The sequence below is a fragment of the Ixodes scapularis genome, unplaced genomic scaffold (genome assembly GCF_016920785.2).
Source record: "Ixodes scapularis isolate PalLabHiFi unplaced genomic scaffold, ASM1692078v2 PGA_scaffold6__148_contigs__length_123643588, whole genome shotgun sequence".
NCBI lineage: Eukaryota > Metazoa > Arthropoda > Arachnida > Ixodida > Ixodidae > Ixodes > Ixodes scapularis.
Window position 1 is genome coordinate 61,353 of NW_024609881.1, and position 72,089 is coordinate 133,441.

Below are 72,089 nucleotides of genomic sequence, written 5' to 3' on the forward strand. Positions count from 1 at the left end.
CGGGGGGGGGGGGGGGGGGGAGAGAGAGAGATATTAGTTTAAAACAGTGGACAACTATAGTCGGTTACAGGTTAAGAAGGCAGCGGGAAATGGCCCTCAGAGGGCATCATAAATCCCTCCACCACCTCCGCATCCAATAACGTCCCATCGTTTCCGCGACGCCGCGGCCAACGCGCGAGGAGGGTCTTGCCTTTCTGTACATATTTGCTTTGTCTTTCGACTTTGACTTAGCATTGTGGAAGCCACGAGAGGGAGATTAGAGTTTCCCCTCTTCGATGGAAACAAATACGACTTTCGGGGATTAGCTTCCCCCTCCGGTGGATACAAAGGCTGCTATTAGGGGCTCGGTTCCCCCTCCTATGAATACAAAGATCGCTTTCTTAAAAGGTGGGATCAGAGACAAGTTGGAATCCATTGAATCGGAACAAGGAGCGTTTCCAGTGAACTCTTCTTTCGATTGCGGAGAGATTTGAAACGGCCGCATCACGCTTGTGGGAGGAGCTTCTCCTACCTTCTTGACTTGTAACCAACTATTGTGGCGAAGCGATTTGCTAGTTTCTCTAGTTACAAAAGAAAAAAGAAAAAAAACTTTGTGGAATTTTTGCTTTCGCTCTCCCCCTCGCTGCCTGAAAGTTCCTGACCCACTTTTGTACACAGAATAATCTTTCGCTTGATCAGTCTTCACATCACTAAAGTCATATTGAAAAAATAAAAAAAAGTTTTAAACCTGGAAAAAAACTTACAAACACAAAACCTTTTTGTTTCGCAGAAAAATTAAGAGCTACTGATGGTAAAAGGCAGCTAGTGATTATAACCAGTGTGCTGGTAATCAGTGTCCTGTTCCACATAGTGAGGTACATCAGTCTCTGGTAATAGTATGAACCGGACTGTTACTAAAACCGGCGTAAAGATGAGGGGTGTTCGTTGGCTGGTTGTGTTCCAACAGTCCCCGATCGCATACTGTAGTTTGTAAAAGCCGACTGACTTACAATTGATCTCGTGAAAGCTTTCTCTTTCACGAGACCAAAGGCATGATTGTAAGCGAACGCATCTCTGCCAAACATATGTACTCGAACACCAAAAGTAACGTAAAAGTAACGTTCGTTAGTTTTGACAAGTAACGGTAACGGTATATCGTTACGTTTGTAAAATGTAACGTAGCGCAATAACGCGTTAATTTCTACCAAACTAACGAGTGACGCTATTTCGTTACTTTCTTTCGGTAACGGGCACAGCACTGTGCAAGACTATTCGAGGGACGTTATCCTCGGAATGGACTTTCTCTGTGAGCATGGCGCCGTCATTGACCTCGCGGCAAATCATTTGACGTTGCGAGAGCCTGTCCTGCTGCCGGCGGAGACCAACATGATGTCAACCGCTATCCGAGTTATCGCCGACCATGTGAACATACCGCCGCGGTCGAGTATTTTCGTCACCGTCATAAACGATGCAGCCATGCACGGTGAAGCTCTTCTGGGAGGCAGCGTTCAACTGCTCCTCGAAAAAGAAATTGGTGTCACACGAGGCGTGACGGATATCCAAGGACGTACAACTGTTCTTGTGACCAACTGTCGAGAGGAGCCGCAGCACCTAACGAAGGGCATCATCATGGGCCACGTCGGTGAGCTTCAGGCGCCAGCCGTGGTCACCGCAATCTCCAAGGAAACCTCGTCGCCACAGCAGAAGAGCACGACAGCACCGCCGCTCGACATCGACCCCGAGCTCCCAGCTCCGAAGCGCCGGCCACTGGTTGATCTCCTCGCCGAATACAGTGACTGTTTTGCCGCGAAATCGAAAGTTCGCCAAACACCAATGGCGAAACATCGCATTACTACCGACGACGACGCACTCCCTGTCCACCAGTCGCTTATCGAGTCTCCTTAAAGGAAAGGAAAGTGATTCAAGATCAAGACCAGGAGATGATCGACGACGACATCATTCAACCCACAAGAAGTCCATGGGCGTCCCCGGTTGTACTTGTAAAGAAGAAGGGCGTCTATCCGCTCCCCCGCATCGACGATACGTTAGACCGATTGCGCCACCCGATATTTTTCGTCGATGGACCTGAAGAGTGGATACTGGCAGATTGAAGTCGACGAACATGACTGGGTGAAAACTGCCTTCGTCACTCCCGACGGACTGTACGAATTCAAAGTGATGCCGTCCGGACTTTGTACAGCACCAGCCACCTTCCAGCGCGTCATGGACACCATGCTGGCAGGTCTGAAATTGCAGAGCTGCCCCGTCTACTTGGACGATGTCGTGGTATTCTTACGAGATTTCGACGAACACCTCAGACGACTTCGAGCCGTGCTTCAAGCCATCAAGACTGCCGGCCTGGCATTCAAGCCAACAAAGTGCCGGTTCGCCTATGGGGAATTAAAGTTTCTCGGCCACGTCGTGAACAACAAAGGCGTTCTACCTGACCCCCAGAAGACCCGCGCCGTAGCTGCATTTATACCGCCGGCTGACAAGAAGGCCGTGAGAAGGTTTCTCGGACTCTGTGCCTACTACAGGCGCTTTGTTCGAAACTTCGCCAAGCTGTCCGCACCGCTGACACACCTCACGAAGGACGCCGTAAAGTTCGAGTGGACAGAAGAACATCAGCGGTCGTTCGATGAGCTCAAACGAAGACTCCAGATGCCCCCGATTCTTGGCCATTTCGACCAGTTTGCTGAAACCGAGATCCACACCGACGCCAATAACACCGGACTGGGTGCAGTACTAAGTCCAAAGGCAGGACGGCTCAGAGCGAGTCATCGCATACGGAAGTCGGACGCTGCCTAACGCGGGGAGGAACTATTCAACTACTGAAAAGGAGAGTCTCGCTGTCGTCTGGGCAAAAAAAAAGTTTCGCCCATATTTGTATGGAAGTCCTTTTCGCGTGGTCACAGACCACGACCCGCTCTGCTGGCTGGCGAATCTGAAGGACCCCTCCGGACGCCTCGCCCGGTGGTGCCTACGACTGCAGGAGTTCGACATGACCGTAGTGTACATGTCCGGCCGTAAGCACAATGACGCCGACTGCCTGTCAAGGGCACCAGTCGAGGCCGCTCCTGCCTGCACCAAAGAGGAGATGATGAGTGTTTCCTCGGCGCTCTGGATGTCAGCGACATGGCAGCACTCCAACGAGATGACCCTGAGCTGCGAGCACTCATCGAGAATTTAGAGGGACAAGGAAACGCCGTTCCCCGCAGTTTTGTACGAACACTGCCAACCTTCTCCGTCCGACGAGGTGTGCTCTACAAGGAGAACTTGAGCAGCTACAACACGGCGTGGCTGTTGGTGGTCCCTTCCAGTCTTCGAGAAGAAATTTTTCAAGCCTGCCACGATGACCCGACGGCGGCACACCTTGGCTACAGCAGAACTCTGGACAGGATACGCGAAAAATACTACTGGCCAAGCTCGCGAAGACGGTGCTACACTACAACCGATCTTGCCACGAGTGTCAACGACGGAAAAAACCACCGACGAGACCGGCAGGACTTCTTCAGCCTATTGCGCCGCCATCTGCCCCGTTCTAGCAAATCGGAATGGACTTACTTGGGCCATTCCCACCATCGATGCAAGGAAACCGATGATAACCGTCGCAAACGATTATCTCGCACGATACGCCGAGACAAAAGCCCTTCCATCAGGAACGGCTGTGGAAGTCGCCAAGTTTTTCATCGAGTCCATTGTCTTCCGGCACGGCGCCCCCGAAGTCTTGATCTCAGACCGTGGATCCTCGTTCATGGCCCAGCTGACACAGGAAGTCCTTCTTCTCAGCCACACCAGCCACCGTCGCACCACGGCGTACCACCCGAAGACCAACGGGCTGACGGAAAGACTCAATAAGACCATCGCCGACATAATCTCCATGTACGTCGACGTTGAGCAGAAGTCATAGGACGAGGTATTGCCGTACGTCAGATTTGCCTACAACACGGTCGTGTAAGAGACCACCAGGGTAACTTCCTTTCAACTGGTTCATGATCGCAAAGTAAAGACAATGCTAGACGCAATGTTACCCCACAAACCGGCTGTCGACGGAAGCGACGATGCCCAGTTGGTTACCCAACGGGCAGAAGAAGTCCGTCAGCTCGCCAGACTCCGGACTAAAGCCCAACAACGTGTCGACGCTACCTGGTACAACCTTCGTCGTCGGGACGTCCACTTCCATCCCGGAGACCGGGTATGGGTCTGGACACCGATTCGCCGCCAAGGCCTCACCGAGAAACTCCGAAAACGGTATTTCGGGCCCTAAAAGGTACGTTGTCGACTTAGAGATCTGAACTACGAGGTGATGCCCGACGGAACAAGAACATCATCACGCCGACCACAACGACCTGAAGTCGTCCACGTCGGGCGCCTGAAGCCCTACTACGCTCGATAGGACTGTGGACCTTATGTGTTCCAAATGACTCTTTAGTTTACCGTTCTTTTTATTTGCTATGTTTTGTTTTGTGTTGCATCGGGGCGATGCACCTTTTAAAAGGGGGGAGTAATGCCGTGCGCGCAGCTGGCCAAAGAGGCAGCGGGCGCGTGGTCTAACGGTTATCGTGCCTGCCTCCCACGCGAAAAACCAGGGTTCTATTCCTGGGTTGCTAAACTCGACAAGCACAACTTTGTGCCCGAAGTTTGCGGAACGCGCTAATTGGACTCTCGCGACGCTGACGTCACGCCGAGCGAGGTGTCAATCATTCGAACTCTCATTTCTTTGAGAGAGGCAGAATGTAGCAAAGTTCATCGAGGCGCGCGTGTGGCGCGTGAGGGGCGCGAGGAGCCCGCTGATTGAACGGCTTCGCCGATGACGTAGCGCCCATTTGTCCCTACATCCCTACGCCAAGCTAAAATGAATGCTTTGCAGATTGTCCCTAGGCGACCTGCTGACGCTCAAAATCCCTCCGAAGTTTGTGTAAAAAAGAAACCTCGTTTGTCGAAGTTGTCGCTGACGTCAAAGTGACGTTTCCGAACTTTGCGAGAGCCGTGGTTTGAGCTCGAGATCTTCGCTTCGGATCGAGGCGAAGTTAAACTTTGTCAACATGGCGGTGCCGTACGCTGCGGCCGAGCTTATCTTCGGCCACCGTCGGCGTCGCTACTGAGACCACCGGGGACGCCCTTCAACTCCCCGACGACGACTTTCGGCGACAGTACCGGCTATCGAAAGCCGTTGTGCGTTGACTCTGCGACGACCTTCGTTTGCCACCTCGGACCGTGGAACAACGAGTTCTCTGCGCACTCCGGTTCTTTGGAACCGGTAGCTTTCAAGGCATGGTGGCGACTGACGAGTACCTGTCAGTCTCCCACTTGACTGTGAGCCGGGCTGTCAGGGCTTTTGCGGCTGCCATCGTTTTCTTTTTTTCTTTTTGGTTTGTTTCTCTGTAATATCCGAAGAGGTACTAATAAGCTGGTGTACCATTCAGAATGTTGGGAAACAAACAAGAACCGGGGTAATTCTTGGGTAGGGTCGAGTCTCCCGGCAGCCGGCAGAATTATTTCCCCGAAATTCTACTGGCAGTCGTCACTCATTGGCGGTGAAATCAGTTCATCGAACGACGTGTCATCGACAGATCGTTTCATCGGCACGCGATGTGATCACATGAAAGAGATTGTCTCCCGTTAGAGGTATATACACATTAAACATTTTCACACCTTTATACATGTAAGTGGGGTTTCCCATAACTAACACCCTAATGAGTGTAGCGATGGACCTTATAAAAGAAATGTAAACCTCACACCTTTAAAAATGTGTGATTTTTTAAACACGTTTCTTAAAACGTGTGATAATGGACTACACCTTTTTATAAAGATGTAAAGCGACAATACCCCTTCTCGTCAGGCACGTAGCCAAAGGGGGGGGGGGAGGGGCATAAGGCCCGCCGCCCCCCCCCCCCCCCCCCCCCGAAATCTTCCATTTTGCTGGGGCCTCCTCTCCTCATTCCCCCTCATAGAGCACTTTGTCATCGACGCCCCCCCCCCCCCCCCCCTTAAACAAAATTCTGGCTCCATGCCTGCGTCTCGTCAAGGTGTAATTACCACAGTACATTTCTTTTTTGGGGTGTACACAGTGGCCCGGGACCCAATAATATCACTGAACAAGTAAATTACGCGAACGAGTCGCCGAAACAGCACGTTGCTTCTTGGCGAGTGTCGAGGCAATATCGGCCAAAAACCGGCTTCAATATTGGCCGAATGTACGGTTTTGCGCCTTGTACCAACATCCGGCAGGTATGGCTGTACCGATGCAAATGAACGATATATGTCTAATAGCACTTGCCCCACTGATTTCTTAGGAGGCTAGATCGCGGATAGAGGCCTGTATTGCTGGGGTTGAGCGGCACTACCGGCAGTCATCGCTTGACACGATCTTATGCATGCTATAGGAGAAACGGAAAAACTAAATTTTATTACGTTAGTAGGTTGTTCTCTACCATGAAACTTCTATCGTGTTTCCGCAAATAACAGTTAATATTGTTTGCAATATTAAATGTTTAACGCGTTAGAATACCAATCTTGTTTAACTAAATGTTGTGTAGTTGAGGGTCCAGGGCGACTTTGCTGGGCGTTAACTGTGATGTGTTTAATGAGACAAGGGCTACCGAGAGTTATTGTGGAGTCATCCGTGATTTCGGAGTCATCAAAGCTCAGCAAACGATAACTTAGAATGCCTTTACTGGGGACAATCGCATCGTTTTGACCGCTTGTACATAGTGCTTCATGGTGAAAGCTTTTTCTTTAAACTGCTGTGAGTGCTTCCGGGACAAACTGAAACTCGGAGCGTGCCGTTCAGTCGCTGAACGTGCCATTTATTTCGCAACCGAAGCAAGCTACGTCGGTAAGTCAATCGTGCTCCGGCCAATTTTTTTTAATCGATGTTCAAACGCTTGAGGAGTGTCTATTTGATCTCCAAGCACCCGATATAATCATCGCAGCGCGTCATAAAATGCTCGCCCTCGAGCACCGCGTACAAGCTTCCGATTTTTGCGTGTTTCTCTCTTAGACTTCCGTGTACCGCCTTATGGTGTAATAGGCCAAAGCAACAAGGACGAAAACGAAGCGAGAACTACACAGGACGCGGCGTATTGCCTGTCGTCAAGCAATGGCCGCCGGTGAGGCCAGTGACGGGCTTCCGATTTGCGATCCAGACTTGCACTGTGAGAGTTCTAATGCATGACACACGCCGAGTGCTGCACGGAGAACAGGCCCCGAACGAAATTGCCGAACGCACCAAGTGCAGACTGATGCTGCCGCCATAGATGTTGTAGAAAAGTACCGACCTCAAACCGAAACTAGCGCCTTTTTGTTCGACGTGATGGGTGGGAATGCGAGAGTGTAGTCGCTGCCATCGTTTATCTATATAAACGTTGGTGTCTGCAAACTGGAACTTACATTTGCGATGACTTCCACTTAAGCAACTCGGCTGTCTGAGATATCTACAGACGGCGTAAGTTTCCGAAACCACCTGAATACAAAACAGCCTACACTTGAGGAAATTCATGGCACTGTACGCGCAAGAGCTTGCTTCGTTTTAAGCATAGTATTATGAGGGAACCACTGAAAGGATACGGCTTAAATCTAGTTCTTTGCAACATCTAGCAATACGTTCCGTAAGACTTTTCATTTCCCTGGTGAGGGCATTGAGAACGAGAGCGTTCTCAAAACAAAATATGACGGGGCAAGATAGCTGCCGTTCAAATATGACTTTGCTTGAGTCTCGGGCAACGTTTCCAAGTTTAGCCTTCCCGGACGCTGAGTGAATGCGTCACAGGTTTCTGCTGTGGGAGCTTTGTCGAAAAAGGTTCCACTTTTCACCCTTACACAAATGATGCTAGATCTCGCGGCCTCTGTGGTTGTCCTTGGCCTTTCATTACACACTGACAGGTTTCAGCGTCTGTACGGCTACAAAACGACTCAAATTTTGCAAATAAAAACGGGCCGTCGATTCCTCCCTTCGTGAAATATCAGACGCTTACAATTCAAGCTCGCGTTTGAGTTTGTAGCCCGCGGGACGCGATTTCGAGCAGAAAACCAACTTTTCCTTTCAGTTTCGCTGTGCGAATGCCTCATCGTAGCAGTCGAACTCTCGTCGTCTGCTCTCGCTTTTCGCCTGGGCGAGGCATGACCGGATTGTCTTCGCTTGGGGGCTCAAAGACAATGTAGAGCGAGCGGCGTGAACGCTCGCCTCCCCGCGCTGTCTCGTGCTCTCGTGCACCGCCTCGGATCGCGGGGGATTTTTCGTCAAAAGTTGCGAAGTTGAGCGCGCGCAGGGAGGAGGAAACTTTGCGGCGTTATTTTGGTCACTCCCCCCGCTACGTCAAAAAGCGAAGAATGTTTTGCTCTACGAATTTAGCTACCCTGGGACCGACGCACCTTTTGTTATTCCTGCAATTTATTTTTCTGGTAAATTCGAGAACCCTGTTGGGGGAGCGTCTTCGAGGTCCGAATGCTCTACGCGTCGAACATTCTACGGCGATTATTCCAGAAGCTTACTCATATACATAAGGCGCTCCGCATGGCGAACCGGAGTCAGTCTCGCCCCAGCGTTCAACACTGCTGTTACGCCGAGCTCGACGCCCGCGACGCTCTGTTATTATCTTTTGTACCCTTTCATTTTTGGCACAAGTTCGCCACATTAAACGTTTATTTCTTCCTGCCTGTTTATTCTTCTTTTGTTCACCACCCGTGAGAATATGACTTGAAACCAGTACGAATCAAAAGAGCCCGCAAAACGGCCATTTCTTTTTCTTTCAAGTAGACGAATGAGAAAACTGCTAATTTTAGAGGGAAAACCGCTAAACTGTCGACACTGCTTGGACACTCTGTCGCCCGCCACCGGAAGGCGCCACGATACCTTCAAAGCTTCAGCGCAGGAGATCAATTGCGGCGCACTCTCTGTGCGTGACTGCTTTTGTTGGTTACAAAGAAACGTTTAAGAACGATTATCGCCGTGACGATGCACCTTCGGAGCTGCTTCATTGGCACCATAGGGTCTTAGCGTAGTCTGTGGTGGCGCTCGAAGGGAATACACTGCCGTGAGTAATATGGCTTTATCTCGAAGACCACCCTGGATCTTTCTGGCGATAACAAACACTTCTCTATCCCTGCATAGTCTGCTCCTTTAGAAAATGCACACAGCGCAGAATAGTGTTTTAGAGATGAATCGTGCTCTTGTTCCGAAAAATACTAGAAAAAAAAAGTGAAAGCCGCTTACAACTTGAGGAGGAGGAGGGAAGGGCACAGGGGGGGGGTTAAACTAACCAAGGGGGGTCACGTGACCTTGGGGGTCACGTGAACCCCAATGCCGATGATGTCATCACTGACGTCACTGATGACGTCATCAGTGACGATGACGATGCGAGAACCGATGACGTCATTAGTGACGTCACTGACGACTTCACCAGTGATGATGACGATGACGATGCGAATGTCGGTGACACCATCAGTGACGTCGCTGATGACGTCATCAGTGATGATGACGATGACGGTGCGGATTCCGGTGACGACATCAGTGACGTCACTGATGACGTCATCAGTGATGATGCCGATGACGATGCGGATGTCGGTAACGTCATCAGTGATGATGACGATGACGATGCGGATGCCGGTAACGTCATCAGTGATGATGACGATGACGATGTGGATGCCGGTGACGTCATCAGTGATGATCACGATGACGATGTGGATGCCGGTGACGTCATCACTGATGATGACGATGACGATGTGGATGCCGGTGACGTCATCAGTGATGATGACCATGACGATGTGGATGCCAGTGATGTCATCAGTGATGATGACGATGACGATGTGGATGCCGGTGACGTCATCAGTGATGATGACGATGACGATGTGGATGCCGGTGACGTCATCAGTGATGATGACGATGACGATGTGAATGCCGTGACGTCATCAGTGATGATGACGATGACGATGCAGATGCCGGTTACGTCATCTGTGATGATGATGATGACGATGTGGACGCCGGTGACGTCATCAGTGATGATAAAGATGACGATGTGGATGCCGGTGACGTCATCAGTGACGATGACGTCATCAGTGATGATGACGATGTGGATGCCGGTGACGTCATCAGTGACGATGACGTCATCGGGAACCACGCGACATCAGCGGGTGTCACGTGACCTCAAGGGGTCACGTGGCCTTGAGGAGGGGGTCACGTGACCTCAGGGGAGTCACGTGACCTCAGGGGAGTCACGTGACCTCGGGGGCTCACGTGCCCCCCACGAGGTCACGTGACCTCGGTGGGGGCTCGCGCGGTGCATTATGGGACATTTCCCATGATGCACCGCGCGGTTACGCCGACGGCGACGGCGACGCCAACGGCGACGGCGACGCCGACGCCGCTCAAGCCGGAAACGGGCCCCTAAGAGCTGCGCTCTAAAAAGTGAAAGCCGATTACAACTCCCTGTAACATCGAATTAGAGTGCAGCTCTTGAGGGAAGGGTACTGGGGGGTCAGGTGACCTGGGCGGGTACTGGGGGGGTCAGGTGACCTGGGGGGGGGGGGTCACGTGACCTTGGGGGGTCAAGTGACGATGCCGATGATGCCATCAGTGACGTCACTGATGACGTTTTCGCTTAATGAGTCGCCACGAACTGACTTATAAAAAGGACTTGGTTTAATATTTACATGACCGTGGTGAGATCCATCCCGACAATTGCCCTGCTTTTTCGTCGCCCCAAAACCCGAATGTCTCTTCACGCCCCATCCCTTCTTCTTCGTCCTCAGTCCAGACACGATCTCGTTCACCAAAAAATGTCACAAGCGCGAGACAGAATCGCCCTCCACTAGTCAATTTCCAACAGACGTCATCAGTGACGATGACGATGATGCGGATGTCAGTGACGTCATCAGTGCATCCGTGATGATGACGACGACGATGCGGATGCCGGTGACGTCATCAGTGATGATGGCGATGACGATGCGGATTCCGATGACGTCATCAGTGACGTCACTGATGGCGTCATCAGTGATGACGACGATGACGATGCAGATGCCGGTAATGTCACCAGTGACGTCACTGGTGACGTCAGCAGTGATGATCATGACGATGCGGATGCCGGTGACGTCATCAGTGATGATGACGATGACGATGCGGATGCCGGTGACGTCATCAGTGACGTCACTGATGACGTCATCAGTGATGATGACGCTGACGATGCGGATGCCGGTGACGTCATCAGTGACGTCACTGATGACGTCATCGGGGGTCACGCGACCCCGGGGGTCACGTGACTTGGGGAGCCACGTGACTTTGGGTGTCACGTGACCTTGGGGAGTCACGTGACCTTGGGGGCACGTGACCCTGGGGGAGGGGTCACGTGACCTTGGGGAGTCACGTGACCTCGGGGGTCAAGTGACCTTGGGATGACCTTGAGGGTCAAGTGACCTTGGGATGACCTTGGTTATGACGACGGCGACGCCGCTCAAGCCGGGAACGGGCCCCTAAGAGCTGCGCTCCAATAAGAAAAAAAAACATATTTTTAGACGCAGAATGTTAGTTGTATTTATTTTAGGCCGGGAGAATGCTCCTCGAATCGAGTGTAAGGGCAAGGTCTGCAGGTTCAGTTTTTGTCTCCTCTCGCCTGCTTCTAAAGCTACCATTGGCAAGAAAATTCTCATGGAACCGCCCGTTCCGAGGAACACGCCTACAACCTGGGATATAAATAAGCTACCAAACTTTCCACACCTCAGACAAGCAATCGCGTCTTAAAGATTCTTGAAGCTAGAAAGCCTTACGTAAGTTCCCCTCGAAATTGCTACACTCTCGTATTAGTTGTTGTCGCAATGCCGCGCTGTTAGAGTCTGCAAGAGTTCAATGTGTGCTTGTGAAATGGAATTCTTAATTTTCAATAACGGACTGTTGTAAATGGCGATTTTGAGCTACGTTTTGATGCTTTAATTAAACGTGAGGCAGATACATAGAAAGGGGGACGGACCAGGAAGACTTTTATCGTTCCACTTTCTTCGTTGTCTTCGTTGTCCGTCCCCCCTCTATGTTTCTTCCTCATGTTTAATTACTGTTACCAACACGCTCGCTTTGTACATAATTAAGTTCTCATGCTGTTTCTGCCGTTTTGGGTCACATTCGTTTCCAACGATAGACAAAAAAATGTTTGTTTCTAAATTAGCAACAACGATTGGGTGCTCACAAGCCATATAATTTTAAGGGGTTCTCTTAGAAAACTGAGGAAATTAAAAGGCAATCTATGTTAATGAACTGAACGTAAGTACGCAAACGAGCTGGAATATATCTGGTCATGAAAAAAACCCGATATTGCAAGTGAAAGTGCCGACACAAACTTCAGACATTTCAATCTTGTATTCAAATGAGCTGTTGGGCTATTTCAATCTTAGAATTGTTTTTTACCTGTTTTCTCTAGTGTTTGGTTCAGACATGTATGTGACGGATTACTAGGAACGAGTACCTCTACCTAGTTACTTTTTTCGGTAACGAGTAAGATATTTAGTTACTTTTACACAAATAGAACGAGTTACGTACTTAGTCACTTTAAAGACCAAGTAAAAAGGAACAGTATTTCGTTACTTTTAAGGAGCAACGTGTAGAACAACGTTTAAACAGCCTCGTTTTAATTCTAACCTGAGTAGGCTTCCATCCCGACAAATGCAGGCGGGCAACCCGAAAAACAAAACAGCATGAGGGTATAGCAACGATTATAGCTGAACACGTCAATCCTACTCTATAGCTGGGAATGTTTATCACCCAGTGAACACAAAAAGTTTGTCGGTTAAACCTTCTCGAATCGTGTGCAGACCGAATGTAATCCCGGAAGTTGTCAACGCGGAAAGGCACCAAACCCAAAGTCAACTTCGAAGTTTAGAAGCAGAGGGAACAAAAGAGAGAGAAGAATGCCAGATTCACCACCTCTTTCTGAAGCACAACACTGCCGTTCCTTCGAGCGCGTCAGTAGAACCAGGCTACAGCATCGCTGGAGATCTTTTGTTAAGGGAGCCGGGAAACAACTGAGGAAAACTTCAGGACGCAGCTGCCTAAGTGCAACGAATACTAAATATAAAACAATGAACCATAAAAGCAGTTGTGTATTTCGTTGTCAAAGCAATGAGAAAAGCAACTCGCTACTTTTGAAACAAAGTAACGCCTTCCTTTTGAGAATCGGGAATGAGGAACGTATTTAGGTACTTTTTGGGGTAACGTGTAATGTCCGATATTTTCATGTTGAACCTATGTTACAGGTTGCTGCTTGAAAAAATAAACAAAATTATTTATGAGAGTGGTATGTTAAAACATTGAAAAATACATGTTTCAAGCGAGATTTTGTTCGCTGTTTATTTTGCTAGTCCTATCTTAATATTTCTTTGGTTTCTTTCTGGCTTCAAAAGAATGATGAATTCAATATTGCGGTTGACGTTCACAAAAATCTCCTTCGTAACATACTAGAGAAATGTTTCGGTCTTTTTCTGCCTTGTTTCTCTTTTTAAAAGAGGGTGCTGTCGCATGGTATCAGAATATCACAATATCCCAATATCAACTTTACTAGTCCGCCATCTTGCCTTGACGTCAGATGTTGTGTAAACATTAGCACATAAGGGAAGCTTGAGCCTGTCTCGCCAAGCGTCAGAAGCAGTCGCGGTCGTCCGTGGAAAACAATGGACTAAGCTTCGTCAAGCTTTTCTGAGCCAAGGAATGACCAACAAACGTTTCCAGTTCAACACGGGATATTAAACTATTCGCCGCTCGCATTTGATCCGCCTTCATCACCTCCACATGTTGCACCCCACCCCCTAAAAGACGTATGGAAAGGGGAGAAAAATTAAACATCCTGAAGATAAAAAAAAGGATGTCATGAAACAAACTTACAACGAAAAAACATATTTTAGAGCTACATTTACGGCGCGAAACGAATTTGTAGTTGGCGTCGGGTTTGCGCTTTTTCGGGGACTTCCTATTGGCTCTAAACGTTACTTATTATTCCGCGTTTTAAGTGCAAAAAAATAAAGATTAATAATAAGTAATTTCGAAAGCACATAGGAATCACCCGATAGAGGGCAAGCACCACGTGATAGACCTGTGCGCCTGTCAGAAACTGACTGCGGCGGCACGTCGGAATGTTCCCTTTGGCGGCGGCGCGGCGAACCGCGTTCAGTCGGCGTTCGCGTCGCACTAGCAATGCTCACTTCTATCGCAGACACTTGTCGGTCGGAAACTGCTGACGTGTCACTCTGCTGGATTCCTTCGTGATGGTGTTTCACCCCCTAACAGAGTGTCAACCCCCTCTCTACATCACATGCCCGACACAGCGCGCAAAGCTAACTGGATCTCATTATTGAGAGCGTGCGGCAACTAGACGGGGCGCGGGAAGCCACACAAGAAGCCAGTGGGTGGCAGCGCCACCAACGACAGCGTCCGCGTTTTAATCCCGAAGCGCGCGTTCGGGATCTCGGAGGCCATGGCTGTACCCAATCGGACCTCTTCCCGCAGCATCTTCGCCGCGGCTGCGCCTTCCCGCTCCTGTTTGTCGATCTCGGTACAAAGTGAAGGTGCGACACCTTGAATTCTAAAGCCTACCCTCATCCCGCATTCTCTGTGTGTGTTTTCACTTCATTCGACCAGTAGGAGTTTCTCGAAAATTGGGTTCAATCGTGTTTCCCGCAGTTTTAAGCGGCAACGGCGGTGACGCAACGCCATGTTTTTTTTTCTTTTCCTGCCCCGGAATTCGACTCTGCAGAGCGTTCGTGTTTTCGGCGGTCTAGAAATCACTACGAGAAGACGTTCATCAGAGCCAGTAACTGATAAATTTACGTGATAAGTATTTTTCGCACCCCTTATTAACAGATTGCTCTTACTTGCCGGCGGATTCGGTAGATGTGCTGGAATTGAGACGATCGCGACGGTTCTCGAATTCGAGGTCTCGTGTAAAAAGAGTTAGCGCCGAGTGCGGTCCTGAACGTAGCGCTGTGCCAAGCCAATCTTAGAAACTAAGGTGGGCTGCTACACAGGATGGCTATGCCAGTCTGGTCGCGTTCAACACGAAATGCTTCTGCGAGGAGCTGCACCGTGGCGCCACTGTCGCTTCCAATTGCTACAACGCACAACAAAGAGGAACTCTTTGATAAAACATTTGACGTCAAAATCAATGCCGCCGCAGCTCAGTGTTGCCAGTAGAGCGGAAGTTAGAGATTCGGACGTGTCAATCAATCAATCAATCAATCAATGTTTATTTTTCTTTTGCGCTAACGAACAGCTCGAAAGCGTACTGGGTTCAGCACACACAATTGAAGTACAAAAAGTAAAGCTGACAAAATAAAAAGTTGTGAAAAAAAAAAAAAACATACGAGCACACAAACATGTATATATGCCAAATAAAAACGCATGCATCACAATGATCGTTCTCCAAAAGACAGGATTGTACTAAAAATATCGACGTCACAAAATTGCGTGTCTGAAACATTTTGGATACGCGAAACCGGTGATGCGATTCGAATGTAAACTTCAAATTTGGTTTTCTCAAAAGAAAATATGTATTCTGATGATATATTTCATAGACTTATTTAGAGGTAAATATATAGTGCACACTGAATGTTCTATAAGAATCGATGACGATTAATATGTCGCAGGAGCTCTCCTTTAAAAAGGTTCACTCAACATTCCGAAAAAAGAAACAATTGCGCTGTCGAGTTTCGAGGCTGTAGTCATGTTATTCTTTCTCTTTTAAGAAGACGTTTTCGTTAGACTGTGAGCGCAATATAAGCAACATGCTGTTCGTTCTTTTCGCTGTGGTTCTAATTCTACCGGCATTTCAAGGCGGTAAGTCGTATAAAGATATAGATATTTAACGCATGTAACATTTTTTTCTGCTTTCTTACGCAACATTTTTTGCCAGGTATACTTTAAGAAACACCTTTTATTGAATGCCACCACTGCTCTCTGAGCGCTGTTTGATATTGCAACCAATGCTTTACAACATTAGGTGTCTGACGAGGTTGTAACAAGTACCTTTAATACACACCTGACCAAAAGGAAGACACTGCATACCATTTAAAGGTGCCCTGAGGCGATTTCTGAGATTTCCTAAATATGGAGATAGCTCACTCTGCGGGCTCTAAGCACCCTAGAAATTCCTAAATCATAGCGATGGCCGATTTTCCTATTTAAAATGCAAAGACTGAACACACCCAACTTATCTCCGGCGATGAACGGAGCATTGCTGCGGCAGCCAGGACGACATGAGACCAATGAAAACGCCACATTTCGTTGAGATTGCAAACGCTGTTATTACAAAATGTGTATGCGTTTGTAGATGATAAAAGCAAATGAGAGAGTAGTCGAAAAATGTTAGCTTTTCGCCTAGAAGGAACATAATATTGCAATAATTGCAAAAAAAACAGCGCATTATTTTTTTTTTTTTTATGGTCTTTCGCGGGAGTGATGTGTCCGGTGGTCAGCTCTCGAGCGCGCGGGCTGCGTTGAATCGTAGTCCGGGCTGTAAGGGCAATGAGTCGCGCGCATTTGACATATCACTCCGCGGCTCCACCGGTCGGTAGGCGCAGGATCCTTCGCTTGCCATTGGCTGAAAGCGGTCTTGGTTTCGGAACATGCTCCTCCCATCGCCGAAAACAACCTCGGTGTGTTGCGATCTTAGGAAAACGCGTATCGTGATAAATCAGGGATTTCTAGAATGCTTAGAGCCGGAAGAGTGAGTTAGCAGGTGATCTCACAAACCTCCTCAGGGCGCCTTTATGAGTCTCACGCAGGCTGCACTGTTGAACTGCTCCTCTTTCGTCTATTTTATTACATGCGTTCAAGGAATTGGATAATCTTAAAGTCGCAAATGAAGCCGTCTCAACCTTCCGGGGTAATGAGGTTTTAAACAATCGATTATTAAAAATTCAGCTAATGTGTGGTGCTAAAAATAACGGATGATTATGTTTATTGATATCTACGGATGTTTTGCACAGATCGCCTAATTTGCAAATCTAACATTACAATATGTGGAGACCAGAGGTAATGTTTCACGCATAAATATATTTACAAGTATCTACAAGCGGAATAAGACTGTCGCTCGCATCGCCCGATGCTACCACCGAGCCGTCGTCTGTGTGGCACAACCGCCACAAATGTTTTATCGAATAACTTAAAATGAATTTTGTTACAAATAAAAATTATTCACAAAAGTAGAACTTAATTGGCGACGTGCGCGACCAAAAGCGTCGCTGTGGTCGGCCTTCCACGATTGGCCCAAAAGCTGACTATGACGTCGGAAAGGGTATGCCATCGACGGAAATAAGAGGAATGAAAGAACTCTAATTTCGACGGTGTTGGCAGTGTTGCTTTGAGAGCGCAATGATTTCAGGCTTTCACCATGCCATTTTCAAACACCATCGAACTTGTTGTTCGCAAGGTAATGACGTCACAAGGGGGAACCATAGGACGGCGCCACCAAAACATCTCGCCGCTAATATCAAAGTTTAGTTAGGCAAACTTGTGGTTACAATACTAGGAAAGTACCAGCATTTTACGCAATGCTAACGCAAAAGCACAGTGTATGCTATTATAATGAAATTATTGCAAAAGTGCAAGCGAGCTGGAGAAGGTAAACGCTCAATCACTGGAGAAGGCGAACAAGGGGACAAAGGACAAACACGAATCTCCAAACTGTGTTTTGAGACTTGCTCTGTTTTGAGATTTATGTTTGTCCTTTGTTCCCCCTTGTTCCCCTTCTCCAGGGATTATTATCAGTGCTAGCGTTTGCTCCTATATGCAATACTAAAACTCACAATAATCTTCTTGCCTGGCTGTACCTTTATAACATTTTCTTTTTTCAGAGTTTTGTGTCTGCCACTTCTGGATGTTTGCATGCACTTCCACAAAGCGACGGAGATATATATTGCCAATTCTCTGAATATAAAGTAAATTGTGCGAACAATCAAAAACAAATATATTTCTAGATAATCCAAAGGGTTCTTCTATTTTTTTATAACGCGAAGACTAATTATTTAATACCGTTTTTACTAAAATCATGCGTTTAGTATGAAAACACGTAATGTTTTAGTAAACACTCACAATGTTACCAAGTTAGTGACACATCGCGTAAACACAGGGGTACATAAGGCGTAAATACACGGCGATCTTAAGATGTCGTCATTTCTACTGGTGTCAGATGGAGCAAGTAATTTGACAAGCTTGAAAGCAGCAGGAATTAAGAGGGAAAATTCCTGGACTTAAAATGTTTGAAGGGTCTTATTTTACAAACTTTACCTTTGGTAAAAATATTTTACAACTCTTAGCACGAACGAGTACCGGTGGTTTCTGGAGGTCAGTCGTTTTTTTTTTTTTGTTTTTTTTTTGCGCTAAGGTGACGCATGTTCCTTCACTAGCATAAAATCACACATTCAAAGGTTATTTAACACCTGGCGCAATCTCACAGAGCTCTACGGTACGCTTGACGATTACCGCCGTCATTGATGAGCTCACGCACTAAAACACGGTACTAAGGGGGGGGGGGGGGGGGGGGTCGTCCCCTCTAAGCTTGTTCGCTTCTTTTCTGTACTTGTTTGAAGAATGCAAGAGCACTCTTGTTCACTGGAAGTGGCAAGCTGACTTCAACGATGTACACCAGCCCCACCTCACAGGTTATTTCAAGTTTTGTCATCTCTCTTTAGAGGAGAGTGTTAGCCGTACCTTCAGGTCTTTTCGGTTTAGACGGTACCACGTGACACAGTGGCAACTGCCGCGACATAATATCCTGGGCTCCGTCCTCCGCGGATTTCATGGTCGCTCCCGGTGCCTAAATTATCCCCCCACTCCCCCCCTAAGGGAAGCGAGCAAGCCGGCCGTGTCGCGGCGGTCGCCTATTGTTCACCGCGACCTAGCGGTAGCCGCCGCAGGAGCATCGGGGAGCAATGGCGACGAACAGCACGGCGGGCAGTGCCCCTGTCGTGATTACGGAGGAATGTAAGGCAGTTGCGAATTCAAAAAGTTCCTTCGGTAGCCAGTGCCATCGGCGCAGAATCATCGGGAAGTAATAGCAACGAACAGCACAGAGGACAGTGGGCGACTAAGAATCCGGAAAGCTTCTTCGGTAGCCGGTGCAGAATCATCGGGGGGAAGCAGTGGCGATTAGCTCCACAGCGGACAGTGTTCCCGGGGTGATTACGACGGGGTTTAAGGCGGTCACGAATCCAGAAAGCTTCTTCCGCGGTACCAATATGAAGAAGGGAAAACTCCTTCGTGAATCTGGCCGCGTGTACGACGTGAAGGAGGTCCGTTTCGACGGACAAGTGGATGTCACGGAGCGCTGTACTCCGCTAACAAAATTAAGCGCGCCCGCAAAAAATGTAGTTGGCGTTGAGTGGACTCTGGTAATTACGTACGTTTATTTCTGAATCAGCTTGACAATAACTGGGCGATTTTTTTCGCGCCGTTCCGCGATTCCCACTGTAGGCTGATGGAAACATCCAAGGGTAGGCTTAGGTGGGCGACCGCATTCCGCTTCTCGATTCCGATGAAGTATTAGTTGCATACTTTAGAGTTTGCCGCCGGTGTCGATGCTGTTCCATCGTCGCCAGATTAGAAAAAAAGTTAATTTTATTATTCGTCAGCAGGTTAAACAAAGCGCGAACTGCAAGGTAAGAAAAGCCACTAACCTGTATGGACGCACAAGTCGCACCCAGGTCGCGCAGTACTCCGCCTCGTACGGCTTCGAAGGGACGATGTAGTACTACGTGCCGTGCGCGATCTTCGACGTACTGTTGCAGCCGACCACGCAGCGATTGTTGCGGCTTTCTTGGTGCAGAATAGCCATCTCAGAAATTACAGCGCTAACCCACCCCATACAAAAATGATCTATGGACGTCTATAGAAAATCCTATGGTGAGTGTTTGTATTTCTTTCCGCCTGCTGTGTTAAATATATTTAATGTTTTTTTGTGTATATTTCGTCGTTCTCGACGCTGCGTCAAGAACGCTGCTTACGCCACTACAGAGGTGAGCTTTACTCATGTCACGACGGTTTATCGCGCTATAAAGCCCACTATTGGACTCGTATAAAGTCTCGAGAGGGCGGTTTCGAATGCCGGTGCACATGTCATCGGTGTAGGCAGAGCAACGACGTAGCAATCGCGACGCGAGTGCTGACTGCGCCTCGATCTGGCCGGCCGCGCTCGCTCTGTGGAAATGTAAGCTTGGGACTCTCGAGCCCCGTTAGCTTACTGAAGATGCAAGACACTACTTGGTCGTCGCGAATCCTTTGCCCTTCGAGTGGCTTCGAAGCCGTTCCAGCGCCCGCGTATACCCTACGCAGCGTCCTCTAACAACCGTTCGCACAGCATCGGAACCCTCCGTCTGCGAGCGCCGGCGGTTCGCCGTCGCGGGGATTATGTTCGCGGGAGTTCATGTTCGCGGTGTTTCATGTTCACCACAGGAGTTCATAAAATGCTTCCGTTCAAGTCGTAACGATAAATCGTCGGCGCTCGCAGACTGCCAGTAGGCTCCAGAAAGGTTACGATGCTGCGCGGGCGGTCGCTGACAGGCGCTGCTGCCTAGGGTACGCCGAGCACTGGAACGTTTTCGCCGGCGTGCGCAGGACAAAGAATCTCAACGACAAAGCAGCGCCCTGCATCATCAGCAAGTTAACGCTGCTCGAGAGTCCCACGCTCGAGAGTCCCACGCAGTCGTCTCTCATTTCGCGATTGCTGCGTCGTTGCTCTGACTAAACAATTCACAGTTCTCTCGAGACTTCATGAGCGTTAAATCGACGCTCCTATAGCGCGATAGAGTGTCGTGACAACAAAAAAGCTTACCCCGGCAGGGGCGTAAGCAGCGGATCCCGGAGAGAAGCTCACCGGAGAAAAGCTCACCGGAGATAAGCTCACCGCAAAACCGGCGGATGCGGAGAAAAGCTCACCGATTTTTTTTCTTCTTTTTATATGGAGGCTATTGGATCATGCGTAACATAAGTATATCAATTTATTATCATTAAAATTTTTCGGCTTTGTAAAAAAGGAAATGTCCTTCTTTGTATTATTTGTTAAGATTATTGGGTATATTGCTCCCAAATTAATAATTGCGGGCGAGTGTTTTCTGTGGCTTACTCTGTAGGCAACGAAAGCCCAACTCAAATTTGTATGAGCTTGAAGAACAGAAAAAGTTAGAAAACTTAATAATGTCTGCCTAAAACCTGAAAATCAAAACTGTAAATGCCGAAAATCCGAAAGTGCATGCGCGCAACAACGCGGTGCCTGAAATTCTCTTTGAAGCCTCTGTTAATTTTTGAAAATAGGACAAAACAGTCAGTAGGATATCCAAACTTTTTTCTTTCACGGAGAAGCACGTTTTCTAGCCGTTCGTGCTGGTGTTTCCACACGTTGCCTTTGTGTGATAGTGCCTTTCTACGGCGAGCCAGCCATGAGCTTCAGAGCTGCACACTGGCATCGTTATTACTCGTGACCTATATAAGAAGTAGTCTTCTGTAAGGTGGCGAATAGGGCGAGTTGGTAAACGTTATACATGATAAAAACCGCCCAAACGACGACGACGGAGTGAAGACAACAAACACGACATGACGAATCTGTTCTCGCAACTAAAACTTAGTTAGTGAAATTAACAGAAAAAAAGCAGCGTAGCCGACACTGATTACATCAACAAACACCTACTTATCTATTAGGCACTACACAATATTTGAAACTGAAACGGTTCACACACCGCTATTCATATTAGCTTGCAAAGAACAAACAACTTTATCTGACAGAGCTACCGACGGCACCTTGCCAGTTGTCAATAAATTGTTTTCTTTTTTTACCGGTGTATGATGTTCTGATTTTATACTTGCGGCTTCATTAATATAGAGAATGGGTGATTACTAATTTCTGATGAATTAGAAAATAAGCCCAATGAACTTCAAGAATATTGCAAAAAAGTGGACATATTTTATTGAAGTGACGAATGCGAATTACGTTAAATTACAACGTTTAATGCCTCTCCCGCTAAGTTTAAAAAAAAAAAAAAAAACGGTGAGCTTTTTTCCGCATCCGCTCAAAGGCCGCGGTGAGCTTTTCTCCGCATCTGCCGGTTTTGCGGTGAGCTTTTCTCCGGTGAGCTTATCTCCGGTGAGCTTTTCTCCGGTGAGCTTTTCTCCGGTGAGCTTTTCTCCGCCGCCCGTAAGCAGCGGTGCAATGTCCGTCAACGCCCATGTTGAGAACGGCAGAATATACAAAAATAACAGCCGAAAAAAAATTAATATCATTAGGCACGCGCTACCCTAGGTGCGTCCTATTATCTTTCTGTTCTGCGAATTCAACAAATCAGCAAGCGCTGTGGCTAATTTTTCTTCTTTTTCTTTAAATTATGAGACATTAAACTCATTGGAGCTTCTTGGAGCACACATTCCCACCATGAGTCATCATGGTGCTTAGAGATTGTAATTGGTGGCAGTGATATAGACTGAACTCACGGATGAAAAACGTATTACGGCACAAATTTCTTAAACTACACAATCATAGATGCCACAACGATGCAAAGATTCCCAAAATTGACGTTTAAAAATGCGAACCTAACAGTGTACACATAATTCAAAAGTGCTTGGTAATATATATATATATATATATATATATATATATATATATATATATATATATATATATATATATTTATTTATTTATTTATTTATTTGTTTGTGGACATCCTGCGGAAAGAGAAAGTATTCGCCATTAATTATTCATTTTGAATTAGAATGTGGGCTAAAAGGCGTAAAATATGATATCTTCAAACATGCCTCGTTTTGGGTCACTTCTGGGAAGTGCAGCTTTAGAAAGAAGTCCAAAAGCTGGGGGTCCTTCATGGAGCTGTCCTGTTCACTCAGTAGTGACAGCAGAGTAGACGCTATGCGTGTTTGAGGCCAATCATGTCTCCGGTTAGGGTCCCGTGACAACTGTCTCGAAGCTGGTGATAACGCTGGACACGGCACCTGCCTTAAGCCCAAGGCCACACATAGCATCCACTGCACTATCAACCTTGGCTCGAACTGTCAACAGGATATAAGTGACACATTCTCTCGCTGTGTTCATTGTTGGTATGCCCCTGAGGATTAGTCTTTGTGATCGCACCCCCGTTCTGGCCTTGAAGGAGCTCTGCTTTTCAATTTTTCTGTTTTCTCTCTCTCCCTAAGCTAAAAGCATTGCAGAAGGTGCGGACTCGGCGGACCAATCTATCGTAGACTTTCTATCGCTTCACTCCGCTCTCTGTGCGCATGTAACGGAAGGAGCGTGATCACGTGGTTTGACGGATGACGTAATAGCCGCTGCCAATCCCGGAATGAGGCTGCTTGCGGACCTAGTTTCGCGTGTCGTGCGGCCCGCGGGGCTGCTGTGGACTTCGCTTCTATGTTAAAAGGTATCCCGATCGAAAAGTCCTACCCGTATGTCGGCAACAAGCGATTTCTTCAAAGAAGCCCAAGACATTCTTGCGATGAGTTCAGTGTTCGGTTCGGCAAATGACAGCTTGTGCTACATCGTGGTGAATCTTCACGGATCCCTTCCTTCTCGGTTTTGTGTTTGAGTGGTTGGTCTGCAGTGCCCGTGTCGACGTATATTTCGGATTACATCTTTCAAGTCCGGTATTTTGAACGTAAGTGCGCTGCAACCTACTCGGCGACAATGGACCTTTTGTTGAAATACGCGGTGCGCATGCGCGGAGTATTTGATGCGCCTGGGTTCGAGAGTATCTAGTTCTAAACAATCCGCCATCTCGCTTTTCTCGCCTTTGCGCGCCTTGGAGACCATCGAGACTCAAGTTTTGATGTTGCGAACAAGGTGAACACGAGTGATCGTACTGGCGACGCCGTTCTAGATAACGACGTGCACCGCAATCATGCCGGTGAACTGTGTAGCCTTCGGCTGTCGAAACTATTATCGCCCGGGTTGTGGAACTAGCTTTTTTCGCTTTCCGTGTGGTAAGCTTTATCCCGTTAAGCGGGCAGCCTGGATTCGTGCAGCCAGGAGAGTTGACAAGTCCGACCCCTCTAAGAACTGGAAGCCGAGTCAGCTGTCCAGACTATGTAGCGCTTATTTTATTACAGGTAAGTTGACTTGTCATTTTTGCAAGCGATAGAGCTTTGCGAAGTGCGGCGATGATCACATCTCTTCGATTGCAGGGAAGCCGGCGTTAGAGGAGGCACACCCGGACTATGTCCCTACACTGTTTAGCTACTCGCGTCCACGGCCGTCAGCCCTCGGTCGGTTTCAACGCTGGTCCTCCAGATCATCAAGCCAAGGTGAGAACCTTTCCTCGTCACACCGGCGATGCGATCTCGTCGCGCGATAACTTTCATCGCGAGCAAAAAGCGACGCGATTTGAGCAGTCGCTTGCTGACCCGACTTTTTGCGACGCGATCTAGTCGCACCAGAGCGGCTCAGCCAGTCAACGGCGTTCGGAGCGAGAGATTTCGAGAAGCGACTCGCCAACGAAGGCGTTGGACTCGCTCATCGCGCACGCCATCTAATCTAATTTTTTTGCGATACGATCTAGTCGCATCGCGTGACTACTTACATCGCCGGCGTGAATGAGCCAACGATGCTCTAATCAACAAAAAAGAAGAAAAACAAAAGCATGTCAAGTTAAATTTGTAAAGTTGTCACGAGAGATTTGAACTTCTAAAGCTCTCCCCCTCGAAAAAAAAAAAAAAAAACTATTTACATTATTGGTGTGGTTTTCATTTCAAAGTTGGGGTCGATTTTACTGCGAAGAAATACTGTCGTGAGGGTTGTTCTTTCGTTTCGGCAAGTTATCAAAAACAGTACACTGGCCATTTGTAAATCATTCTCATTTCAGAGACAGCATGTTTAATAGCAAGCACTAGAAGAAACACTTCTAGTATTGTAATGTGGAGGCAGGGGCGGAACCAGAACAGGCAAAGTATGAAGGAATCAGTATGTAGAAATAGCCGGCAGTGCACAGGAATGTTGACAGTTGCAAGCTATGTATAGGACGTATCCACACATGGCTACCAGACGGTGCACTCTGAGTACTTCGCCAATTATGTGCCTGTGATAGCAAATGGCAGCGCCTGCACAGCCGCAAGAGCTATATGTTACTCGGCAAACTTTTTTTTGGTTGAGGTGACACCGTTCACAAAAACGGTGACACTTGTGGCAGTCGGCTGTGGTATGAGGACCTAGGATACACTTGAAAAAGGAAACCGAGGACAACAGGCATTGCGGACTCCGATCCAGAGAATCGTAACACACATAACCGCGCAAAGGTTCAGTCGCTCTCCCTGAGTGGGCAGCGTGAATTACTCGCTTGCATCAAGCGAGTAATTCTACTCGCTTGCCCAATCTTGCACTCGCTTGCCCAATCGGAACTGTACTCATCAAATTTGATATAGTGCTTGCACAATGCCAAATCAATCAGAAAAGAGCCAAAGGAGAGAACGTGCAATGTGTTAGATTTTTTGCAGTGACAGCTAAGGGCAACAACAGACTTCAAGATTTCTGCCAGGTAAAGAAATGCGTGCCCACGAGCAGTGGTGTCTTTCAATACCAATTGTCTGCTGCTCCTGCGGTAAGGAACTTCCATTCCAGTCTCTCTAGCATCTTGTTTGTCAAAATAAAACTTTGTTTCTGCAAGTAGGTCATCCGTGCTGACACTTACCCGAAACTCTACTTGTCGAAATCTTTGTCAAGGTTTTCTCCATTGTTGCGACCGCGAGTAATTCACGTTGCCTCCTTACGGAGGGCGACCGAGCCTTTTTGAATTCGTATGTTCGAACTCTAGGAAATTGCAAAAACCAGGAACCAGCAATGCCTGCTGTTCTCGGTCTTCATTTTCGAGTGCGACACTGTTTTCATGCGTGATGTCACCTGAAACGGTCAAAGATTCCCTGCGTAGTGTGGCCATTTCGTTGAGGGTGGCCCATGCAGCTGTGCGGACAGTGCCATTTGCCCATCTGCTATCACGGACGCCATGATGATGATCACGAACAAAAAGTGCAACGCTTGCTAGTCGCGTGTGAATATGCCCCATTGCATCATACAATGTAAAAAGTGGTGTGCATCAGTAGGTAGGTAAATTTTAATAAATTTCTTGTTCGAAATCCGCACCTTCATGTGTGTATGTTCATAAGTAGTGGTGTTTATAGAGACTTTATGCAATTTCGAAACTTTAACTCATTTAATATATTTACTTGATTATCTGTATCATCTTCAGAGGCTGCGACCAGTGGTGAGCCAAGCCAAAGAAGCTCGTGCCCCAGTGTGTCTAAGATTTATGCAGGTACGACGTGAAATAATGCAGAGGCTGAAACTGGTATGCTCGTTAATCACATTTATTGCTTTCCAGAATCCACAGATACTGCAAGCAGCTGCGGGGATGGAGAAGGTATAAGCATCAGTTTGATTTATTGAATCTTTTTTCGAGTGTTGGGTTTCAGTAAATATTTGTCACAATTACTGGCTGTCAGTATATTTGTGTTTATTTAAAGCATAAATATGTTTCCCTAGATCAACATATTATGCCTTGTGCTTGTTACAGTCGCCATGTGCTCAATTGGTTTACAAATTTGCGGTTCTCAACCCACAATGAATGTTTGTCCCCATCAGAATCCGCACTGGGCGACTGCGTCGAGGAGCTACTCACCTCAGTTGCCCCTGCCTCTCCACAAGGCACTGCAGTTCTTGCTTGTGGTGCTAGGCTTTACAGAGTACTGAGTTGAAATGAGGCAGGCGGCTTTGGCATAGGCGATCATATGCCTTGTGCTTGTTACAATCGCCGTGTGCTCAACGGATTTACAAAGTCGCTGTTCTCAATCTACAATGAATGTTTGTCCCCACCAGAATCCGCACTGGGTGACTGCGTCGAGGAGCCGCTCTCCTCAGTTGCCCCTGCCTCTCCACAAGGTACTGCAGTTCTCGCTTGTGGTGCTACGGTTTATAGGGTACTGAATTGAAATGAGCGAGACGGCTTTGGCATAGGCGAGCTTATCATGCCTAGTGCTTGTTACAATCATCGTGTGCTCAGCTGGTTTACAAAGTCGCTGTTCTTAATCCACAATGAATGTTTGTCCCCACCAGAATCTGCAATGGGCGACTGCGTGGAGGAGCCACTCTCCTCGGTTGCCCCCGCCTCCCCACAAGGTACTGCAGTTCTCGCTTGTGGTGCTAGGGTTTATAGGGTACTGAGTTGATATGAGCAAGACGGCTTTGGCATAGGCGAGCTTATCATGCCTAGTGCTTGTTACAGTCATCGTGTGCTCAGCTGGTTTACAAAGTCACTGTTCTTAATCTACAATGAATGTTTGTATCCACCAGAATCTGCACTGGGCGACTGCTTCGAGGAGCCACTCTCCTTGGTTGCCCCCGCCTCCCTACAAGGTACTGCAGTTCTTGCTTGTGGTGCTAGGGTTTATAGAGCACAGAGTTGAAATGAGGCAGACGGCTTTGGCATAGGCGAGCATTTCATGCCTTGTGCTTGTTACAGTCATTGTGTGCTCAGCTGGTTTACAAAGTCGCTGTTCTTAAAGGGACCATGAAATGACTTTTTTACTTTTTCCAGATAACTTTTACATTAAACCGTCAATGTTCACTGAATGCCGAACAGGCATCCGTTTTCGTCTCGGTTTATTAACTTCTACACAAAAAATTAATGAAATATCGACTTTTTCTTGACCGCAAAACAAGCCGTGACGTGCGCTATTTCCGGAACCGGAACTTCTCTCGGCAGTAGGAGATGGGAGCATTAGCGGCGACGAGTTGGGGTGCGCCGGTAGGTTTTACTGCGCCGATGTCACCGATATATTTTCTGAATCGGCGCCTCTCATCGCCGCATCGCAGCTGAGCGAAAACCAATGAGATACGTTGCGCTACAGCGACAGCATGGGACTAGTCCCATACACCGGTATGCCTGTTGGGAAGTGCATCGAGTCTTCCGGTGAAGACTCCAGAAGTCAACCCAACTGTCATTGTTGGCAAAAGGCGGCCAGTGTCAGTCGTTTGCAAAGCGACGTAGATGGAAACAAATTGCCGCGCCGTTTTTCACGGTCTCGGAGATGCAGGAGCGAGCCGACGTTAAAAAAGATACGTTTGAACTACGAGTGTCAGCAAGAGCCACGTAAATACCTGTCACTCGGAGCGGACGCGCGCGTTTGATGGATGTGCTGTATTCGCGCTGTTGGTAAGCGCTTCGGGACCGATCTTTTACGATTGCAACTCGATACGGACGCGACACTCGGCAAAGAAAGGTTGGACCGGCATTGCACGTATACCTCTCACGAACTGTTACAGCTCGACAGTGACGTGCAGTCTGTCAGGATAAAAATGTCATACCAATAACAAAGTGTACATACCGTGTTACGAAGGTAATCCATACAGCGTTTATTTCAGCTCTATGTCACACAAAACAAGAAGAGAGAATCGACGAGGGTCCCTTTTCGCCGAGTGTTCGTCAACACTGCCTCGGAAAACAAGGGGAAGAGATTGACTTCACCTCTTAACGTAAAATTGAGGTCAGCGATCAAACTTTTATACGGGAAGGGTCCACAAGGGTACCCCACAAGGGTAGCGCGGGCATATTCCATTCAGCACGCCAGCCGGTCGCAGGCAGACAGACGGTCTTGCGACGAAGCAACGCTGCGCCGAGTCGGAGTGCCTGCTAGGCCTATATTCTGAGAGCTTCGTCGGAGCGCGATTCGCGGCTGTTGTCGCTCTTCTCGGGTGTTTGTGGATCCAGCGTTCTTGTTCGTCGTGGTCTGTTTTAAGTACATTTTTTTCTTGCTGCTTGAAGTCGCCACGCGCGAGATGAACACGTAGAAAAATAAACGTTCAGTCAGTCAGAGTTTTGAGAGGAAGGAAACCAAAGGAAATAACCGTTCTGAAGTCGGCACTGCCAGCCCTGCCCTACTGCGCACGCGCAGTAGTTGCTTCGTTTACCACACGATAGATGGCGCTTGGCTCTCAGCATTATCAAATTTGGCAATTTTCGCCACACATCTCTCATTATGCTACAAAATGTGGGTCTGAATATTATTTAACAAAACTTTTAGGAAACATTCGCCGGCTATTTATTGTTTACGATCGCGGTGCTGGTGAGGTAGGCTCTTACCCAATAGGCGACGTGGATTCGGCTGACGTGCTCCATTTCTGCGGATGCATCGTAGTGAAAAGGCAGAGCTTTCGAAGGAAAGAAGTCGCAAAAGAGTCCAGTTTTTTTTTAAAAGTTCTATAGCAAATAATTTTTTTTCGGCTCCCTAGTTTTGTGTTTTTGTGTTTCTTTTCACACCTTTTACGACGTGCGGTGGATGAAATTAGATTTTAAAATCATTTCATGGTCCCTTTAATCCACAATGAATGTTTGTCCCCACCAGAATCTGCAATGGGCGACTGCGTGGAGGAGCCACTCTCCTCGGTTGCCCCCGCCTCCCCACAAGGTACTGCAGTTCTCGCTTGTGGTGCTAGGGTTTATAGGGTACTGAGTTGATATGAGAACATGATTCTTATAGGCTCTCCATCAAATGGAGGAGCAGAAAACCCAGTCACTGAAGCTGCTTTAAATTCTCCTAATTCTCCTCCGTTTTTTCCAGGACCCAGCAAACGAGAAACCATGACACCTGAGCTTTGCAAGATGCTGCAGTCTCAAGACCTCAAGATTGCAAGGCTGCAGCAAGAGGTTTTGAGGCTGCAGGCAGAGAATGCCCGCCTCAATAGAGAAGTGAACGACCTGCTGTCCAGGCAGCTCACACTAAACATGATCTGTAAAAGCAAGAAAGACTGTGCGTTTTATACGGGCATGTCAGATTTTGAGATTTTTGAGGGGATTTACGACTACTTAGCGTATTATGCTTCCAGGATGGAGTATTGGGGCATTAACAGGAGGTCACCGGGCGAGAAAAAGGGTCGGTCGCGAGAGTTCGAGCCGAAAGAGGAATTTTTTATGGTGCTGGTTCGGCTTCGAACCGGAATGTCGGGAAAGGAAATTGCTCGGAATTTCGGCATTTCCGAGGGCCATTTCAGTAGGGTGTTTGCAACTTGGATCAATTTTTTGCACCGCCAGTTGAAGGCCTTGACGCGTTTCCCAACGTGTGAAGAGCTGCAAGGCCACTTGCCTGCCGCTTTTTTTAAGTTCCCTGACACGCGCGTGATCTTGGACGGCACTGAAGTGCGCATTGAGAGGGCGTCATCACTAGCGGCCCAGCGGCAGACCTTTTCATCTTATAAACACTACAATACGTTCAAGGAAGTTGTTGGCTGTGCACCCGATGGTTACATCTCTTTTGTTTCAGATCTGTGGGGAGGGTCTTCATCTGACCGCGTGATCGTTGAGAAAAGTGGACTCTTAGAACAGCTTCAACCAGGTGATGCCATCATGGTTGACAAAGGTTTTAAACTCAATGACCTGCCACCGGGTGTGCGAGTGCACATTCCTTGCTTCCGGAAACCTGGAGAGCCGCAAATGGCTGAGAATGAGCTCTCGCACACCCGACATGTAGCAAGTGCTCGTGTCATTGTTGAGCGTGCGATTGGCAGAATTAAACAGTTTCACATTCTCGACAGACCGTTCCCCATCACAATGATGGACCTAGCTGAGTAAACCTTTCAAGTTTGCTGCTACCTGAGCAACCTTCGTGGTCTTCTAAATAAGAACTAAAAACCAGCCGCTAAGAAAAAAAAAGCCGCTAGTGATGACGCCCTCTCAATGCGCACTTCACTGCCGTCCAAGTTCACTCCTTTTCCTTGACGAGATAGTAGCCTTCGTTGTCCGTCCCCCCTTTCTATGTATCTTCCTCATGTCTAATTACCGTTACCAACACGCTCGTTTTGTACTTAAAAACCACTGTTCTGCTGTTTCAATAGACCTTTCTCTCAACTACCCAAACATCAACTCTGCCTCCTTGCACAGGAAATGCTGTCTCCATTTTAATCTCAATGAGCATCGTACTAGCGTACGGTCGTGTATCACTACTGCGTGATCCATGTTAAAGACCCCAGGCTAGCGTTTGCTCTGCGCTGGCTAAATTTCTCATCTACAGCTGGGAGCCTCGTTGCCCGTTGATGCAGACCAAGTTCTAAGCTGTATAAACATACACACAACCCAATTTTTTCGAAATGGTGTCTCTTCGTCTTGGTCAGCATCAGGCCGGATGTGATCTTGGTGACGATGCGCGATGACAGTGTCATAGTTCTCTTGTACCTGCAGCTTGTAAGTTCACTCCTTGACGAGATAGTAGCCTTTAGTCACTCGTTTCCCAGTCGGCTGTTCAACAGACAAACTTCGTCATTGACACGAAACTCCCATGCTCGAACCCTTTCTGTCATCTGAAGAAACTGATGTCTGGTCACGTTGGCTTCCACGGACGGCTTGACAGCATATAATCTTGTGTGGAGACATCTTCACAACAGCAAAATCGCTGGTGGCTCTCCAGTTGTTGAATGTGGAACGTTGCAGTCGCTTAGAAGAGACTTGCTAAAAGTTACCCGTGGCTGCTTGGGTGATGTGGTGCTGTCAACACCGGGCACATTCCGCTGCTCTTTAAGAATAGGAATGTTGAAATAAGTGGTTTTTGATGTGCATATGGGTTTGTTTTGTTGCATTTGATGCTTAGTGTTGTTTTGCTGGTTGTGCAATAGGAAATTGAGAGTTATAATTACTATTGTCACTTTGTTTATCCTATATTCTGTAAAAATGATGAGAGTTCTGGTGTCAATAAACTGTTAGAAACCCGCACCTGAGGGATGTGATTACTGTGCCAAAGTGCTTACCCTGCCACATTTTTCCAAAATTTGAGGAATTTGTGCCAACAGTAAATATCACTTGATACTGAAAATATAATAGCTCAGGCCTCACTACATGCCACATTGTTATAGTGGGCTTGTGCAAAGTTTCATGAGTTTTGAGTATGTACTATTTGATTTCTTCTTTAATAAACGCTGAAAGTACTTTGAAGTTTTCCAATATTTCTCGTGTGCTTGATCTGTTCCGATAGGTTAGCTAGCTTTGTTGAGTGCGCCTCTCGCTGCGCACCGGTGTACTGGAGTGAAGCGACAACCACAAAAATGGACATCACAATGTTGCACATTTTGCTTTGCCGCAGTGCATCAGCGTGCTAAGGGAAGGCACTCTTCAAGTGCAGGTCTCAAATTTGGGATTTACCAAGGATACTCGAGTGTTGCCAAAAAAATATTTATATGGCCAGCTCTATAGGTTTATTTTATGTTACACTCTTGTTTAGTTATTACTGTGGCCGTCAAAAGACCCAACAGATGCCAGTAAAGAAGAAGCATCGCCGACAAGCTTCAGTGCGCCTTTTGCACGTGCGAAAGACCACTGGGGCATGAACACGCGCGTCCCGAGGCTGAAGCTCTGACCAACCGCCATTCTCATTCCAACTGATCCCGGCGCTCGAGGGGTATTCACACGAGGGAGAAATCCCGGGGATTTCTCCCCGGCACGCGCGCATCACGAGATGAAAACGCGAGGCTTTTGCACATCGCAAAGCCTGTCGTTTTCGTCGTGGGATGCGCGTGCCGGGGAGAAATCCCCGGGATTTCTCCCTCGTGTGAATACCCCTTTAGCTAGCTCCGAATTTATAATGATAATTAAAAATAGTTTCTATTTTAAGTAGCATGGAAGTCCACGTGTTTTCAGCGCTACATTACCTTTAAATTGCTTCATATCTGTTTGATCACACAATGAGTGCAGTAGATTGAAACTAAATTAGCTGGAGCAGTCTAGAGAAGTTCAGGAAGAACCTTATCAAGTTCATAGGGATTGTTTTTAGTATGCACACTCAAAATATGGGCACCTTAGCCATGACAATACATTGAAATGTTCTTGCACATTAAAACAAATCAACAAGCGTAAAGCTAAAATAAAGGGTCAATCAGCAAACCTGTGCCAAAAACAAAATAAAGAAAGAGCGTTGAGAGAAGCAGAAGCGAATGTCGGAGCGTTGGTTGGCTAGCGAGAGTGCGCGCTGTCATCGGGAGATTGAGTCGGCTAGTCTAGACGTAGGGCAACACCTTGCCCATCTCTTGTGCTCTACGTCGACATACATCATGTCGGCGAAAGTCTTGTTAAGCCGCTCCGTTAGCCCGCTGGTCTGCAGGTGGTAAGTAGTGGTTCGATGATGGCTGGTGTGGCTGAGCCAAATGATACCTTGCGTCAGCTGCACGAAACACGCAGTTCCTTGGTCTGTAACTAAGATCTCAAACGCTCTGTGAAGGGGAACAATAGGCTCAACAAAAAAACTTGGCAACTTGAACCGCAGTCCTATACGAAAGGGCTTTCATTTCAGCGTATCGCGTAAGATGACGTGTGGCAACGATTACCTATCGGTTCCCTGGGAACAACAATACCCTGCTAATACAAGGCATTGTTATTTCCAGGGTGGCCTCAGTCGTCGGAATGGCCACAGACGTTTCATTTATGTTTCGAAACAGATCATTAGCAGTTAGTTAGCTGCCCACACTGCTGACGCACATTATTGTTATTCTCAGAGTGGCCTTGGTCGTATAAATGGCCACCGACGTTCGGTCTATGCTTCAAAACAGATCATTGGCAGTTAGAGTTAGCTGCCCACAGTGCCGACGCACGTTATTGCTATTCTCAGAGCAGCCTCGATCGTGTGAATGGCCCCCGACAAAAACAGTATATGCTTCGAAACAGATCATTGGCAGTTAGAGTTAACTGCTCACAGTGCTGACACACGTTAGTTATTTTCAGAGGGGCCTCGGTCATGTGAATGACCACAGGCGCACCCCTTAGACATTGAAACAGAGCACTGGTACTGCAATTTCGCTCTCTGCTGTGCTAACACACGGTTTTGTCATTCCCAGAGGCCTCAGTCGCGTGAATGGCCACAGACGTCCCATGTATGCTTCAAAGTAGAGCACTGGCAGTGATCTGTTGTCGTTTTCCTTACAGAAAAAAGAGCTTATTTGCAATTAAAATTCTATTTGTTGCGTAGCGAAGATGTTAAGACAGTGGGAAGGGCCAATATGGCATCTGATGTCTTTGCCATAGATGGGCTGCAAACTTTTGTTGTCGCATAGTTGAAATTTATACTGGTGACTCATAGCACAGTGCAATGTATAGACCAGCTTAGACATTATCGCAACAAAAATAAAAAGTTTGTCTGGTGGCTGCATATCGAAATGCTATACGGCAACCAGCAGAGAAGCATGACAACATGAGACACGGGAGGTCAGTGGTGGACACGAAAAACAATCCGATTTTAAAGCATATGAGTGGTCCTTAATAGGACCGTTTTGTGTTCCGAGATGTTCCATGCTTTCTCCATGATGGTGGCGGTAGGCTTCGTCAAGGGGCTCGACACCAGACAGGTCACTCTTGGATGGGGTGTCCTCTCCATCCAGCTGAATGACGATGGGCTGGATGTGGGCACTTGTGGCACCGCCTCGTCGAAACGTTGCTTTAGTGTCAATAACGTGCCTCACAGCATTATACCAATTGTCAGTGGTGACCTTGCCAACTTCTTCGTTGAGGAGTGTCCCCACGTCGACGATCTTGAACGTTGTGTTTCGGGCAGCAACGCCGTTCTTGATCTGGGCCCATATCAGTTCAATGGGGTTGAACTCGCAGTGATACGGTGGGAGCCTAAACACAGTGCAGCCAGCCGTCTCGGCAGCAGTGTCCCACAATACTTTAGGTGCTGTGGCTTCACCAAGGCCACAATGTCGAGCAGCTGCTTCTTCAGCATCTTGGGGTCCCATGAAATTTTTTTTAGACGTCAGCCACTGTCGGATGCTGTCCTTGCGGGAACTCGTCGTCGGCACTGCTTCCAACCGCCGTGAATGGTAAGAAGCGTTGTCCATGACGATAATGCTTCCTGTCGGTAGTTAGTCGAGGACACCATCGAACCACTTCTCGAAGCGGGTGCCATCCATTTCCTCGTGGTAATCGCCGGTCTTTTGTCCACGGAACACGTCCAGGCAGTCGTCGACGAAGCCTTCATTGCTGCCGATGTGGGTGACCAATAAGACGCCGGCCCTTACCCGATGGCTGCTTGAGGCCAGTTGAGAGACCACGCATGAAAGCGTCGTGAAACGAGGATACGGTCGTGTCTACCCACACCCTTGAGACGGTGTGCCCTGCCGTCACCCACGTCTCGTCCAAGTAGAAGATCCTCCAACCATCTTGTCGGTGACGTGCAATCTCATGCAGGTACTTCTGCTGCCAGGCGACGATGTCCTCTCGTTCAATCAGCCACGAGTTTCATTCTGTGCATCTCGTCAGGACCCCCCCCCCCCCAATACACACACACATGAGCCGCAGATCACCTCAGCTTTCTAAAACTCTTCTTCAATCCCTCACCGTCATGGACAACGTAGAATCCAGCGAGCCACTGCTTGTACGACACATACTTCTTGGTAAGTGTACCTAGTCGCCTAAGGCGCCGTGTCAACATTTCTGGAAAAAGGGCGTGTTTAGAGAAGTGCAGAAGCCCTGGTAGTACTTCTTCATCAAAGTCTATCGTCTCGATATGCATCATCCCTTTAGACTCTGTGTCCTCCGGGTCCTCTGTCCAGATGACAAAGTGGCACCACTTGTGGCCAGTCACCGCCATTTGACCTTGCACTTAGAAGAAGTATGGATGCTTCCTCTTCAGTCGCACCTCAAGTCCAACAACTTCGCAGCAGAAGTTTTTCAGCTTGGCGGCTTCCAGGACCGTCTTTCCTTTCTGCGAAAGGGGACACTTTACCTCAAGAAGGCCCTCGTCACCAGCTACCGTGACGATTCTGTCGGGTGAGGCACCAATGAAATTGTACTCTGGGTGCAAATGCAGTCCGGTTTCTCGTACTTCAACTTCAATGTCGGCCAACGTCATGATCTGCACATAGGAGGCCACAGCGTCTGGTTCGTGCTCCCTCCCATACGCCATCGCCTCACTCACAGCGCCCGGCTTGGGGTAAAGCATCCGCTTGAGCAAGTAGTCTGGCTTTTTACAGCGCACTGCAGCTGCGAACTGCGATGCAGTTACGCGACCCACTCTTTCTTTGTGCCACCTTGGGTTGTCAGCCTGCCCTACAGTGTCTGCAGTGATCTGTCCCCTCTCTTGACACGACAACACTGGAAGCGAAGCCATGTGCGCCTGCACGGTGTCTGAAGCAGAAGTTGCCCAGAGGTCCTCGTCGTCGCGGATGGGCAACGGTGGCCTGGGCGGCACTGCCTGGCAGGCACCACCAGCGTACCTCAGCCAGAGCATGTCAGGAGCTGCCGCAGTCAGTCCTGCTTTCAGCCTTTCAACGTTTCTGGATGCGGATGAGGATGAGGCAGGAGAAACTGACCCGCAGGGGTCAAACCATCGCTTTCGCTTGACAGATCCGGGCTTGTTGATGACGAACTTGCGGAATGTGAGGTCGGTCGGGGGCATCAGAGCGGCAGGCTTCTTTGCTGACAAGACAGTTATTGCTCTTGTTAATTCAAACTGCATTGAAATATTCATTAATATGGCTTTTATTTTAGTATTTAATCTGCATGACTAACATTTTCAATGAACTATCAGCAGGGCTTGAGTGCAGCTCTTTGCATTTGCTTCAATGCCACAGCTCTGCATTTGCTTCACAATCAACCAAATGATATGATTAAAAGCCAACCTGTATTTTACACTAACGCCTGCCTTAGTTCGAACAATCTGTACGATGACAGCCGATTCTATAAAATGTCAAACCCGAGTCTTGTATAACTGCTTGATTGACCCCGTGACGCGATTCTCAGGCTTCACCACACATGTTTCAACACAGGTGTATGCGCCAGTGGTCTAGTGGTAATGAATACAAACCTTCTGATGGCACAATCCAAGCACAGGGGACGTCGGTGCAGGAGATCTGGTTCTTGCTGCAGCTTTCTTCCGCAGAGAGAAGCACAGCCGCAACATGCTGGCAGCTCTGGCTCCGGCTAAAAGTAAAGAGAAATATATATTGGCATAAACATATTTCTACCACTTTCCTTGGCACAGATGAGTGAAGAGACCTATACTTGACTCATCTTGTAAGTTGTAAACAGCACTCTTAAAACGAGCAACGTACACCTGGAGTAATCAGCTGATCCAAGACGCACTGGAAGCTATTTTCCAGTAGGTAGGGGCAAATGATTTAGGGGGGCGGGCTTTGCCGCCTTGCCTTCCAAGGTTTTCGGGTGCGTAGTTCACAGGGAGGGAGGGAAGGCGGAGTTGGCGTACTACAGTGCTACGCGCTTCGAGTAGGCCCGCAGCATGGGGACAACTGAACCTGAGCCTAACCCAAACCCCGTCCCACCCCTCCTCTCTTCCCCTGTGAACCTCTCAACCGAAAACTAAACAAAATATTTTTATGTGAAATACAACTCCGCCCGCCCGCCTCGCTCACTCCAAGAAACCCTCAAGACAAACCACGCCAGGCGGCAAAGCGCGCTCCACAGGGATCACCGCCCGACAAGTACTGCAGCTACGGCACTTCGCGCGAAGCTTTTGCTGTTACTCTTTTAGATGGGCATCTTTGTACTAAAGGAAGACTTAGCATCTGGATCGATAACATCCTTCACATTGAAAATCGAAGGAGTTTCTAGTCAAAATCCGGCTTCCGTAAATCGGCAGCTCGACACAGTCGATTTTAGCCGCGGGCGCAGTAAGCATTGATATTGTTGGATAGACGACGACGAGGGGCCGAGAGAGGATTGTCAAGCACGTGCACTTGGCTCGGTTCAGCGGCTACTAAGAGCATTGCTCAGTGTGTGGCAGTCAATCATCTACGCCATTAAATCACTCTTTATCACCCTCACAGGTGGTGGAGGTGCTTTAAGTTCCTCGACCTCTCCGCTCCATAACCCGATTCTGGAGTTGCGAAATAGACGCCTTCTTCCGGCCATGTCCCAAGAGAGAGGCAATTCCAATGGCCAACCATCTGCCAGTGGTTCCAACGGGCAACTATCTGCTGGTTCAACACCGTCAGCACCGCGCATCAAGAACCGACAAAGGGACCCTCCTCTTTTCAGTGGCTCACCCGACATGGACGTAACTGATTGGCTCAAGAGTTACGAAAGGGCAAGTCATCACAATCACTGGGATGACAGCTTCAAACTGGCCAATACAGTGTTTTATTTGACGGGCACTGCATTGCAGTGGTTCGACAATCATGAAGATCAAATGAACTCGTGGGACGCTTTCACAGCCGCCTTCTCAGACGCATTTGGAAAACCCGAACACCGCAAGCAGCAGGCGAAAGATAAACTCGCTCACCGATTTCAGTCCACTGCAGAGTCTTCCACCTGCTACATCGAGGACGTTCTCCGTCTCTGCGGTAGAGTCGATGCTCAAATGACGGAGGAAGATCGCATCCGGCACCTGTTCAAGTGGCTCTCACAAGACCTCTTCGCCATCGTCGCTCCCAAATCGCCTACGACGGTTCAACAGCTCATCACCGAGTGCAAGACATATGAGGAACTACAGAGCGCTCGCATCTCAAAGCCTCCTTTTGATCGCCTACCAGAGGTCTCTATTGCCTCTGTTTCTAATCTTGATCTACCGACGCTGATTCGCAATATTATTCGCGAAGAATTGCGATCATTTTTAGATCAGTTCCGTGCGTCTGCCGACACTCCCCAACCTCGTCCCCAAACGCACAGCGTGCAGAAAGTTGTGCAGGACGAGCTCCGCGCTGCGTTGGGTTCATTTACACCAGCGACACCGACATGCACCGCTGCGCCGCCCGCACCTGCACTGGTATGCTCAATGCCACACGACCCGCAACCCTTCTACCTACCACATCAATCCCCACTCACGTCGAGACCACACATCCCTCGCCGAAAGTGCGACATTTGGAGGACTGAAGACCACAGACCCATTTGTTTCTACTGTTGCACACCCGGTCATGTCGCCCGATATTGCCGCCGACAATCGAATGCCAACGAGTATAGGCGCTACCCTGAACCTCGCCCACGCTATTTTACTGATGACGACGCTCGCCCTTTTGACAACCAGCCTCAAACTGAAGCCCCCTTCTCACATCGCGACAGCCGCCGAAGCCGATCTCCGTCTCCGTACCCTCGACGACCGCGTTCGGTGTCGCCCCTCAACGTCGCCGCTCCAACCCACCAGACGTCAAACTGAAGCCAGCAGCCTGCGTCGCCCCAGGAGGTCAGGCTGCAGTAACAAATTGCTATATAAATTCTCCGACTGATGGCCCCACTACTGTTGCTGTTGAAATTAATGGACAAAACCTCATTGCCCTCGTCGACACTGGTGCCGCCAAATCATGCATTTCTGAGAGTTTTCGCCGACGTTTGCGGAAAGTTATGACGCCAGCACCTGGACGCTATTTACGAATGGGGAATGGAGACTTGGTTCAACCTCTCGGATGTTCAACCTTCTCCGTGATCATTGGTGCAAATCGGTACATTGTCATCTTTACAGTTCTCTCCAGCTGCGTTGCCGACGTAATACTAGGCTGGGACTTCTTGGCATCAACGGATGCCGTAATCGACTGCGGCGAGCGCCAGCTCCATTTGAACTGTTCAGATATCGAAGATAATCCTGACTTGCATCCCGTTCTCCTCCGAACTACAACTGATATAAACCTGCCTCCATTGTCTGCTCGTGCCGTAACACTCACGTCTAATATGCATTTCCAAGACACTTACGGACTTGTTGAGCCGCTGGCTACCAGCTTCACGCAGAAGGGCTTGCTTGTACCCTACTCCACCGTAATCGTCATTGGAAACCGTGTTAATTTGTACCTCACAAACGCCTCAGCCATTCCAATTATTTTACCTAGAGGAACTGCAATCGCGATCATTCGAACTTACCAGCACGAAATTTACAGTACTTTGTTAAATGACAATTCCATTCCTCTACCGCCATCAATTTCAAAGAATGTGTGCTCCTCCGCCCTAACAACGCAGATGATTGACACCAATTTGCATACAGACGAACGGAACGCTCTGGTCGATCTCCTACAGACATATAGTGACTTATTTGACTTCAACCGATCACCGCTTTCAAAGACACCGGAAGTGCACCATCAGATCCACACAGGCCAGGCATCTCCTATAAAAAGCCGTCCATATCGTATATCCCTTGCAGAACGGAAAGTGATCCAAGACCACGTGACCGATATGCTAAAGAGCGACATTATACAACCCTCAACAAGCCCTTGGTCGTCTCCCGTGGTCCTCGTGAAAAAAAAAGACGGCTCGTGGCGTTTCTGTATTGACTACCGGCGCCTGAACAAGGTCACCAAAAAGGACGTTTATCCCCTCCCTCGCATCGATGATATGCTGGATGCACTTCAAGGCTCGTCCTTCTTTTCTTCATTAGACCTACGTAGCGGTTATTGGCAAATCCCGGTAGCTGAAACGGATAAGCCGAAGACTGCATTTGTCACCCCAGACGGTCTTTTCGAATTTAACGTGATGCCTTTCGGGCTATGTAATGCTCCGGCGACGTTCGAAAGAATGATGGACACCATTCTCCGCGGTCTAACCTGGAACACCTGCCTCTGCTATCTCGACGACGTCATCGTTTTTTCCGCAACGTTCTCAGACCACCTATGCCGTCTCCGCCAGGTTTTAAACTGCTTTCGCGCCGCTAATTTGCAATTGAACTCGAAAAAGTGCAAGTTTGCAGCTCAGGAACTCAAAGTGTTGGGCCACCTTGTCAGTTCCGAAGGGATCCGCCCAGACCCAGGCAAAGTTCAAGCTGTCTCCGACTTCCCCATACCCAAAAACCAGACAAATATCCGCGCTTTTCTAGGACTTTGCACCTACTTCCGCAAATTTATACCCCGTTTCTCCGATCTCGCCGAACCACTTAACCTGCTGCTAAAGAACGGCGTCACATTCCAATGGGGCTCAACACAAGCTGCAGCATTCCAGTCTCTCAAACATGCCTTGATATCGGTCCCAATTCTCGGTCATTTTGTACAGGGGGCAGAGACAGAAATCCGAACGGACGCTAGTGGATATGGAATCGGAGCTGTCCTCGCCCAGAATGTAAATGGCAGTTCTCGCGTTATTGCGTACGCCAGCCGAACTCTCAGCAAGTGTGAGCGAAATTACAGTATCACCGAACGTGAATGCCTAGCGCTCATTTGGGCGATCTTAAAATTTAGACCATACCTATATGGTACACACTTTAAAATTGTTACTGACCATCACGCCCTATGCTGGCTTGCGAGCCTTAAAGATCCGACTGGCCGCCTTGGACGCTGGTCCCTGAAGCTTCAGGATTACAGTTTCACTGTTTTATACAAATCCGGAAAGCGGCACCTTGATGCAGATGGCCTTTCACGTTGTCCGTTGCCCTGCGACACTTCACCTGAAGCCCCTACTGGCCCCGTATCTCCCATCACTGTATTGGATACAATCGACATCGCATCTGCCCAAGCATCCGATACCACTTTGAAACCTATAATTGATTACTTGATGGGGATCCCTGGTTCCGCCACAAAGCGTACACAACACCGAGCTCGACTTTTCACTCTTCGCGAAGGGATCCTTTACAGAAGAAACTACGAGCCACATGGACGGACCTGGCTGCTCGTTGTTCCTCGAAACCTCCAACAAGACATTGTGCGAGCTCACCACGACGACCCTATTGCAGGACACCTCGGCTTTGCAAAAACCTACTTCCGGGTACGTGCAAGCTACTTTTGGCAAGGCATGTTTCGCACTATCAATAAGTACATTCGGACATGCCACCCCTGTCAGATGCACAAGACACGTACCACGCAGTCATCCGGCCATCTTCAGTCCATCACACCGCCCGATCGACCATTCCGAAAAATTGGAATTGACTTTTTGTGTCCCTTCCCCGTGTCTGCAAGCAATAACCGGTGGATAATTGTCGCCGTGGATTACTTAACCCGGTACGCTGAGACAGCTTGCGTCCCAGCCGCCACAGCTCAAGAGACTGCGAACTTTTTTCTGCACCAAATCCTCCTACGACATGGAGCTCCTCAGGCAATAATCAGTGATCGGGGTACCCCATCTATAGCTAAACTTCTCGACGAGCTTCTCCACCTATGCAACACAGTTCACAAACTAACCAGCGCCTATCACCCGCAAACCAATGGGCTAACAGAACGATTCAACCGCACGCTGTCGCAAATGATGTCCATATACGTTGCAGAAAATCAAACACAATGGGACGTTATTGTTCCATACGTTACTTTCGCATACAATACCGCTCGTCAGGCCACGACGGGCTTCTCGCCGTATTATCTGCTATTTGCCCGTCAACCCGCCACCACTCTCGACACCGTATTGCCCTTTGTGCCTGATTCTCCGATGTCATCTTATCCTTCGGAGGTTGCCGGCCGTGCCGACGATGCTAGACGACTGGCGCGTCTCAGCACCCTTCAATCTCAGCAGCAACAACAGCTTCGACACGACGAGACTCACAACGACACCACATACGAAGTTGGCGATCAAGTTATTCTCGCCACACCAATCCGTAAGCAAGGAAAATGCGAAAAGTTGCTCCACAAATATGTCGGCCCATTTCGTATACTTCGCCGCATCTCTTCCACATCCTACGAAGTAGAGCCCGTCGCACCTCCCCGAGGTCATCGCACCAAATCACGTGATATTGTTCATATATCACGAATGAAACGTTACCATCCACCCCACCTCTGAAGACGCCAGTGCCGGTGGCCGGCCCTTCTACCGCCGGGGGAAGTGTTGGATAGACGACGACGAGGGGCCGAGAGAGGATTGTCAAGCACGTGCACTTGGCTCGGTTCAGTGGCTACTAAGAGCATTGCTCAGTGTGTGGCAGTCAATCATCTACGCCATTAAATCACTCTTTATCACCCTCACAATATTAATACCGCTATCGCCCACCGTAAAAACACGAAAGACAGAAGACAGAAGAAAATAAACAAAACATTCAACTCACCCCGCGATGCATTCGCATGTGCCACCCTCGATGACGCCGGTCTCCCTACTGAACCACGCTGTTGCGGTGTACGGGACTTTCTTCATCGAAGGAAGAACGACGGCTCGCACAAGGCACATGTTCGAGTCCTTGGACCAGTTCCACATCACGTGTCGGACGTAACCTTCTTCTTTGAAGGACCATCCCCGATGCGCTTGCCTCAACGAACTGTCCTTTTTGAGGTAGCTCCATACGCGGTCCTGGGTGAGGTTCGTACGGTCCGGGGGATGACGTACCCAGTGGTCCGCGTCAAACGCGAACGGGATGTTCTCATCTCGAGACATCGCGACTCAAAATGCTTCGGAAAGCAGCGAGTGTACCCAAAAAGAAAACGAACCGGTAGCACACAAGAAGCCTAACGTGCATGTTGTTTTCTCTACAAATACTCTCCAACCCAGTGCGCCTCAGGTTCGCCCATCGCCCCATAGGTGGCAGCACATATTCGCCAAAAGGTCCATTGACCGTTCTGTAGTGTCTACCTCCTGGCAGTGCCTCTTCTGACAGCTGGGAGAATAATTTCCCCGTAATTCTACCACAGTCGCCTGCCATTAGCTCTCTGAAATCATGTGAAAATTGTAGTTAGAATACTGACATTCTTATTCTCTCTGCGTTTTGTGAAAAGACGTTTTATGGACACCTTTTCCTGGATAGACGCTACATGGACACACGTTTAGTCGGCACTCGTTACGCGAATTGCACGCTGTAGGGACATTTCGTCGCGCCTGTATTCCTGAGGCGCGTGCTCACCGACTCAGCCCACCCGTTCACGCCACTTCTTGGCAAATCATTACAAAAAAAAAAAAATATTTTGAGTTGTTTATAAACGTCACGTGTTGATGAAACAATCTCGATTAAACGTCTTTTGATAAACTGATTGCAGCGTTAATAAGTGGCGACTGGCATTAGAATTTCGGGGGGAAAGGGGGGGGGGGGCGGGGAGGAATTCGGCCGGCTGCCGGGGGACTAGACACTACGCAGGAATTGCCTTTGGTTCTTGTTTGCTTTACAATATTCTCAGTTATATAACAGCTCAGCAGTACCTCTTCACATAGTAGAGATTGCTTAGTGTGTGCTTGTCTACAGAATGGGCTGTGTGTAATAAACTTCTAGGAGATTTGAAAACAATACCTTGTGTCTGTTTACCTGTGCTTTTGCAAACACCTGAGTGAGTGCATTTTTTCTTTTGTTGTTTTGTTGAAATTTTAGCTCTTTGTTTTAAATGGGGCTATGAAGTTCGGCACGTCTCACAAGGTTTTTTTTTCAAGATGTCCAGTGACAACAAATAATTTGTTTCACATTTCATACGATTGCGGTAAAAAGAAAAACTACAGGCAGCTATGGCACGATGGTAAAGAGACTCATAAGACGAGATATAGAAGAAGCTATAGCAAACCATACAGAGAGCAATAGGCAGCTGAAGAAATCATAGAAAAAGCCATAGGCAGCTATTGCACGGTGTCTAAAAAAATCCATAGAGTAAGGCATAGAGATTTCTAGAGCACCCCATACAAGATGCTATAGGTGGCTAAAGGAATCATAGAAAATTCTATAGGCAGCTGTAGCACGGTGGGTATAGAGAACCATAAGACGAACTTTAGAATGTGCTATAGCGGACCATACAAAGAGCAATAGGCGGCTAAAGAAACCATAGGAAAAGCCGTAGGCAGCTATAGCACGGCGTCTATAAAGATCCATAGAGTAAGCCATAGAGATCTCTATAGCAAACCATACAATATGCTATAGGCGGCTAAAGGGACCATATGAAATGCTATAGAAAGCTGTGGCACGATGGGTATAGAGAACCATAAGACGAGCTATAGAATGAGTTATAGCGGACCATACAAAGGGCAATAGAAGGCTAAAGAAACCGTAGGAAAAGCCATAGGCAGCCATAGCACCTGGTCTAAAAAGATCCATAGAGTAAGCCATAGAGATCTCTATAGCAAACCATACAATATGCTATAGGCGGCTAAAGGGACCATATGAAATGCTATAGAAAGCTGTAGCACGATGGGTATAGAGAACCATAAGACGAGCTATAGAATGAGCTATAGCGGACCATACAAAGGGCAATAGACGGCTAAAGAAACCGTAGGAAAAGCCATAGGCAGCTATAGCACGGTGTCTAAAAAGATCCATAGAGTAAGCCATAGAGATCTCTATAGCAAACCCTACAATATGCTATAGGCGGCTAGAGGGACCATATGAAATGCTATAGAAAGCTGTAGCACGATGGGTATAGAAAACCATAAGACGAGCTATAGAATGAGCTATAGTGGACCATACAAAGGGCAATAGACGGCTTAAGAAACCGTAGGAAAAGCCAGAGGCAGCTGTAGCACGGTGTCTAAAAAGATCCATAGAGTAAGCCATAGAGATCTCTATAGCAGACCATACAAAATGCTATAGGCGGCTTAAGGAACCAAAAGAAAAGCCATAGGCGGCTATAGCATCCTTTCTAAAGAGACCCATAGACTAAACCATACCGAATTCGATAGCGAAATTTCCATTGAAAAAACTATAGACAACTATAGGGGAGACCATAGGGAAAGCTATAGACAGCCATAGAAACGGCTATAGCTAATTGGGCCAATTTGCTATAGCCGGCCATACAAAAGATTTCCTATAGCCGACCATAGACCATTTTTGTACTAAACGCACAACCACTGATCTATTTTAGTAGGCTGGATCGCGGATCGCGAGCCCGTCGGTGTCGCCACCGGCGGCCATTGCTTGACACCAGGCAATGCACGCAAGTCTATGGGAGAAACGCACAAAAGTAAGCATACTGAAGCATGTACGTGTGCACGGAGGTGAGTATTTTATGATGCGCTGTGATCCTTATGTCGGGTGTTTGGAGATCGAATCGGTATTTGTCAAACGTCCGGTCGCCGAATAAAAAAAAAATGAAAGCAGTTTACAACTCTCTGTAACGCCGAATCACAGCGCAGCTCTTGAGGGGGAGGGAAGGGTACCGAAGATCACTTGCTCTCGGGGGGGGGGGGGGGGAGGGGGGGGGGCAGGGGGGGGGCGGGTCAAGTGACCTCGGGGGGAAGGGGGGGAGGTCACATGACACCCTCCCCAAGGTCACGTGGGCGTCACGTAACCCCCCAGAGAAATTTTTCCGCTAGATTTAGCGGGGAAATTTTTCAGCTAGATTTAGTGGAGAAATTTTTCCCCTAAATTTAGTGCGAAAATTATTCCGCTAGACCTAGCGGGGAAATTTTTCCGATAGATTTAGCGGGGAAATTTTTCCGATTGATTTAGCGGGGAAATTTTTCCGCTATAGTTAGCGGGGAAATGTTTCCGCTAGATTTAGCGGGGGAATTTTTCCGCTAGATTTAGCGGGGAAATTTACCCATAATGCACCGCGCGGTTACGCCGACGGCGACGGCGACGCCGACGCCGCTCAACCTGGAAACGGGCGCCTAAGAGCTGCGCTCTAAAAATCAAACGTGCCGGAGCACCTACGGCTGAGCTGGCAAGCTTGCTCTCGTAGTGAAGTAAACAAAGGAACTTGCCGGTCAATGAGACCGTCCTCGGGGAAGCCCAGAAGTAGATGAATGCCAAAGAAGTTCCGCCTTGACAGCGGCTTTCCGGGAGTAACCGAATTCCGCGTAGCAAAGCCTTCGAGCTTGTCGTCTGCTAAACCCAACTCAACGAAACCGCCACCGACTCCGCGGTAACTCTAGGTAACTCTCGCCTCATTGAGCTGCACTACAGCGGAGTGCAGCGGAGTCACTCTCGACCACAAAATATGTATTCATAAGAACTGCGAGGGCTGCCAGTTTTAATGTTTGTACGCAAGCTATTTGACGGGCTTGTTGAAAAGCATCCAAAAATTTCCAGTGCCGGCAACAGCTCAGAAACAGGGGAAAAGGTCACTTTTTCTCGTTCTTCCCATAGAGTCCCATGCATTGGCTGGTGTCAATGAATGGCCGCCGGTGGCGACACTCGGCCGCAATTGCCAGGCCGCGGTCCGCGATCCAGCCTACTACAATAGAGATCAGTGCGCACAACCAACGCAGCGACTGCCAGAGGCTCCCCGATTCAATGGACCGGTTTGCCGCTAGAAGCGCCCTGGTCGGGGCTTGAATTAGATGCGCAAGGTTCCTAAAGTGCTAGAACCAATGTTTGGGACCGCCTCTGCCACAACTCCTGCGCAATAAGCAGACGACTTGCTCTTCCACATATATCGTACGCACCACACGGCGCAGTGTTATGCGAAAATAATTGATTTGATAAGTATCTAAAATAACAAAGCCCAAGAGTGTCGCCGACGGTCACACCTGGAAGGTCGGACGGAATCCAAGACTACCTCGTTTCGGGGCATGTTTTAGGGCGGCCTTTTTATTTTTTTTATAAAATTTATTTTTCGAAAACCATGGCAAGGTAACGGACGCGACTGGTTTGTACTCCCTCCCAACCCGAAGAGCTATTTTTGGCCATGAGTGAGAAGGACTCAACGCGGATTTTTTCTGGGAGTGCGGAGAACAGTTTTCCTTAGGGCTGGCATCGATTAAAATTTTAATGTGATTAATGGGCAGCCATTAATGTATCATATATTCGATTAATCCGTCGCGTTAACTTCCTGACATATTAGCGCCAAAATAGTAACAGCAAATCTTTTTTTTACCATGATAAACGCTGCAAAATACATTTTCAGCTGTGCATGAGCGTGCGCAGCTGAGCATACTCAAACTGAGTATACGAAAATATACTCAAAGATTAGTCTTGCAGTAGCAAAGGCATAGCACAGGGATATGTTTTTATTTTTTTTTTGTACCCTCCGACATCAGCGAGTTTACTGCTTCTTGACAATCATACTTCCTGCTTGAGAGGGGTTGAACCAACATACACATTATTTCTTTTCTTTTTTTTTCATAACCAACACTACATCAGAAACGAAAAGCCCTTCGATCGCTACTGCAGTACGTCATTTGTCCCAACGGCTGTTGAATGATAGAACGACACTCCCAGGCTTTTCCGTTGGCCCGTCGACACCATGGCACGACGTGCGGCTGGCCCATTGTAAAAGCCGGCTGCTTTGTGAGGATTGACAACATCCGTAGACCAACCTCAACGCCGGATTATAATAACTGTGTTTTCAGTTGTTGTCTTGAGCGTCCCCTAGTGGAGGCCGTCGACGACGGAGGAGTCAAGGTCAGCATATGTACCAGGGCAGTAATGTCAAGTTCAGCTTATGTCCAAGGTCAGCTTACCTAGCAGGGCAGTAATGCGGACGTATTAAAAAAAAATTGAAGATGTTCTTGAAAAAAAAATCGAGTTAGAGGTGAATTATATAGTATTTTCATCCCGTGAATTTGAATAGTCCGCTTTCCACGAAGATGTTACTAAACGCGAGAAAACACGAAAAACCTCCGACTAGCCGTTACGTCATAGAAGCAGGTTTCGGCCGCCAAGCGCGAGTCGCTCGTATAGACAGCGCGTGCAATTGCAAGCGTGCCAGGCATATTTCCCCGCACTGACACCAGTCGTGAGGTCTTTTTCTGACCTTTTTGAAAATAGCAAGATTGCGCGTGCATAGCCTAGATAGGCACCCGCGCAATATGGCACAACGCTCCGGGAAGGAGGGGCTTCGGCGGTACTTAGAAATGACTTTGTGCAGCCTCCGTGCATATAATAAAAAAAAAAAAAAAGTTGTGGCTCCAATCAACGCTGGGAAGGTGGATGGTCAGGGAAACTGTGGTATCACCTGCAACAATTGCCTACTGCACTATACAAAATGCCGCCGCTGGTCGTATCATCGTTTCTTTTCCCTTTGCCGCTCCTTGTGTTCACGCTGCTCCTCGGGAGTCCCAACTGTGCGTGGCCTTTTCCTCGCGGTGCTGCAGCAACAATGAACTCAGTTGCTAGACTCCGCTTCATCCTACGTTTAAGCGCAGCGGATTTTACGAGCCATCGGAGCCAATGGAAGGCCGTGTGGGTGTCACGTGACCTTAGAGAGGGGACACCGCGATGCGCGGAAAGCGTATCACAGGCCACGTCCACACAACGGGATTGGCAAAGATAGCTCGTAGCACCCGCTGCGTCCGGACGAAGGTGAAACGGGGCATGGGCGGGTTCTTCTTTTATATACGAAAGGCTAGTGACGTCACTCCCCACGTCGCAAGCTGCCGTCGCAGCGGCTGCTTGGGCAACAGCAATCTTCGCCGGGAACGTATGGGGTGAGCCCTACGTGCTTCGCATTGTTTTCAGTAGCTCCTTATCATTCATTATATGGTTAGGATGCTTGTTTTGTGCTTATTCTTTATTGAAATGAATGTTGTGCTGTATGTTGTATGCGTGATGCTTGTACTTTTTGCTTCAAATCTTTTTTTTTTTTTCGTGAGGACGCCAACACGAAAATACACGCGGGGAGAAGGAACGTGCCTCGCTTTGTTCGCATGCGCTATTATCATCTATTATACGGTTTGTTCTTCCCACGAGGGCTTCGAATCATGGCAACCCTAGGGTGCCTAGATGTCTGTCTGTCTCAGGGTGAAGACATCCATTGTTGTCCGGAATGTACCAGCGCGTGACGCTCTCGCGCGCTCGGTGCGTGACTTGGGCGGTAAGATGGCGTCTATGCATCAGCCATAGCTACGCGCTCGAGCTGAGTGACACCGGATTGCGCGCACTCCAAAATGCATCAAAAAACGATTGGGCGGAAAAATGGCTGAGATGTCACCACTCAAGCAAAAGCGCGCGTGTGTATGAAGGCACTCTAGGCAACCCCTTCCGAAGCAGCTGCAAACCTATTCTTTACTGAAACGCGTGGGAGGGTGTTCCTATTATTGAAACGCGCCTCATCATCCATACTGTGGTTTTTATGCTTGTTTTGTGGTTTTCTTTATCTAAACGAATACTGAGCTGTATGCTCTATGCCCGATTTCAAAGGAGATATGTTGTTTTGCCTTCAATTGTTCGCCGGGAGTTTTTTGCTTACAACGCCAACGACACGAAACTTTCCTTGTCTGGTAGAGGTATACAGCTTCGCTGTAAAGATGAAGTCAATATTCCTGATTCTGACGGTCAAATGAAGTTGTTTTTACTCAAATAAAGAACAGCTTTATTTTTCTCCCCCTAACCCAGGGGTACAGGGAGATTACTGAACGTGAAGCTGCTGGACTTATTTCCCTTCGGGGAATCTTCATGTGCCCGCAACCCGCTCTCCTTGAGGAGCTCCCGCTCTTCGCAGGACGCAGTGCACCTGTGTCGCGGACGCCTAGAAAACCTGACGGGCTTCTCGTAAATTAGACACGCCTTCGGGCTGAGCTTAACCATGATTAATTCAGTAGTTGTTTGGGAGCTCTGTGCGGATGGAGAAAATATCGTTTGCGTTTTAAAGATAAAAAAAAAACGTAAAAAAAAGAATACTCTATTTTTATTTCGTCTGGATCTGCTTTCAAACTTTCATTGTACCCACCCCAAACTTCCTTAAGCACATTGAGCAGGCGGTCAAAAAAAAAAAAGTCGTAAAATGTCGAGGAAACAATTCGAGGTGATTTTCTCCTTTTATGTTATGGAAGGGTTGGCGAGAAAGAAGGTAAGGGTCGTGTTCGTTTTGTCTGCTTGAGGGCACACCTTTAAATTCCCTTTTCAGTTTTTTTAATGTACATAGATTTATTTTAATTTTTATTTGTGACATTACATGTCAATGCATTGCAGCGTGTTCGTGCTTGGTATCCTGACCGCTGCGAGCTGGGATGCGATGATGGTAGCAAGAGGGTGCCTTTGCCAAGCAGAGTTTGCCCCAGAGGTAGCCTTGTAAGTCGCGAGAAGACGTTCTCGCATCTTTCGCGCTTTTTCTTTCTTTATTGTATGAGGTATATGGCCGCTGCGCTGTTTTATATATTTTTCAAGAAGTTATTCATCGTTCACTATTGCCTCACTAAAGGCGTGCCACAATTCTGTATAAAAACTTTAGCCTTTGTCTTTTTTTAGACATAAAACAAGTGGTACTTATTGGCTCCCTTTTTTTTCTATGCAAAGTTAGTACACGAACCATTTTTTTAGATTTGCAAGACCGTGCGTAATTTCCTGGGCAAGAAGTTATCTTTGTTACGTATATCGAGACGATCAGATATTTTCCTACACCCTGTGTACTGACGGTATATAGCACAAAATATTCTTAACGTGCAACAACTGCAAACATCTCTTATGTTATACCCAACTCCACATGATCACGTCGACTACTAAAGAGGCTTGAAGGAACAGAAGAGTAACGATCCAGCCACAATTCCCGAAGCCTCCTACTGTTGCAATTAGGCAAACAACCATGTTGACGATGACTGGTGGACATAGATAGGGAGGCAATGGCCACGTGCAATACCGTCCGTCTTTCAGCCTTGTATGAGCTGAATTTCTGCTTAAAATATACGACCGGTGCTGCGAGTTCCTTTGCGTCAATAATTGCTACAATATTAAAATATGAATGCGAAAGTATTTACTGTCCCATGCAATACAGCCGGCGTTACCTGATGTCTGTAGCATCGAAAAACGGCAAATATCCATAGGCTGAGCGAAACGGCATGTAAAGTCCATTATCTCCAAAGCAAACCCGCCTAAAACACACACACACTCACTCACACACACATATACACACACACACAGTCAAACCCACGCACGCACACACAGACACACACAGAGAAAAGCGCAGCAACGCATATGCGTCGTCACGGAAGCCGTGGAGCCGGCGGGGTGCCGCGCCTGCGCAGTGGGGGAGCGTGACGTCATCGCCGGAGCGCGGTGGGCGATGGGAAAACGTGGCGCGCTGCTTGTACGAATGCGCTACGTGTGGAAATGCTATCGAATTCCTACACGGAAGCAGTCTTGAGTGGCTACGTTTAATTTTATTACATACAAATATATAAGTACTAAAGGTGATTGTATAGTTATCAAAAATAGGACCATGAATTAAAAAGCAGTATTAGCAGTGGTAGCAAATTTAGCGACCGTAGCAAGTAGTAATATTAGGATTTAAAATAACTTGGAACGATAGGGAAGAAACTATAGCGAGACACAATACATAAAGCACAGTTTTTATGAATGTGCTGTTCGTGTCCAGTTAGGGTTTTCATTCTTTCTTAGGTCTTTACACTAAAACAACGCGCTCATCTCCACGGGAATGACATTATGGTGGGACGTTTTTCTTTTTACACACATATATAGTGCCACTTGTGCCATCCTAATGCACTTGCACGCAACGCCACTGACCAAGAAGCGTCTTTGTCGCTGTGTAATTCTGGCGATACGTGTGGACTTTTTCTCGTAACTTCCCCTTCGCCAAACATAATGACAAAGTAACAGGTATCGTTTATTGTCGTAGTCGCGGAATTATCTTTAATAACTATCTTCAAATGCAGCTCCTAGACTGCACACGGGTACTGCGGGAGCACACGGCTTGGTCTCAAAACAGTCAATGCTTCGACAAGTACTCGGCTGGGGACAAGAGACAAATCGCTGCAGCGACGGGAACAGCCAACCCCTAACACTGTCTGCAGCTCTGCACGTACGATGTGGTTGCCAACTCCAATGCTCGGCTGGGTTGAACTTTGAGCGGCATATTATCGGCACGAGATCATGTGGCCGCTCATTCTATCTGTAACTTGAGGAAGTGAACGCCGCTTTTTTTTTTAAATTTTATGAAGGGTGCCATTACGAGATGTCATTACGAGTGTCATTAGGAGAATCTAGTCCACACTTCGTAGGTTGTGAATGTCAAAGGTTAATGCTGCGCTTTATTTAGTGAAAGCCCAGATATAGTGGCACGGCACCTTTATTAAAATAGTCGAATAATCTACAAGTTTGGTCTAGTTGGTATTCCATGATTAAAAATTAAAACAGCGGAAGGAAACGGACAAGAACAACAAGGTAGACGAACGAGGTGGTGACTTACAACTGAAGTTTATTCGCCCTAACATCGTATATAATATATAATATAAATACGGCAACGTCAAAAGAAACCGAAAGAAAATACATTACGTGGACGCCACATGCTCCTTAAGCCACCGTCACGCGCGGTTACAGTGTGTCTAAGAAGCAACATTCCTTATCGTATACAAACATAGTGATAGAGTGGCGACACAGTTTTTTCCCAATCTTGCAATTTCCCGCGCTTCAGTGATTTCTCGAGTGAGGTTATCTTTATTCCTTCTGATCACCTCACACTTTTCGAAGACGAGAGTGCAATGAGAGTCTGGGCAATGCAGGCCAAGATGACCAGACACAACCCTACAAACGTTATACTTATGCTCTCGCTAGCCATCATTGAGGCAAACAGGTAAACGGGACGCTGCCTCGATGATCGCTTCAGAGACCGTAAGTATAATTTAAATAGGGTTGTGTCAGGTCATTTTGGCCTGCATTGCCGAGGCTGTCGTTGCACTCCCGTCTTCGACAAGTGTGATGTCATCAGAAAGAATAGAGATAAACTCACTCGAGAAATCACTGAAGTGCGGGAAATTGGAAGATTGGGGCAAAACTGTGTCGCCACTCTATCACTATCTTTATCCGACAAGAAATGTTGCTTTTTAGACACACAGTAATAGCGCGTGACGCATTGCATCCATGTCATGTATTTTATTTTGGTATGTTTTGACATTGTAGGATTTATACTCGATGTCAGCACGAATAAACCTCAATTGTAAGTCAGCGCCTTGCTCGTCTACCCTGTTCTTCGTGTCCGTGTCCTTGCACTGTATTAATTTTTAATCTGTGAATAGTCAAAAGCATAAAAGTATATTGTTTGGTGCATGTACTGAAATGAAGTCTCCTACCAAGTACGTCGATCTGATTTGAAAAAAAAAGAAGAGACGTTTACAAATACTTGTAATACGAAACTAGAGTGCAGCTCTTGATTAGGAGGAGGGGAGGGTACACTCCTCCTCTCCTCCTTCTCTCCCCTTCTCCTCCTTTCCTCCCCCTCTCCTCCTGCCGATGAATTCGTTCCCGAGTGACGTCAATTGAAGTCATGACGTCAATTTACCCGCTAAACCTTAGCGAGGAAATTTTTTTGCTAAAGTTAGCGAGAAATTTTCCCGTTAAGGTTAGTGGAAAAATTATCTCGTTAAGTTTAGCGGGAATTTCCCCGCTAAATTTAGAGGAACAATTTCCAGCTAGAGCTTAACGAAAAAAATTCCCGGTTAACTTAGGGTAAATATTTCCACGCTAAATTTAACGGGAAAATTTTCCCACTAAACTTAGCGGCAAACGTCTCATAATGCCACGCGCGCAGTTTCGCCGACGCAGATCAACCTGGAAACGGGCGCCTAAGAGCTGCGCTCGAAAAGTACATATTAGTGCATCTTTTGGGTTGGATCTTTCATCACGCATTTCATTACAAAAGAATTGTAGTGGAATTTAAAAAAAACGACTACCAACAAAACGAAGTTGTTCGAACGCTGATATTTGTGTTTTGATTGTTATAAAACCAGGATTTCATTTTCTTTCTTAGGATTCATGCCCTTCAGAAGAGTGAAAAACCCTCGAAAGTTGGATTGCCGAGATGCAGACGAAGACAAAGTACGCTTCTGAGCATGTGGTGCCGTAGGGGCTAACAAGGGAGGCAACTTTCGTCACGGCGACTGCCACAAACAAAGCAGTGTTATGTGCCCTTCATTTGTATCTATCATTTATAAAATTTTACATCTCCTCTTTGGTTCTTCATGTTGTGATGTTCAGGTACGATAAGCTGGGCTGTATCACGGTATAAGTGTTTCCTGTTGTATCCTTGATATATATTTTTGCTAGGACATCTACTTCAATATGTAGCTAGAATAAATTTGCGAATGGTATTTGTAACTCAGTAGTGAAATGTATTTGAAATTATCGATTCTATTTCAAGATCTTCCTTGTCGTACGCATTGCGCTGCATATGGTTTTAAAAAGTAGCATTTGTATTCAAGCTGAACAATGAGGGCAATGGTTAGTCTAAGGTGTCACAGTATCTACATGCGAAATCCGGCATGGCCGCGGCAAACCACAAAGAATAAAAATCATTAAAAGAGAGGGAAGGAAAAAAAAGCGGCTTGAAGAATGGCTGTTCGAAAACTCGGGCGCTAGCTTTATATTATTTCGTCACCTTCAATTTTTATTTATTTATGTTTTACGAGACAACTGTGCCTGGAAATAGGTGTTACGAAATTCGCGCTGTATTATACCTGTGACGTCCATGGAGAGGAACGGCGTTCGGTTTTCCTGAAAACTATTGTTTCTTGAGGAATTTATTTCTAGGAACTTCGTCTTTCCTACGTAGACTGTGATGTGCGCGGCATTATGCAGCTTGGAACGTGCACGTGCCGTGCACTTGCCACGCCACAGTGTCTGGGATAAGGTGATAAGAAATACACTTTGTATTTCATTTCTGGCATGTATGGAGAATAATGGCGTTCGACCTTTCCGTAAACAATGGTTTTCTGAGGAATTCAATGTCTAGGAACTTCAGCTTTATTAATTAGAGTGTGGCTACGTTTACAGGAATGCCGTCGCAGCGCATTGAATCGAGCAGGGACCGACTGCACGCAGGCTGCCTTCCTGCCTTCTCATCTCCTGCTCATTTGCTACCAGTAAAATTATTTAAATCTTGACTCGATTCGGGTGTAGGCCCGTTTGTCACGTGCGCATTCGTCATAGTCCAACTGGTAAAAGCCCATGATTGTAAACCTGAGACTGGGACAGAAAAGAGAACACAACAGAAGGTAGTAAAAGAGGAGGCAACGTCTCAATGTTCAAATTACACCAGCTCGCCTGCACTCTGACTATTTTTTCGATAAAAGCCCGTTCGTCACAGCGGAACGTTCGTCATGGGGGAATTTGTCGCTAGGAAAGTTTTTCACTGTGCGAACCGGATATTCGACCTTCCCAACTTATGGCTTTGCATAAGTACGCTATATTTCATTTGTACTGAAGAAAGGTAACATCTAAACAAAGTCATTGTTGTACTTAGAAAACAACAAGTTTGCTGAGCGAATAAAAACAAATTAAAAAGCGATATTCGGAGTTGCCGCGCCCTCAAGGTTTCAAGACGATTGCGACCACCGGCTTGCAATGATCTGAAGACGCCGGTCGCAGTCGGCGTGCTTCTTCGACATCCTCGAAGATGTCGTGCCGCCCTCTGCTTGAGCCAGCTTCATCTCTGTCAAGAACTGCTTCCTCTTGATGAAGACCAGGAACGCGCAGATATTGGGAGAACTTTAGCCTACGTTGCTCTGCCATAAAAAAAAAGAACACACACACTCATGGAGAAAGTTTTTGGAGTGAGCACCGTACTAAATATTGGAGCCACAAATGCCAAAATGTGCTACGAAAAATTTCCAAATTCTCAGAAAATTAGTTCAGTTCTGACCTGCAGTCCACGTTGCCACGCTTCGATGGTGTTGTTCGTCTTCGGCATTTCTGCTAGTGTTGATTCTCTGACTGACCAAACCAGAGGAGGGAAGGTGGCCGACGACAAGCTATTTCGACGGGGTCTCCCGATACACACGTCCTCGAAGTAGTCCACCACGAGTGAGGCATCGGTGGGTAAAACCTCGAGAAGGTTCTGGAAGGCCTCGGGAATGTCGACGATTGGCAAGAAGGCCATTGCTGGAAGCATTCGCATCTGAAAATCCACAAGAAATAAAGTAACCAATTGGCTCAACTGAAGACAACTATAAGACATATAAATAGAATGCCACATACCAGAACAGCAAACTCTTCATCTGAATTGTAGCGAGCGTCTCTGGCGACCACTGGAGCACACCTCCCTGTACACCGACTGGGATAAGTGAAAAAAGCATCCCTGTATTCTAGCGCCGGGAATCAAGGCTTCTATCGCGTGGATGGCCGCTATCTCAGAGTCCGTGTAAGCCACCTCAAGGCAGTTGGCCCCCACGTGACTCAGCGCGACGTCGAAAAACCTTAAAAAGAGCGAACATGCTTTGAAGTGTTTGAACACATACCCAATAACAGGGCACCGAACGTTTCGTTTTATACGTTTATCACAGCTCTTGAATGCTTACCTTCTGTAGGTAGCTTCAATTTGTTGGGCAGCAAGCGGGAAACCATAGTCACTAACATGCCATGGACTGTGGCATGCACCGTGTACAGTTGGCAAAACTGTGCCGGGGTGACTTTTAAGGTCCCGTCCGCGAACCACATAGTCGCCTGAGCCAGACATCTCAAGTTGCGCTCGATAGCAAAGATCAGGATTCTTTCACTCTCGCCCTCTCCGCTGTCATAAAGGAGAAAGGAATTTTCTTTGGATGTGATTTCCATGCAGGTAAAACAGTCATTATTATCATATTATGTTGCGCACTGTGATTTTGCGCTGCAATACGTTTTACCTTAAACTCTGATGGCATTCGCATGTCGGCTCTGCAAGATGGTATGCTGTACTCGAAATTAGCCCGCTGCCCTTGCTTGCAGATTTTGCGCCAAAGCGACGACGGTGCGGGAATCTGCGATGCAGTATCGTCACTGGCACAGGAAGCCGCATACAGAAGTAATTGGCGCATGCTAGACGGCCTTCCACTGGAATAAAGAAGGACGTTAGTGAACTTGTTTTGGGAATATAAGAGCAGGAACAGATTGTGGTACATACCAGCCGTTTTCTTCATCTGATGACGGACCCGAAGCACGTTTATCTCGGTGGGGTCACCGGCATGCGCATGGTCACTGGAATGAAAGATTAGATTACACGAGTCTTGGCGTGATCGGTGACTATTTTAGTTTTACAAACTCCTCTTCGCCGGCAGGCCCAATACAACGCAGTTTCGTTAACCTTATTGCAAATGTAGGAATGTCCTTCGTGAAGAAGTATATTGCCACCTTTCTTTGTGCTAACTATATCCATTTTGAAATCGAGAGTGAGATGGGAAGCAAGAGATCCGTCTCTTATAATCCGAGAGGAACCGGCATAGTAAGCCATAAAGCAAGGCAAAAAGAAAAAAACGAAGAACCGGGTTGAGTGCGCTTTTTCCTATTGTGCACTTTAGGTTCTCGAAGTTCTTTTGTTAGTAAGGTGAAATAGAAAAGACAACATGCAGGCTAAAGGCTGCATGTTGCCTTATCTTAGGGTCATTAGGACATTCTTTTGTTCCCGTTCGTACAGTAGTCAACCTCACAGACCTTGCACGGATTTTGTTGGGCGACCCCCTTCCGTAACTTTCCTAAGAAAAAAAAAACGCATCTCCACGTGGTGAATGATGTTCATTGGGGCGAAGCTCTGGTGGTGCTTGTCTGCGTAGACTCTGAGCCGCAGCATGCCGAGCCTTTCGTTCGTTTTCATCCATGTCACGCTGCGGTCAAATGCTCAAATGCGTATATAACCAAGTTCCATACCAAGCATTTTCTTTCTGACATGGATGAAAACGAACGAAATGCTCGGCATGCTGCGGCTCACCGTCTACGCAGACAAGCACCACCAGAGTTTCACCCCAATCAACGTCATTCACCACGTGGAGATGCGGTTGTAGTTGTTTCTTTTGCCCTACACGAGCACAGGAGCACGTGCTCACGTGCTCGTCAGCACGTGAGCGCGTTAACTCACGAACAGGAGCACGTGCACCCGAGGGCGGACGGACATACGGACCGCCTTCAAAAAGCCGTTTAACGATTTTTGGGTTATTCTGTGACGAACTGCCAGCGTGACGAATCATCCTATGACGAATGTTCCGCTGTAACGAACAGACCTGTTATTTGTTGCCCTATGACGAATCGACATGTGACAAATGGACCGCATCCCGTTGCATTTCTTGACTCGGCAGACACGAGTCAAGAGATTCAGTGTGGATCAAGAGGTTCAACGCGTCAAGAGATTCAATATTTGATCTCTAAACGCGTTGCACCTCTTGACTCGGCAGACGCGAGTCAAGAGATCCAATATGGGTCAAGAGGTCTACGCGTCAAGAGATCCAACGCGTGAAGAGATTCATGGCGAGTCAAGAGGTCCAACGCGTCAATAAGAGATCCAATATTGGATCTCTTGATGCGTTGGATCTCTTCACTCGCAATGTAAGCCATTGCGTCGGCGCTGCCGACCTTTAACCATGCGATGTTTTAACTCGCAATGTCGGTCTGCTGCGCGTGTTACGTTTGGTTTCGGAAGGTCCAAGAATGGTGTAAAAATTACTGTTTTTTTTGTTTTTTTTAACAGAATGCTTATTGCGCTTTAAAGGAATACTTCAACGAAATTTGAAATATATCCGTCGTGTTCAGAAATAGGTTGAATATGATCCACAATATCCGTAAATGACAATCGCACGTTTATATTTTGAGCCTGGTGGCTGTATTTTTTGTTATAAACGGCTTACTCTAGCAAGCGCTCGGAGAAGGCCCAGCTTAGAGCACGTGACATACGACGCAACCGTGTCGTAGGTCGTCTCGGGACGAGCAAAGCTACGGCGAGGCTGACGTCGAGGGGATGGCCTAGTCGTCGCAGTCACCGAAGCGACTGCTTTTGTACGAATTTTGAGTGACGGGTTATCTTTTATAACCTTGTAATGTACAATAGCGACCTCTGGAACACACAAAAGGGATTCGCGGGAAAACAGGAGTTCCTCCTTCCCCTCTTCTCTCGTCGTCGCCGGGGACAAGACACTCATTGTCTCTAGCTGTCAAGGTTCCTAGACGGGCATTACAAACGAGGCGTTAGCGACATCCCTCAGGTGCTTATTGCTAATCGTTTAATTCGTTTTCAAATTCTTTTTCGTGACTTTTTTTAAGAAGATATTGCTGTGTTCTATGTGATACTGCTCCTTTGAACACAGATCGACCGAAAAATGAGCGCCGAAATTTCGTTGTAGTATCCCTTTAAGGGCATTATTGTAGGGGGACAAAGAATGTCAGCACCGTCCTTGTCATTCCAAGTGTTTCTTTTCTGTTCGTGTCTTCGTTTCCTTTTATGCGCTGTAGGTTTTATTCGAAAAAAAAAATAGTCACTTGAAACGGCGCTAGCTGCAAATGTAAAGGGATTATAATAATTCGTTTACAAAAAATGCAAGCGGACGAAGCGCTTTTTAACGCTGAACCGGCTTTTACACAATGCCCCGCAACCGCTACGAACACAAAACACGATGAGACAATCGCCTCCTTTCCTGAACGCGATCTGACAGTTACACAAAGGACAAGAAAAGGTAATTCCCGCGCTTCTGGTCAAAATGTCCAACGAAACGAAATGTCCACCGAGTGAAAATGTCCATTAGGCCACGTGACACACTATTAAAAAAAAGCAGTAGTTCGTCCTTTTTGGGGACTAAATCGATGTCACTGAAAGTGATTCCCCAAAACCGAAAAAAAAAACTGGTTTAGTCCTTTCCTTTTCTTTTAGTCCCTTCCCATTGATCCCTTGAGGTCAAAGTTTTAATCCGTTAAATGGAGTTTTTTTTTTATCCCTACAGCAGGGCATCAGGGACTAAATTTAACTGTTCATGGGATTAATTATGGTCCCTTGAGCGCCGTCGTGTCCATAATTGTGGGAGTAACTTTGATCCCTTTGAGGATCAACAGTGGAGATTAAGGACTAATTTTTTATTATTGGGGACTAAATTTTGTTCTTTTCGGGACTAATTTTGCCACTTAAAGGTATGATATTTATAGTGACGGGGGAGTCAATTTTGTCCCTTTGAGGATCAATTTTGACCCTTTAGGGATGAATTTGGCAGTTATGAGGGAGTAAATTTCGTCCCTTTGACGATCAATTTTGACTCTTTTGGAGATGAATTTTATAGTAATGAGGGACTCACTTTTGTCCTTTTGTGGACAAATTTTGAAACTTTTAGAGACGGATTTACTAGTAATGAGCCCCTTCAGCAATAAATGGGAGTGAAAGGTTTGCGACATTGAACGGCCTCCTACAGACCTTTTGCAAAATCCCACAAGCGCCCCGACCCGTGCGCGAGGAATTGTGGGAGAGTCTGTCCCTCGCTTGGCCACTCTGCCTTGAGATCGCATTGCCTTGTCGCTTGCCTCCTCTTAATCAGCTGTTTTTCGATTTCATTACATTATTTTAATCTATTCCAGGGTATTTTTATTGCTTCTAAGTGTTTCTATTCTCTTCTACGCGTGATATTTCTGTAAAAATATAGTATTTCTGTCTTTATTTCGCCTTTTTCGACGGGAGTACCGACGGACAACACGTCGATTCGCGCGACGTTCTCCGGGTGAGTACTACCGTTGCTAACGATTACTGTCGCGCTGTTAGCTGTTCATTTTGGTTCATTTGACCCGCGTGCAGTCGAGAGGAGCTGTTTATGAATACCCGCGCACATGTCATAGGGGTAGGCAGAGCTCAGAATCAACGATCGCGACGCGAGAGCCGAGTGCGCTCTGATTTGGCCGCCCGCAATCGCTCCGTCGACTAGCACTGTAGCGTGTTCCTTCGAGTGCCGCTTACTTGACCAAAAGACAGCACGCCGCTTTGTCGCCGCGAACCATTTGTCCGAATGTTTGCGAAGCTGAGGCATATGCAAGGCTGCGGCGCCTGACATCTGCGCGCTGCGCCGAGATCCCTTCACAAAGCCGAAGGATAATGTCGCTGCTTGAATGCGCCTATGGCCTGCCTTTGTAATCTACTTATCTGCTAAGCAGTTGTCAGTTGCCAACGCCCTTTTTCAAGTCCAGAGATGTTTCGCCGCAAATCATTTGTCCGAATGCCTGCGAACCCGTAACAGTGTTCGTCATATCCAACGTGCGGTGCCTGACAAACTGCGCGCAGCGGCGCGAGCCCTTTGCAAGCGCCGGTGGCCCAACGTCGCGACTTGTATGAGCTTCCGCTGGTGGCCCAACGTCGCGGCTTGTATGAGCAGATAGATTAAGAAGGTGTATGCCTTCTTAATCTATCTGCTAAGCGATTGTCAGTTGCAAACACCCTTTTTCAAGTGACGAGATGTCCCGTCACCCGGGCAGTCACCTCGAAACTCGTAGTTCCTTCGATAATTTTCTTTCTCGAGTCAAGATGTCAGCTGATGCTCGAGTCAACATGTCAGCAACTGACAACCGCCGTGGAGACTGATCATGAATGCATGTCAAAGGCGCATACAAGCCGCGACTTTGAACCGCCGGCGCTTGCTAAGGGTTCGCGCCGCTGCTTGCAGTTGTCAGGCGTCGCAGCGTTAGATATGCCGAACGGTGTTACGGTTTCACAAGCATTCGGACAAATGGTTCGCGACGGCAAAGCGGCGTGTTGTATCTTGCTCAAGTTAAGCGGAACTCGAAGGCATACGCTCCAGTGCGAGTCAACGAAGCGAGTGCGGGCGGCCAAATCACAGCGCACTTGGCTCTTACGTCGCGATTGTTGATTCAGAGCTCTGCCTACTCTTATGACATGTGCGCGGGTGCTCCCAAACGGCTGCTCTCGACTGCACGCGGGTGAAATAAACTAAAATGACCAGCTAACAGCGCAATAAAAATTGGTAGCAAAGGTAGTACTCACCCGGGGAACGGCGCGTGGAGCGGCGTGTTGTCCGTCGGCACAACCATCGAAAAAGGCGAAATAAAGACACAAATACTATATATATCGCACGCAGAAGAGAATAGGAACACTTAGAAGCAATAAAAAATATAATGGAATAGATAAATAGGTAATAGAATCGAAAAACAAAGTATTAAGAGGAGGCAAGCGACAAGGCAATGCTCTCTCATGGCTGAGCGGCCAGGCGAGGGACAGTCTCTCCCACAATTCCTCGTGCGCGGTCCGGGACGCGTGGGAAAATCACCAATCGTCTATTCAGGAAAGGCAGACTGTGCAACTTGTTTGAAAAGGTATCTCTTCTGAAAAGTTGCACAAAGTGCCTTTTAGAACAGGGAGGTATTCAATACGCAGACCTTTCACTCCCATTCACAGCTAAAAGGTGAACATATTGCACTACATATGAAAAGCAGATTTACTGAAAAGTGAAAGAAAGTAGACGACACGGAGATGAAATCCGTTGGCAGCAAAAGCACCGTCATTATACAGACGCGTTTCTTTTTTTACTTGGTTTTGTTTTGTCTTTTTTTTTCTAATTCAGGCTGGTCAGCAACCTTGTGCCCATGCAGCCCAGCTTTGAATGTTTGAGACCTACAAGTCTTTCAAAATAAACAAAGGTGTGACAATATTTAACGAAGTACTGGAGGTCGAAAACCCATTCCAGGCAGAAACAAAGTGCCACAGATTCCAGAGGTCCCTCTGCCTCACAGGCATGATTTACAAAAAAGGTTGGCTTTTTGTAAATCATGCCTGTGAGGCAGAGGGACCTCTGGAATCTGTGGCACTTTGTTGAAACAGGTTCAGTACATACTCCCTAAACCTAACACCACAAACAAGTTACCCAAATATTGTTATTGGCAAATCAAAGCTAAATTCGTCATTGGAGCAGCTGGAATATCTTCTACAGGTTAGGTAGTCATCGGGTACACAAACTTCACCACGTGGTTCGACTGATAAACCAATGAGTAGCACAAACAACGCAAAAAATGGACCATCTCCGGGCAACATTAAGTTGCTGGAGCACTGCGATATCTAAAACCCCTAGATTCGGTTGCTGTATGTGCAAGGCTCTTAACACGGATGCATCTAATGCCTTGCATTAAAGCCGGAAAGGTATTTTGTTTATAACAGAAAATTCTGCCTTCAGGCTCAAAATACAAACGTGAGATTGCCATTTACGGATATTGTTGATCATATTTCAGCCTGTTCCTGAACACGACGGGTGTAATTAAAATTTTGTTGAAGTATCCCTTTAAAATATTTCCATACCACATAGCACAGAAACTTATGGATTTTGTTTTGTCCAACCACCATCTACACTACAATCCGTTTCACCTTAGTCAGGGCGCAGTGGATGCTACGAGCCATCAAAGCCAATCCAAAGCCGTGCGAGTGTCATGTGTCTTTAGAGAGCGGGCGCAGCGACTCGTGTTATGTGCTATGTTCAAAGAGCACGATTGGCTAGGATTGCTTTTAGCATCCGCTGCATCCGGACATAGGGTGAAGCAGTAATACCACGCAGCCAAATCCTACGAGCTGAGAAATAAGGGCCCGATTTTCTGCACACACTTAATGAACAGATTAATCACCCATGCTAGCAGATTTTTTTAGAGAACTAATTCATTTTATTGTGCTCAGTGCCAAGTGTCACGGCAATGCAACACAAAATATAAGGGCTGTATTTAAGCATCACATCAGTAAAGAAAATTTATATATTTCTTTTGAACTGCTGTCATTCACCAATTTTTTAAATGTCACTCATCACCAGACGGTCGCTCACAATTTAAAATTAATGTACAGAAGCAATTGGAATTTCAGATGCCTTACAGCTCAATTTTAGATATCTTAAATTTATTTTACATAGTTTGCACCCACATATCACAAAAACTTAGTCGGCACCACTTAGGTTGCAATAGAAAGCTAGCTGGACTGGGACTTCCTCTAACAGTCAATGAAGGCTAAATTCTAAAGCAGGTATACCTTGTTTCTCCGATTCTTTAACATCATCCATCCTTTGAACAGTGAGGTCGAAAAAGTCTGGTTTGGCTTGCCCTCTGTCAGTTCAAGGACCATCGCCAGGTTTTCTGACACAATTTAAAAAAAGCGTTGCTTGGCATCAATGTTTGTGATGCGATAAAACTCAGCAAAAATCTGAAATAAAAATAGTTGATGTTTAATCAACCTATAAATCGTAAACTACCCTGTAGGTAAAAAGGAGGCAAGAAAAAAATATTCCCATTTTATTATGAGAAACAGATTCGTAATTGAAAAATATGTCATTGGGATAAAAAAACTTGTGGCGCTTGCTTTTGCTATGGGGGAAGTGCCAGTTAATAAGGCTAAGGTATTGTTATCAGTTTTTTAAAGTAATTTGTTCCAAGCACATTTCATTATGCTTATGATCACACTTAGTTTTGCCCGTGCTTCGACTAATGCTATTAATACATTAAAAGAAACGAAGAAACAAAGAAATAAATACAAGTCTGAAGTACCCCAATTCTCCACATAAGCCAACTAATGCAAATAGCGTAGCGTTTTCGGTTGGCCAGTTTCGATCAGATGCATCTCAGCTGCACCAAGCCACGCTCAGCAGGATGAACCTCCCGAAACATAAAGCTATTTGCCCGGTTTTCTAGCCCTCCAAAGATATAACTAAACCGCAAGTATTGTCTTATAATGCTGCTATAAACACGGCAAGCAAGAACTGTCCTATGAAGAGAATTCTTTTCTAAAGTCATGTTGAACTTGAATAATCCCACTAAATTGAACCACAGGGCAAGGACAGTGTTCGCTCTCTCTTGTTCTGTTGAAAACTTTTAACAGGTTGGCAGGGCAGTGCCATTTTAAACATTTTTATCGCATTGGGTATGGTCTCAGATCCAGACAGCGGTGGATCATAAAACTGTTGGCCATGCTTTCTGCACATACTCATGTGCTTGAGGGCAGGGTCAGGTAATGAAACACTTGTCCAGAGAGCCCATCGTTTCTGCGAACCCGTAAGCTGAGCCCTTGAAAGGAAATTTATTGCAATAGACGAACAACGGCTTCATTTACTGCAAATGTGGTGAAAAAGAGAAGTGCAATACAACAAAGGGTAAGGTGCACCTTTTTTCTATATCTTCTGCATCATGAAGCCTTACGATGATCTCACAGAACAGGGCCGGTCTTGGTTTTCCCTCAGTCACCATGAGAACAGTTGGCAGGTTTTGTGAGGCAACATCCATAAATCGCTCCTTTGCCTTGACGCCAGTACTAATACCAAACAAAACACTGCAAAGATCTGCAAGAAAAATTATTTTCACATCTTCAATCTACTTAAAGATATTTGTAAACTGCTCTTTTTTGAAAACAAAAAGCGAAAAAATAATGATTTATTTGGTTGTAACAAAATTGTCATTGATGTCAGTGATGTCAGTGGGATAAAAACGGTGACCCATCTTGGTGCCAGGCTTCACCATGACAGGACTAACGGCGCGTTTATGCCAGTACAGGAGCCGCAACCGCAAAGCAGATCAGCGCGTTGGGGAACATTTTGCCCAACCGCTTCACCGAGCCAATGAGATCTCCCTGCGGGAGCTCCCATTCGCTAGCAGCGCGAATGCACAAAAATGGGGTGGTCGTGGTCTTATCAGGGTGCTTACTGCTCCTAAAAGCATAAGCAACATCGTTAGTAAGCAACATATCACCTGGTCTGTGAGCTTTAGGGCTGGATAGTCGTCTACGATGCTGGAGATTGTAGGGTGTATGCTGATGTACTCTCTTTGCCCAAAAAGTCCTCTACATGGCATCTTTCACCATCTCCATAAACGTAGCCGGTTCCGTCCTTTCTCTTCTCATTGCGTCCATATGGCCGGCTATAAAATTTCAATCTTCAGTCGTGGGCGAGGATGCTTGCAGCTTCGGAAATTTAGAAGGAACGAAGTAAACCAACCTTGAACATAGTAAAAACACTCCGAGATTGCGAAAAAGAGAGGACAGGCAGGCACAGTCTCAATTAACTAACACCAGCTCGTTTTCGTCCTAAATTGATGTTCATAAATCAACCCTTTTTAATATGTCTGCTCTCCGCCCGTGGTCCAATATATTAGAGCGCAGCTCTTAGGCGCCCGTGTCTAGCTGGCTTGAGCAGCGTCGCCGTCGGCGTAACCGTAAGGTCACTTGACCCAACCTGGTCACGTGACCCCCCAGGGCACGTGACCCCCCCTGAGGTCACGCGACCACCCGAGGTCACCTGACCCCCCTCCCCCGAGGTCACGTGACCTCCCAGACGTCACACGACCCCTCCCTGAGGTCATCGTGGCCTCAAGGAGTCACCTATCCCTCAGTACGCTTCCATCCTCCTCCTCAAGAGCTGCGCTCTAATCCGGCGTTACAGGGAATTGGAAACGGCTTTCATTTTTTCTACATCACAAGTATTTCTCTGAATTTAGCATTCAAGAGACAAAGGAGCCTACAAGCCCGAAATCAATAGTTTAAAGAGCTCAATAATCAGACACTACTCAATTAGTTCAACACCTCCTAGATCGCAAGGCCTTAGTCCTGCTGGATTCTACACCCCTCTCAAAGGTCATCCCGAGGCAGACTGGAAAAAGTGCTGCATTAGCATTCAGCTGGAACACGTATTTTCACCAACTGAACACGAGTTTTAGGCCAATGCTAACATAGCACTGTCGACTTTATATCCTGCACTGAAATATGATAATCGACAAAGAAATAAAATCAAGTGCTAAGGTATTGGTATTTAGGAGGTGTTGGCCAACTCAATATTAAAATGTCCTTTCGCATTAAGCTATAGCAACATCTCGTGTCGTGATGGCAACTGTTCGTGGCATGCGCAAATTTATGTTTACGTGACTTGTTTTTATTTTTGTTTGCGGCTACTTCTGTTCGAAAATGACGATGCTATGTGGTATAATATGCTTTATGTAAGATACTGTCATAAAGCACAGTGTCTGTCATAACCAGAATTTATTAATGCGAAATTCAATGATTGTCAACACGAGAAAATTGCACCTGAAAGGGCCCCTGAAAAAAAAAAGCTTTCTTTCACAGTTTGTAAGCGACACAAGTATCAAAAAATAAATTTTACGGAAAACATTCTTTACAGCAATATTGACGGCGCGAGATTACTTTCAAATTATGCGCGCAAAGTCCATGACGTCATGAAATGGTAATACACACTTTCCACCTCAATAAAATGGTCATATCCTTTCTCTACCTCAACACGATGGCCAAGGCAATCCTCCTCACCTCCCCGCACCCGAAATGCCGAGCGAAAACAAGTGGAAAGGACGTGATTACCGACTAAATCGCCTAATCACTAACTATTTTAGCAGTGGCCCTTGACCTGTTGTTTTTCTTTATTTGTTGCATATTTAATATTGTTGACTTGTTAGTATATTACTATCTTCATTTTATTATTGTGCCTCTCCCCCTCTGTAATGCCTTCGGGCCCTGAGGGTACTTTTTATAAATAAATATTGCTCTCAAAGCTTTTGTTTATTCGCGTAAAGTTTTAGAGCGCAGCTCTTAGGGGCCCGTTTCCGGCTTGAGCGGCGTCGGCGTAACCGCGAGGTCACGTGACCCCCCGAGGTCACGTGACCTCGCGGGTCACGTGACCTCTTTATATTACATAGAAGTCTCCAGTTATTTGACATTGACATACTTCTCGCGGCGAGTGAAGAGCAATCCTAAACAATGATAGGATTTGGTTTTTCATTTGAAACCATCGAAGATATTGGCAAAATCAAACAAATATTACTCGCTACCCCTGCGACAGTTGGGTTTTGTTGCAAACATTTAATTAGAAACTTAAGCAAGAGGAGAAGACCAGAAGAGCGTACCGCAGGTCCATAGGAACTCGAAACCATTAGTGTCCCGGCTTTCTGCAGTAGTTGTTTCGCCACTTAGCACAGCAGGCGGTTTGGTGATAACGAAAATCGATGTTTGACCACGTCACAAAAACAACGAGTTTCCACGAAAAAAGAAAAGAAAGCCGCACGAACGCGGCACGAATCTCGCACCGCGACGCACTCCCAGAAGCGAGACAGCTCGCGGGCTCGCGTCTCTCGCGCGTTCTAACGGTCCACCGACTTCCCGGCGCCAGGAGCCAGCGAACACCTCCTAGAAATATGGCCGTAGCGCTCTTCTCGTGACGTTGCAAAGGAAGGCCATCGGGGGCGCGTGTCGAAGCGAAGGCAAAGTCCGTGGATCGACCGTCGTAACGCGCTTTTCGTCACATAGACGTGTCTTCTTAGCTAAAATGAATGCTTCACATTGCAACGGTCTACGAAACACTTTATTACACGGGAAAAATATTACAACGCCAAATAATCGATGCGAAATGACACGCGATATGCGTACGAGACGTCTATAGAAAAATGTGATTTTTTTAAGTAGAAAATATTGAGTCACACAATTATTGCTGTAGGAATGCATATTTCATACAGAAATATTTCGACAAAATAGCGAGACAGGCAGTGACTGGACACAGCAATAGAGATAAGTTAAAAATCAGGTAGACGTAGCTAACGCGGACATGGCTCGACAAGTGTTACTTACGATCATGTAAGCAATGTTATCGCGTGAAGTATATTTCGACAAAATAGCGAGACAGGCAGTGACTGGACACAGCAATAGAGATAAGTTAAAAATCAGGTAGACGTAGCTAACGCGGACATGGCTCGACAAGTGTTACTTACGATCATGTAAGCAATGTTATCGCGTGAAGTCACTGAATTAAATTTAATGTAATTTCGATCGAATGAAAATAAGGGGCCAACAAATCAGCTTGCGACGCTCATATAATCACTCAAAAACAGCGAACTGATTAAATCCAGTATTATTTAATCAAAATATATTAACTTTTTCGTGTGGCAGGGGTACAAAACTTACTATTTACAGTCAACTAATTTACTTACCCCTATGGGCTCGAGCTGCCTAAGAACAAAATATAACCCATTTTGTATACAATATTACTATTACCTTAATACAGTTAAGATACTAGTGTAAACGCGGTAAAGGCAACAAAATAACATTAGTATAAAAGAACACATAGGCACAAACAACACACTTACAATAATCACACAAACTTGTGATTTACCTACCAGTAAAACTAGAATATTACCACTCAAATTTACAAATGTCGACGCAATAGAAAACGGATAATGACAAAGAACAAAACTCCAGGGGGTCGCGTGACCCCCTTAGGTCACGCGACCCCCTGAAGTCACGTGACTTGTGGGGTCACGTGACCTCAGGGGGTCACATGAGTCACCCAGGTCACGTGACACCCCTAGGTCACATGACCCCCTGAGGTCACGTGGCCCCCTGAAGTCACGTGACCCTCTGAAGTCACGTGACCCCCTTGAGGCCACGTGATTTCCCTATGATCACGTGACCTAAGGGGGTCACGTGACCCACCCAGGTCACGTGACACCCCTAGGTCACGTGACCCCCTGAGGTCACGTGACGCCCTTGAGGTCACGCGACCTCAAGGAGTCACCTACCCCTCAGTACGCTTCCATCCTCCTCCTCAAGAGCTGCGCTCTAACCGGCGTTACAGGGAATTGTAAACGGCTTTCAGTTTTTTTTTACAGGTCTGTTCTAATTAGATTGTTTGAAAATGCTCAGAGCCCAAGGCAAACACAACTATCAAATAACAACAAGCATACAAAAAAAAAAACATTTTAAGCAAAGTTTACAAGAGCAGCTTTAAACAATACAAAACAAATTTCGAAGCCACGAGCACAAGATAAGTTATACACAGGGCGAAACCAAAATCCGAGGTGAGGACCTCAAAAGCAAAAGTATTACAAGACGAAACATCTCCACGCTGGGCTCTATAAACAAGTGTATCGTTACAGCGTTCAAGTGCGATTTGGTGATTCCCGACCATGGTTGAAACTATAAACCGTACCGCGGAGCCGACCAGCCTCGGCCGAAACATAGAGGGCCGAAAGACACTCGGAAACCCGCACAGAAAGTAAAAGCATAAAAGTAATGCTTCACTGAACGCGCGCCAGCACGACTTCGTGGCACTACTCAGTTTCGTGGACACGTGCCCGTACAACGTTTCGCCGACTTTGTTTTGTTTTTTTCACCACGGGGATTGCATTATTGGTTTAATTTCGTTTTTCGCAAGCCTACCTCAACTAAAGCGGACTTGCCCAGGTGACTCTGATTAGCCACAAATGAATTCGCGATAGCCGCTTTCAAGCAGTCTGTGCTACGCGCTGAAACCCCTCGCTCCGCTCGTGGAAGCCTTAATATTGATTGAGAGCATGTTTACTTACGCATAGCGGATACAACCATGCCTCTCGCCTAAGAGCGTAAGCGCGAAACTTCACTCTCGAGGCGTGAACTCGCACCAGGCCTCATAGGAACCGCAACGGTTTCGTCAAGCTCGCATTGCCTTGGTCGCCGACCGAGGCGATATGTGCAGAAAGGCGCTTTCGATGAAGCGTCGCAAAGTTGGTCAATGAGACTAACATGGGAACTTTTGGATGAACCTAAGTCGGGGTCCCTATCACATGAGTGAATGACATTTTAGCGAATGACACTTAAGCGAAAAGAGGTCATTTGAGCGAATCGACATTTTATCGAATGACGTTTTAGAGAAATATTGCTCAGTTCAGCGAATGACGTTTGAGCGAACGATGTTACGGCAAATATGCTTGTTTCGCTTATTTTTTTTCTTTACCGAAGCCGGAAATACTTGTCCGACTTTTCCTTTTTTATCGCGAGGGAAAAGAACGACACGGAAATGCCCACTTTGTTTTAGTAAAAGAGCGTAACAATTTATTACGAGCCACCAAAGCGTGGAACCCACAAAATGCGCATAGCTGAGCGGAAGCTGCACGCCGACAGATAGCTATCGACGGGTCAAAAAGGACACCCGGGACACCCGCGATCACTACGACATGGGTACCTGTCGCTGGACAAATCCCGAAGAGGCGTTACGCGGCACCACCAGGGGGCTGAAGCTCTCGGCAACTTCCGTCCGGCCGCGTATATTTATGACGTTCGTCCGGTCCGGCCAACTGCTTCCGATTGCCGCACTCCCAGCGGCCGTTGGCACTTGTTCTTCTATTTGAAATAAATATGATTCATATATTTATTGAAGTGAAATAAAAGTGAAGTTGTTTTGAAGGTGTGAATGGCTTTGACGGTTTTTATCGTAACTTTCCCTTTCACTCTTTCAACGTGTCTGGGCCCGCTATCTCTCTCTTCGAACTCGCGCCTCGAGATGCGCTGTCCCAACACCTCCTAGAAATCAGGCCGTAGCGCTCAGAGTGGGCACGTCACAAATTAATAACGGAGGAAGGAAGGCCATGACGCAACTACGTGAGAAAAGTTCTCCTGTCGACGCGTATCGACGTGAAAAAAATGTTTCTTCGCAAGCGGCGCGGTAATGTTCGTGCGCGTTTATCGGACATGAATACACATTTTACAAGCGCAGTCTTCGCGTTCCATGGGCGGTATACGAAGTTGCACTCCTCTGGTACCACCGCTATCACTGCTGTTTTTGTAACTTCGTGCTTCTGTGGTCGGAACAGAAGTTCTACTGCAATAAGGACGAACAGCGACGAAGCACAGCATAGTTCACACCCAGAATGTAGTATCACACGTATCACGCAGTACAAAACGCACTCTGTCCAATTACTTTTTTTGGAAATAAAATCCGAATTTACAAAATTATAGCACGACTTTTCAAACTAACCGTGATCTCTTTTATGCAAGACT

At 47.1% G+C, this 72,089-nt stretch overlaps 2 protein-coding genes and 1 pseudogene across 3 annotated transcripts; 2 read left to right on the top strand and 1 right to left on the bottom strand.

Moving 5' to 3' along the window:
- Positions 1–23,785: 23,785 nt before the first annotated feature.
- LOC120841842 (THAP domain-containing protein 2-like) lies at positions 23,786–26,378 on the top strand. Its single transcript, XM_040212842.2, has 4 exons — positions 23,786–24,052; positions 24,128–24,247; positions 26,182–26,247; positions 26,314–26,378. The coding sequence occupies exons 1-4, from the start codon at positions 23,845–23,847 to the stop codon at positions 26,376–26,378; spliced, it is 459 nt and encodes a 152-aa protein (XP_040068776.1). The 5' UTR covers positions 23,786–23,844.
- Positions 26,379–26,989: 611 nt separating this feature from the next.
- On the top strand, positions 26,990–30,634 carry LOC115320941. Of its 2 annotated transcripts, XM_040212840.2 has the most exons (4): positions 26,990–27,107; positions 27,282–27,344; positions 29,333–29,395; positions 29,549–30,634. In XM_040212840.2, the coding sequence occupies exons 1-4, from the start codon at positions 27,053–27,055 to the stop codon at positions 30,553–30,555; spliced, it is 1,188 nt and encodes a 395-aa protein (XP_040068774.1). In that variant the 5' UTR covers positions 26,990–27,052; the 3' UTR covers positions 30,556–30,634. The 2 variants fall into 2 exon arrangements, with proteins under 2 accessions (XP_040068774.1, XP_040068775.1); XM_040212841.2 differs by lacking the exon at positions 27,282–27,344.
- Positions 30,635–35,260: 4,626 nt separating this feature from the next.
- On the bottom strand, positions 35,261–36,430 carry LOC120841825 (annotated as a pseudogene).
- Positions 36,431–72,089: the final 35,659 nt, after the last annotated feature.

Coding starts and splice junctions, on each gene's coding strand:
- LOC115320941 (XM_040212840.2), top strand. CDS start 27,053: ATGGGCGACTGCGTGGAGGAGCCACTCTCCTCGGTTGCCCCCGCCTCC. Junction 27,108..27,281: donor TGCCCCCGCCTCCCCACAAG/GTACTGCAGTTC, acceptor TGTATCCACCAG/AATCTGCACTGGGCGACTGC. Junction 29,396..29,548: donor TGCCCCCGCCTCCCCACAAG/GTACTGCAGTTC, acceptor CGTTTTTTCCAG/GACCCAGCAAACGAGAAACC.
- LOC120841842 (XM_040212842.2), top strand. CDS start 23,845: ATGCCGGTGAACTGTGTAGCCTTCGGCTGTCGAAACTATTATCGCCCG. Junction 24,053..24,127: donor TAGCGCTTATTTTATTACAG/GTAAGTTGACTT, acceptor CTTCGATTGCAG/GGAAGCCGGCGTTAGAGGAG. Junction 26,248..26,313: donor TGTGTCTAAGATTTATGCAG/GTACGACGTGAA, acceptor ATTGCTTTCCAG/AATCCACAGATACTGCAAGC.